Source organism: Chlamydotis macqueenii, chromosome 4, assembly GCF_036417535.1.
Source record: "Chlamydotis macqueenii isolate bChlMac1 chromosome 4, bChlMac1.mat, whole genome shotgun sequence".
In the NCBI taxonomy this organism is placed as follows: domain Eukaryota; kingdom Metazoa; phylum Chordata; class Aves; order Otidiformes; family Otididae; genus Chlamydotis; species Chlamydotis macqueenii.
This window is the reverse complement of record NC_141559.1, coordinates 82846262-82898455: the sequence shown is the minus strand read 5'-3', so window position 1 is coordinate 82898455 and position 52194 is coordinate 82846262. Positions and strand designations below refer to the sequence as shown.

The following is a 52194-nucleotide window of genomic DNA, read 5'->3' as shown; positions in this document are numbered from 1 at the left end:
ATGGGAAATGGAGTCCGCGGCGGGGCGCGGCGCGGGGCACGACGGGAAGCGGGGTTTGGCGGGAAGCTGAGGGAGGAAGGCGGCGGGGAGAGCGGGGATGAACCTCCCGGGGTCGGGGTGCGGGGGGCTGCCACCCCTGCGTGCAGCGGGGCTGGGCCCTGGGCTGCCTCCCCCACGGCCGCGACCGAAGGCAGCGGCCAGAGGGTTTGGGTGGCGCAGGGGGTGCCCAACACTCCCGCCCAGGGTAGGCCGCCATGGCGTCGAGGCTCTGTGGCATCTTCGAGCCTTCCCCCGCCTCCGGGTCGCCAATTCCCCCTGTCTGTTCTCCTTTTTGTGAAATATTGGTTGAATTTAGCAACTCGCCAAGGTGTCTGAGGCAAGCAGCCACGCCCCGATGACGGAGCTCCGTTCCCCCTGCCCGGAAAGCACGCACGCCTCGTGGCGCAGGCTTCTGACCGCTTCACGAGGGGCTCGCTGCAAAATGGTCGTCGTGTGTCACAAACGCCGTTTCCTCGGCGACGCCGACACGGCGGCCGGAATGCGGGCGGTGGTAGGGGATGCACGGGAACGTGATGTGGAAAGCAGATGTTTGCCTTAATTCTGAAATTGTTTCAGCAGATAATAACACACAGAAAGGTGGAAGCCTAAAACCTGAAAAAAAGCCCTCAAATATCATCGCTTCCTTGTGGAAATACATATTCCTACTTCAGTGGGAGCCTAACAATCGCTATCGACCTTTAAAAACACGCGATTAAAAATAAAGAATAGGAAACGCGGAAATAATAAGTTTACTTTGACGCAGACTTATTTATCCGCTTCCTCGGTGTTCCAAGAGACAAAGGCAAGGTCGTCCGGGCTGGGGGGCAGAAGGGGCGCGCACGAAGCCGCCTCCGGAATCCTCTTCTCTAGATTAGTGGGATAAGATGCGGCTGGCCCTTCAGACGCCGGTGAAATCGTGTGGAGGATTAGGATCAATTCCCCGGGGAGGAGCAAAGGGCCAGCAAACAGACCGGAGATGGGGACGAGGCGGGGAAGGCAGTCGCGGTGTAGGAGGAGGGCTTGGCGCAGCAGAAGTGAGGGGGACAGGTTACCGTGAAGGTCAGAAACAGATTTTCTATCTAAGCAGGAATTAAACAATACACCTGAAAAAAAAAAAAAATTCCCTTCTTTTTTGCTGTACAGGGAAAAAGACAAACACCACAATGTTTTCCTGTGGGGATGCTGCTGCTCTGCTTTATGGATGTGCTGCTGATGGTTTTTTTTCTTCTCTATTTCCCATCTGCACAACCGATTTTTTTAGGCTAATTCACCGCTGATCCCCTTCCCTGAATCTCAAATGTGCAGCTTCGGGTAGAAAAGGGACAGAAAAGGGGCCCGGCGCAGAGCCTGCCGCAGGTACGATCCCTCTGGTCGCGCCCGAAGCGCTTACCCCGTCGCAGCCGGCCGTTCGGCGGGTGAGAGGCTGTGCGAGCAGACCCCGGGCAGGGAGCTCGTGCCGTCCCCTGAGCAAAAAAAAAAGGGGCATTTTCTCATTTCTTGTGCCTTTTCTGCTAAAATCAAGTTATTCCTGCGCTGCACCAACCTGCTCCCCTGGCTTTACAGGCTGCGCGACCAGGGCGGGGGTTTCACCCCTTAAACTTCCTTTTGACCCCCCCCTCAGCACAACCGCGGCTCTGGCGGCTCCGTTTCACCGCCGCCCTTCTCATCCCTGCGCTTGTGGCACGCCGTCGATCCTGATCCCGAAAAACAGCCTGTCATTCCGGTTTGCTTTCCTCTAGGCAGGGTCTAACACTGCTTGGAGCCCTAAGGCTGTCTTAAAAGGGAGAAATAAAATAATTTTGCTGTGATTAATGCTTCGCAAGGCAATTGTTTTTTTTTTTTTTTCCTAAAGGTTTCATCCCGGACTTTGCTACGCAGCGAAATCTTTCTGATAAAGAGGGATGATAACCCAAATCTCTCCATCTCTGCACAAGGGGAATCCCCCTCCCTCCCGTTCCCGCTAGAGCCAGAGAATGGATACAATCCCTAATGTTGACACGCGAAATGTTGTGTAACAACAGAGGGGAGAGAATCTGTTTATCTAAAACCCACATTTGGAGTGACATAAGACTATCACTTTTTTGGTTAAATACCAGAAAGAATATCAATTCTTTGGCTGATATCAATCTCACCAGATCCCTTTTGACTGACAACTCGCGTTTCCCTGGTTTGGGGAAGAAGGAAGCGGGGGGGTTTGCTTCCCCAGATCAACGACTGTGAAGTCAACGCCGACGTTTCTTTCCATTTTTCTGGGGGGAGGAAGAAGCCTCCCGGCCACGGAGCGAGCTCCTCCAGAAGCGGAGGGAGATTTGGGGGTCTGGGCCGGCCACCCCTCGCGCGACAGCTGGGTGCAGGGCTGGGCTGCCTGCTGGGAGAAACTCACAGGAACATTTCTTGTCGGCTTCCATCTGTAAAGCCAGATTTTAACAAAACTTGCGGCGGGCAGCAAAACTCCGACAAAGCCAGCCCATTCTTCCTGCAGGGACGGGAATCGTTTGCACCAGGCTCGAGCCTGCGCTCAAGCTTCCGAGCAGGAAGAGACACTCGATGTCATCACGGACGACAGTTTTAGTAGGACTCAAAAACTTTTTTTTTTTTTTTTCTGACTTGCTGGATTCCAGTTCCCCCGGTGTCTGCTCTGCTCTACCCCTGCGCCCCAGCAGCCAGGCGAAGGCCCCGCTAGCCCACTCGCTTCAGGCCGGCGTTTTTTAGGACAATCTTTCAGAGGCTCACAGTTCGGCGCCCTGGTCCCGCGAAGCAGTGTGCCGAACGTTTCCCCTCCCAGCCCATCCAGGCTCTCAGGACGGACATGATCCCCCAGACAGGTGCTGAGCTCGGGAACGGCCTGCGATCCAGCCGGATGAAAAACAAACCGGGATTAGAGCTAACGAAACTCTTCTGTCGGAGCAGCAAAGTCATTTACTGAAGCTTAAGGGGAGTTAATTTTTTTTTTTTGGAAGGAAAAGGCGTGAATGAAGAAAGCGGCAAAGGTCTCGGCTGGGGATCAGCCCTGTGCCAAGCAAGGGGGAGGAACGTAAGCGCCCACCAAGAGCGGGTGGAAGCTGCGCGTTCCTGCGAGCAGCGGCACCGATGGAGCCGGGTTTCCTCCCCAGGCACCCCCAGACTGAACTCTCCGGTGTCTCCCACGCAACACGCGCTCTGAGCTCTCCTTTCCTCCTCCCCCAGCACCCTGCAGCGGGGTCTGTCCCTTACTCCGCTGCGGATTTGCCACAAATCCTCAGGAATGCGCTAACAACCTTTACCCTCCCGCTACGCAGGGGCAAAGTCAACGGGGAGCGGTGAGGGAGCTGCAGGCAGATCCGATCCCGCAGGGCAGCGCGGCCGCCGGAGCCGAGCTCCTGCGCGCCACACGGCTGGGACGGATGCGCAAGGAAGCCCAGAGGAGCTTACGCCCCCTCGGGCGCACCAAGCAACTGAGGCAGGGGCAATATTTGGAGAGGAACTCAAGGTAACCCTGCAGCACCACCACGCCCTGCAGCCACCGCGTGGCTCGGGGACCGTTAACGACGCTGGAAAAGATGCCGGAGTTGGACACCGTCATCCCGCTTCGGAAAATAAACAGATAAATGTCACTCACTGTCCAAGCGCTATCAGCACAGACGCTGTTGTCAATAACTCAGAAGTATCTAGGAACAGCTTGAACAACTTTTATTTTTTTTTTTAAAGTGCTTAAAACGTAAATAACAAGCTCTTTATAAACATTAGTTGCAACTATTAAAACACGAAACACACAGAACCCACCTCCTGCAACACGAAGTGCAGGGAAATCGACAACTCCGGAAACCCCGACACGTCTCTCTCCCGTTTTGGGATGGTTTTCCACCCCACCTTTACCCCACAGACCACGCGGCCGTTTCTTCACAGACAAATCGTAAGGCTGAGTCTACGTGACGCTTCGGTATCCCCGTCCCTTCAGGTTCGTTCCAGTTGAAGGACACGCCTTGGCGGTTCTTCCGGCCCGCGACTCTTGAGCTGGAAGGGCCAGTCGAGGCGAAAAATCAATCACTTGGCCAGAGTTCTTTAGAAGCAAGAAGCCCAGTCGTGGGCTGAGAAGAAAAGCAGAGCACAGCCGGGAGCAACAGCACCCTGTGGAAGACCTTGCGAAACAGCTTCAGCGTGGAAAGAGGGCAGGCGGAGAAATACAGAGCAGCTGTCAGGGCTGGGTTTAAACGGAACCAGTGAGAAGCTGCTGCTGGCCCGTTAGAGCTCGGCTGTCTGCTCGGTTCAGCAAGGAGCGACAGACCTCAGGGCGTTACCCCGCACCGACCAGAAGCGCTGCTCGCCTGTTTTTGCAAAAAAAAAATAGCTAAATATGGAGATCTGGGACATGAGCAACTTGAGAGCATTTCCCCCGCTTCTTTTTCTCTCCCCCCCCCCCACCCCCAGAGGAGACAACATCTCGGTCCTCAAAGCCATTTCCCTCTGGTAACTTCGAGGTTTTAACGCAAAAATTACACGGACCCCAGCGCTGCTGGGTGGCGTAGCCAAGCTCGCTCGCTCTTGTGAGAGAATACAACCTGTGTGGCGGGGAAAAAACCCCACGTTCGCGGGACAGCGGGGCGGGGAAACGGAGAACGAAGACGGAAACATCTTTAAGCTGCCTTTTCCTAAACATACGTCATCATTTTTGGATACCTCTGGACTTCAAAACACTCGAGAACAGACACGAAACGTGAGGATCGCTGTCACCGCTTGGTTTTTCCCGTAGCGCCCCGTCTCGTGTGCGACGCCGAGGTACCGGTGCCGCACCCCCGCCTCGGCCTTTGGCGACGCTCTGCTACGGCAAAGCCACGGCGAGAACGTTTTTGCTCCGGCCTCCTCCGGGATGGCGCGGGCTCCGGCGGCGGAAGGCGGTCTGGGGACTCCGCCGCAGCGGAGGGAGGAAGCACGTATTGCTGAAAAGGCCGTACACCCGATGGGCCTGCTGTAAGCTCTGAGATTATATATTCAAGTGCAAAACATTCAGGTTTTGGAGAGAAAAGAAAAAGGCAGAGCTGACTAAGGCAGAAGGGGGATGAGGGAGGCGGTGAAACGTGATGGAAGAGGAACGGGGGAAGGCAGGGAGGAGCTGCAGCAAGATCCTCGTCAACACTGGCACTTGCGCGTTGGGAGCACCTACGAGGCCGATCGCTGCCGGGGGAGAAGTCCCAGGGAGCGGAGAGCCGGCGTGAGATTTCGGCTCTGCGCCTCCCTCTTACAACACCCGCCCGAGGTAAAGCCTTCGCCTGCCCGTCGGCGGGGCTGCCCCTTCTCCCGGCCCTCCTGCCCGCGCCACGCTGCTCTTCTGACACCGGACTGCTTTCCGACTGTCCGCAACTCCTCCCTGCCCGCCTGGGGTCAAAGGGAGAGCTTCTACGCAAGAGATGTCCACCCAGGAAGAGAATCCAGTCCTCAGGCCAGAGGATCTTTTGATTTTCTAGGCAGAGAGAGGTTTCTGGTGCTTTCTAAATTGGGAGAGAGAGGTTTCTGGTGTAGGCTCCCTTAGAGCCTACACCAGAAAGTCCCCACACCTGAGACACAGAGGGAGGAGGAACATGAAGACGCAGGCAGAGAAGTGCGAAACCCCAGATGACTTCCTACCAGGGGCAAAGGAACTGAAGGCTCGCGGCCAGTATCTTCCCAGGTAACAAATCCTCCTTCTCCTGCGCCGGTCTGCAGGCTAACGATGGCCAAACGTCAATGACAGCAACACCAAATCTCCTTTTCAGCTCCTCCTCCGACAGATTCTCCAACCTCAGACTCCGCGCCTGACTCAACACGGGCTTCATCCAGCTGTGTTTTGTCTTGGAACATCTGGCTGCTCTTCCCCCGGTATCATCTCGCACTCTCTGCCTCCCACAAGCTGCCTGTGCAGCCCTCCCGCCGAAGACCAAAAGCGACCTGCGTGCAGGGGTGGGAAGGCTCTGCTGTCCGCGTTTAAAAATAAACTCGCCTCGCTCAGCTGAGGCAAACAGACGAGCAGGTTGCCCAGGATGGCTTGCGCTGAGCTGGGCGCTGGGTTTCAGAGCCTTTTTGGGTAGGAAACTGCTATTGTTCTGTTGCAAAAGGCACGATTTCTCAAAGTCATGGCATACATTGAAGCGAGTGAGGAGGAAAGAATAGGAGAGTTTTAAAAGAATCCAGTAACTTCAGATTTACAGGAGAGAGAAGATGCCTTACATGTCAGGACAGCTCAAGCCCCACGCCAACCGACCCTCCGCCGCGTGGGCGCCGTCTCTACCCAAAATCCTAGCGGAATGAGAGAGGGAGCGGCATCCTTTCTACATCCTTCCACAGCACCTCCAAATCAAAAGCTGCGCCCTACGCCGGCGCGGCCAGGAGCATCGCTCGCCAGCCTCAGGCTGACATGGCCTCCGCTCGTTCAGCTGGGTACATCAGAGGCCTTTAGACGGTGACTCAGCAGCAAGAAGCTTTCAGCTCCCGAGAGAGCCGGCCTACAACACCTACGGGTGGGCCCACGCCGCCACAGACCCGACGCTGGCGCGCGGACGCGATACAATTTGAGCGGCGGTTGGTACTAATAGTGGCTTAGCGGGGTCTACGAGGATTACTGAATTGCTAGCTTTGACGGCGAGCGTCCGGCGGGTGCCTGACCCAGCAGGATGTCATGCATAGAGGTGGCCGGGCGGTCAGACACCCTTCTCCGCACGCGAGCTTCGGTGCCCGTGGCGTTTTCCTGTTGTACTGAGAAAGGCGACACAAAGTCAGTGGCGAGGGACTGCCAGTGGAAAGCGATTCCTGTGGGCGCAGGAACGGGGGAGTGTAATACTGAGTAGAAAATTCAGCTGTGGTTTGTACATTCAGGACGGTTGGGTGATGTTTGAGAAGACCTCCCGCAGTACTGGTGGTACACAAACCATCCCTGGCCCTTTTCCCATAACACAAGATCAGCTTTGAGCTGGGTAACCGAGGCAGCATCGCCACTCTGCACGCACGCAGCGAGGGGATCGACGCCGCTCGCGGTCAGGCAGTGACGTCGGCTCAGCGGACCATAACATGCGGGCAGACGCTTGCTGAGTTTAAGCATCCTTGATGTCATCAACCAGTTCAACACCATCCATCAGCTAGGGTACACCACCTCAGAGGAGAGAGATGTGGAAGAGCAGCAGCAGCAGGACGAAGGCATGGAGGAGGTGGTTGGTTTCCAGCTCTCGAGTGTCCAGGGACCACTGGAAGCACTGGCAGGATGAGTGCCTGAGAAGAGGCCGCTTGGTCACAACAGGAACCTAAGGAGGCATCTGCCTCACGTTGGGAGGGCTCTGCTCCTCCCCACAGGGTGGGTGACAGCCCACCACCCTATAGTTCCCTGGAGCTGGGATAAGCGTGGGCTGGGAAGGAGCAGATAACCCTTCCTGCTAAACTCTGCGAGCAGAAGCCACTGGAGCCCTCTTGCAAGAGGAGGGGGGAGTGCAGGGGTGTTTGCAGCGTGTTTATTGGAGATGTGCTCTAGGCAAGTGACGCTGGTCTCTGGGGAGAGGTTACTTGGTCTTGCTTTCCCCCAGAGGGATCTGGAGGAGCGTGGGAGACTGTTCCATGATGCGCACCAGCAGCTGGTCAATGTAGTTCTCCAGTTCCTGGATGTGCTCCTCCTTCTTGCTCAGCTCCTTCTCTCTCTGCAGCAGGAGCTGGATGAGTTCGTCGTGGGTCAAGTGATAATACTTGGCTGACTGGTCCAGTACGGTGGGATCCTGTGGTAGAAACCAAGAGGAACATAAGTGAGTCGAATGAAAATCGCTGCTCCCTTTGGCGTTTGCGAGGTGCAGTAAGACCCAAAGCAATCGGTATTTTCTATGTCTGTCCTCTTTCCATATCACACGGGGATTTTGCTTGCCTCAGCATGCCAGCGTTTAAAATACAGCCAGGCAAGCGGTGCTTGAGCAAGGCTCCAGGAAGCACCTTCCCTCTGCCCCCTTCCAGGAGAAAAAAACCCTCCAGGCCTTCAGTCAGGCAGCTATCACATCCTCCACCCTGGACGTCTTGCGGATAACCAGGCATTCGCTCACACACCGTGCAATAAAAACCCCAAAACAAAGCAAGCAATGGGAGAAGAACAAAGGGGTGAGAAGGTCCAGAGGCCAGGTCATGGAGGAGGGGTGGCCAGCGGGAGGCTCGGCAACCAGATCAAGGATGTCGGGGTTAATATACGTGGTTCTGCTCCCACTGTAGCAGGAAACCCGTTCCACCTCCTCCAACACGAGTTTTCTGCACCCCTGTCACCGACTAGAGACCATCCCACGCAGGTGGGAACGCAGCTCTCACCTCAGCAGTGGGTTCCTACCTTTAACTTCTTCGAGTCTGTTTTCTCTGGGTGAGAGGACGGGGCCACGGGCTGGACGCTGCTCGTGGTGACCGTCTTCAGCTTCTCCAGGCCGTTGCTGAGAGCGGTGGTCAGGCTGGACCTATGCTGCTGCTTCTTCTCGCTGGAGACCTCTTGCACCACGGCGCTGATGGGTTTCACTGGGTGGGGACTAAGGAGAACAGGGGGGATGGACAGTTAACACCCTGCCGAGCTGGAGAGCAACGCTGCTGGCTCTCCCCGTGGGTTTGACGGGATGGGACCCACTTAACCAATCTAGTCAGCTCCACACAGCTAAATCCCGTGCCTGCGTTGCTCAAAGCTCATCTGCTGCCAGGAACGAGAGGAGAGCCAGCGTCCCGCAGAGCGGACAGCCCACAGCACTCTCCAGCACTGCTTCCACCCGGAGACAAGGAGGCCCAGGACACGTGTTCGGCCGAGATACAGAGCAGGTCCCCGTGCCTACACCTGTGCTGCTCGGTCTACAATGAGTGCTGTGGGTTGAAACTCCCGGCTGCCAGGCGTCGGCACAGCTCGGGGAAATTTAACCCGGGTCTGGTGTAACTGGGGGCTGCTCCATCCACTGCCCAGAGGGGCATTTTGCTGCCCAGGAGCCCCCAGGTCTGTGTCTGGGATCACTACTGACGGTTTGGGGATGCTCCTGCACCCCATCAGTTCCTGCGCTGCCTCAGCCCCAGAGCTGGACTCCACCTGCCTGGAAGACACCACAAAATTTCCCCCCACCCCTCCACTATGCAGAAGGGAGGGCTGAGGAGATGGTGTCTGAACGCCCCTTCTTTGTCAGTTCTGGAGAAATTACATTTTTCATGTATTTTTGCCTCACTCTTCACCCAAAATATTGTTTCTGGGCTTAAAGACAGTACGTTGATGGAAAGAGAAGTGACCTGATGCTACCTTCCTGCGAGGAACGGGCAGCCCCGTGCGCCGTATTCGGGATGAAAAGATCCCAAAACGCAGCCAGGAGCGCTGCGAAGCCTTTGCACTCATCAGAGGCAGCAGCCGCCCCGCCAAGGGTGATCATCCCAACCGCTCTGAGTCCGAACACCGCGGGGGAACGGGGACACCGGGCTCGCAGGAGCTCTCAAGCGAGACTGCTGAGCATGGTCTCTCTTTACACACGGGGACCTCAGGGCGGTAGTAGGACGGGTTGTGGTGGGAGGAACAACACCCACAGTCACTGCGCTGGGCTGCGGCAGACGCCTCTCCAGTCCAGCTTGTGCTGTAACCGCTCGACCGTGCGTTATTTCCATTCTGAAGGCAGAGCAGGCGGCTTTCAACCCTGCTCCGCGACAGAAACAACCGTAGCGTCACGTAAGGTTGATGGCCAAGTCCTCAAGGCTGGTGTCCTCGTGCCTTGTCAATGGTGATGGGATCAGGACGTACCGAGCAGTCTAGAAGTCCTCTTCACCCACGAGGATGCCTCCTGTCAACCCTTTGCTAGGAGAGGACAGCAACGGTAGCCACCGACCAGCTCCAACAAGCCAAAGGATCAACGCCCCTTGTCAGAGCTGTCCAGGCACGTGGACGTTCCCCAGGGTTCCTGGACACCTTGAAAGGATGGAGAGGGATCCCACGAATCCGAGTCCACCACAGCATAATGGGTTGGAGAAGTCGCTGTTCTGCACGTCAGCCTCCAGCACTCCCCAGCCTGGAGTAAACCCTTTACCAGCAGAGCTGCCAACGGGCAGCAGGACTTCCACCGTTCCTCAAAACACAGCGTCTGGGAAGGAGGACGGCAGGGGAGCCACTCACCACAGCCAGATCTGGAGACAAGCCGCCCCAAACGCCACCCTCGCCTCGTGCTTCCCCACAGCATCCCCACAGCCAGCGCAGAGACGAAGCCCGGAGTTCAGCTGCGGAAGCAGGACGCTGACACCCCGAAGCAAGGTGTGCAGGGCGCCGGCTGGCCGTCACAAACCCTCAGACCAATTAAACCCTCTGAAGGGGACCTCTTTTGGACCCAACTTACAGAATGGAAACTAGCACCAGCCTTGGGACACCAGTGGGAAAGCTTGGATGCATTTTGAAAGCAGGGGGACATTTCCCAGTGCAGGTCTGGTGTCAGGCAGCGTTCAGCCCCGCTGCCAATGGGAACGGATTCATTTCCACAGAGCCGGAAAAGATATTTAAAGAAAAAAAAATAATAATAAATCGTTATCCCATTCCTTCCCACTGAGAGGGCAGCGTGTGCAGGGCTCCCGCTGAGGAAAGCGGGGGCTCTCCCCTTCGGCCTCTCCTTCTGAGACGCTCCACCTGCGTCCCGCCCCGGGACGGTCGGCAGTGGGTACTTCCAGGGGAGCAGAGGGTGCTTCACGCCTCACCGCCGCATCTGAAGTCCTGACGGATCTGCCGAGAAGCTGGACCTGTCCCCATCCTCCGGTTGATGGACGTGAACTCGAGAGCAGGAATTCGATGCCGATAACGACAGCCTGCCCAGTCCACCACTGCGTCTCCGAGCGGACACATGTCTGCGATGGAGCCGAACGCCTTCGAGATGGAACGTCTCTGAGTGACGAGCGGCACGGCCCTGGCCCCTCTCTCCGAGCGAGCCTTGCTGCGCCACAGCACCGCTTCCGCCGACACTCCCGAGGTCGCTGCTGAGCACAGCGAAAAACCGGGGGCATTTCCCTGCGCAAACTCGGGAATTAAGCTTTTACCATCCCATTAAAATGCTTCTCGCAGACAACAAAGGACAAAAGCCAAGGAAAGCGGTCTCTCGTGGGTGAGCCGCTGTGCCCGCACCAGCACCCGGGGGCCAGACCTCCTGGAGAAAGGGTCTCCAGAAGGAAAGGGAACAACTGAACTCAGGATCAGCAGCTCTTCTCCTGGCCACTTCCCAAGCGCCAAGAGCTCCACGCGGATTAAATCCGGCACGGGATTTAACCCAAAACCTCGTTTTCGGAAGAGGATGATTCTGCTGCACCCCTGACATCAGGACGCACAGAGCAGCGTGAGCCAACACCACCTCGGCACCTGTGACGTCCTCACCCCGTCACCTACGAGCGCCACGACGTGCTGCAACAGTCGCGCATCCGAGCTCCAGATCGATGGGTAGGGAGCTGCACAACTGGGCTCCTCCGAGGCAGCGGAGCCCCCAGCGCGCTGTCAGGGGCTGTCCTTCAGGAGATGTGACCAGAGACCCTTCCCAGCAGTGAAGGCACCGTCCTGCTCATCCCCAAAGAGCAGAAGCGGGAGCATCCACACACTCCAAGCACCCACCTTACCCCAGCGACAACGGTTTGGTGGCAAGAGCCCTCCCTCGCTGCAGGAGAGTGGGGAACGATAGGCAAACGCAATCCCAACACGTGCTCTTCTGGATTCTGAATCCCCTGGCTGCATCTTCAAGAAGCTGTTCCAGGAGGGGACAACCTCCCGGCTGACCGTGAGCAGGCGGTGGCCCAGCCAGACCAGGCGGGAGGTGCTGGTGTCACACAGGGCTACCACTTGACTTGCCACCTTGAACAAGACGGCCAGCAGAGAGCCCTCTGGCCACCTGCGAAGAGGACATGGGACCCCACACCCAGTTTTTATCCCTCCCGAGGAGGGCACACAACCCCCATAACCCCCAGATTCTCAATAATCCACACCAGGTACCAGCTCCTGCTTCATCTAAAGGAAGAGGAAGACACTTTTGTCCCAGCTAAGCCTCAACGCCTGTTGTAAGTTTGAAGTCTTTCCTTTTTCCTTCCATCTTGGCCCTTTACACCTCACCTCTCTCCCCCCGTGACAATCGGTCACCTCTCCCCAGTCATAGAAAGCAGCGCAGAACCTCAGAGCCTTCCACCAAGGCCTCAGTAACTCTTCAAAACTTCTTCAATCGCAGCAGCGAGTATCCGAAACGTCCGCGTTTTACAGGTAGAGAAAGCAGAGCAGAGATGGGCAAGGACTTCTCAGGAGCGTATCTTGACAGCAGCCAGCACTGACGTGATGACCGGCTCTTAGGTCCAAGCCTGCTTTCCTCCCACGAGCCAGTCAGCCCTTGGATGGACGCACAGCCAAGCCCGAAGATGACTGCGAGCGTGAACTATCGACACCAAGGGGCCTGGGACCTAATTTTACCCTTTGGGATTGCAGGACACTTCTCTTTCCATGAACCGTAACAAACATCAACAAAATTCAGGAGGTTTATGTATACCCTCTATCTGCAAATTTTGAACACGGTTATCTGCTGGAGAATGAACAATTCAGTTAAGAACGATTTGAGGATCTGGCCTCAATAAAGGGATAAAAACCCCACCAAACCAGCTACCAGACCCATCTCTTTGCTCCCCAGGTCATTCTGCACGTCAAGCCCAGGCTCAAGCCAAGGAGGGATCCGCATGCAGAAGTTCTGCTGTCCTCATCCTCCTGCCCGCTCTCCCCCCAGGGCCGGGACCAACATAATTCTCAAGCCAGACAGGATTTGATCATTTCAGTGCCCCCATGAAGCTCCTTCTGTCGCAGAAGTGAGGCTGATCAAACAAATCACTGCTAGAAGACCTAGGTCCCCAGGTAAACCCTAAGAGCTTGATTCCTGATCCTCTGGGAAGACAGAGCCCATGACAATCTTCTCCTGCCCAAGCGGACCAGGGGAAGGCGGACCAGGAAAACCAGAGGAACTGAAGGACACAGAGCAAGACTCCATGCCCTAAACTCAGCATCTATCTCTGCTTCGTGGCATTTCTCCAAGCCCAAGACTGACCCGGGCGGAGGAACAGCCCCATCTTTCCTCTGATGCACCACCACAGTCCCCCCTTCCCGCTCCGATTTATCCATAAGGCTCATTCCCACTCGCTTCAAAACCAAAGGGCCTTTCAGCGGGAAGGAGGGGAGAACGGCATTTTGCCACCGCCCTGGTGAAAGGACTTTTTTTTTTTTTTTTCTGGCTATGGAGAGAAGAAGGTGTTTAGTACCTGATGGTTGTTTAAAAAGGAAAGAAACCAAAGCTGAATTAATGAAAAGGGAAGGGGCAGTAGCTGCGCACATGCCATGGAGGAACTCAAGAGAGCGTTAACGCTGGAAGCTCTCCTGGCAGACACCCGTTTTGCAAGCACAGGGAAGATGATGGAGCCAAAATTAGCAGAGTGAAACGTGGATGCAGTTCTGCTGCGGCTCAGTTTTCAGCCATGGCAGGGCTTGGATGCATCAAGCCATTTGTCCCAGTTCAGGGCAAACGCAGGACACCAGTGGCCATTCGTTACCGTGATCGGAGAGAGCCAAGGCTCCGAGCTGCTCAGGCCGGGCTCTCTGGGACCAGGGGAAGGAAGAGGACCCGCAGCAACACGTGGAGTGGCCTCCTTGGAGTCAGCGCAGCTGTGAGCTGCTGACGCTGAGCCAGGGTGCGCTTATCGGCCCCCCGCTAAGAGCAGAAGGGAGACAGGGTTCACCTCTACCGAATAACACACCCTTGGCCTTCCCCGGAGTGCTCACCTGGTCGTCTGCTGGAAAAAGGGCTTCTCAGCTGGCTGTGTCTCCCTGGGCAAAACCACGAGCGCTGAAGCTTGCGTGTCACCGGACTGCGGCAAAGGGCAGGGCTGGGCGGCTGCGCAGCGGCTGGTGGCGGCGGGGACCCCGCTGCTGCTCGCGGGGCACGCAACGGGGGAAGGGAAATCAAACTGTTTAGGGTTAGTCGCAGCCACAAGGAAAGGGGTGGAGAAGGCCAAGGGCTGGCTGTCATGCAGGAAAGGAGGCTTGCCTAGCGGGTCTCCGGGGAGGTTAGTGGGCCCGAAGCCTTGCCCAAGGGCTTCCTGGTGGAGGTGGGTGAAGCTGAAGCCCCCCTGCCCAAGCCGTTCGGGCAGCACAGCTTGAACAGGGAGGGGGTCTGGTGGCTTCTCCACAAAGGGATTGCTTGGGGCGTTTGGGCTGAGCGCCGGAGCAAAGGGATTTCTCGGGGCCGAAGCGTCCTGCTCGTGCCTCTCCTCCGCCCTATCTGGCTTCCAGAAATCGGCCTTCTTGAAGTCTATCCTGCTGTCTGCCGAGCGTCGGCACCGCGGCCCCTCGGGCTCGCTGGCGGGGGGGCTGCCCTGCTCTGCCTCCCGGGGAGGGCCGGCCACTGCCATGGGGATACAAGGCTCAGGCTGGCCTCCCGCTCGCCCCGCGGGGCCGGCCACCGGCCCGTGACGCCCTTCGCTGCCACCCCACGCCGGCTCTGGCTGGGAGGAACTCTCCGCACGCGCTAACCTTTGGGGTCGAGCTGCCTCCTGCTCTTCCAGAGCTGTCCAGAAGATTTCCAACTGGCCCGGGTCTAGCTTGGAAGATTGGTTTAGTCCTGACACACCGAGCTCCTCAGAGAACAGCTCCTGTTTGGAGGCCATCTCCCACTCTGCAGCCCCCGTCAGAGAGGATAAACCTGCCTGGCTCCAGCTCTCCTTAGCACCCGACCGGCCTAACCCGTCTGGAGAGAACTTCGATGAGCAAGTCTCAAACCGCTCAGCCGCATCCGCCTCATTCATCTCTGACCGGTCTTCCCCCAGAGAGGTGTCTCCTTTTGCCAGCTCGCTACCTCTCGCCTCCAAATTAGCCGCCAAGTCCGCAGCGGCAAACTCGGCATCCTCGGAGACTGGGAACTCATTTCCGGGCTCAGCTACGTCTGCTCTCGCTGCGGGCGGGCTGGGAGACGCCGGGACAGAGGGCTCGCCGCTCAGATGGCTCCTCGGCAGCTCCGTGTCTGCCTTCGAGCCCTCCGCGTCTTCCCCTCGCTCCTCGCCGCCTCGCCGCCCCGGCTGCGGGTCACAAGCATCCTCCTCCTCCTCACCGCCCCCTCCGCTGCCCGCGGCCGCAAACCGCCTCGGAGGTTTGGGGGGTGGAGCGGCCGAGCTGGCTGCCGTCTCGGCGCTCTCTCGCGCGGCCGTCCACGGAGAGAGGACGACGTGCTTCTCGCAAACGTCGGAGCTGAGTTTTACGCGGCTTTCGCTGGCCTCCAGCCGCATGCTAGCCTGGAGCCGGTAGACTGAAGTCCGGATGTCAAACGCTTCCTCCTCGCTACCAGCGCCCTGGGGGTCCGTCCCTGGCTCGGGGGCCACGGGGAACCGGCGCGCTGCCACGTCGGCGAGCACCCGCGGGGGCACGGCCGCCACGTTGCTGCCTGGCGGGGTTTCGGAGGCGAGCTCGGGGGCGAAGGCGCTCCTGGGCAACACGCAAGCGGCAGCACGAGATCCGCTTTTCGCCTCAAAGGCGCCTTCGCCGAGAAAGGCCGGCCGCGGGCCGAAGGCGCTCTCCTGACCCACGCGCTCCTGCTCAGCCGCACTTTGGGTGCTCTCTGCCAGGTCGGGAGCAGTTTCGGTGGCTATGGTCATCCACCCGTTTATCCGCGCACCAGAGGGTTCCTCCTCGTTACTGTCCCCTTCCTCCCTGGCGCTGTTTTCAGCCGTTAGTGACGCTGAAGCCTCTTTTTCCCCTGGATTTCCTGACGCAAACGCAGCCGTCCAAACCGTAGGCGTGCTGCTTTTCCTCCTCCTCCCCATCGACCCCGCAGACACAGGGCTCAGGACATCTTCTATCACGGTCGCTTCCTGGGTTGTGCTCACCAAGTTTGCCCCCACGTCTAAACTGGAGAAATTTGTCCAAGACCGCAGAGCTGCGGGCATTTCGCCGCTGATTTGTGAATCGGCCTTTTCAAACGCCTTCGTCCCCTTCTCGTGAGCCAGCTCGGCCGATCTCTCCGTTGGGCTGGCTGCATCGGAATCGTCGATGAAAGCCACGCCCTCCGCCACCACTGAAGCAAAGAAGTTCTCCTTCAGCTCTGGTTTGAGCCTGCTGGTCGCAAAGGCATCGAAGGTATCGTCCCACTCTGAGAGGGGAGGAGGGACGGCAGGTTTCTCGTCTGGAGGAGGAAGGTCTCCTTGTGACGGGGGAGTAGTTTCTGGAACGGGGACACAAACGCTTTTGGCTGGAGACTCCCTCTCCGGTTCTTTATGTCTACGGGAGGCAGAGGGACTGCAATCCTCAGAGGAATAAAAGCTCCCAGCGACCTCTGTTGAAGCATGTGGCCCAGACGGGAAACTAGAGAAAAAGTGAGTAGGTGAAGGAGAATTTAGTACCTGGTCAGCGAGGAGGTCCTCAAAGAAGGGATTGCTCTGCAGGGAGTTGAGGAATGGGTTGGTAGGGGACAAGCATCCGGACTGACTGTCTCCAGTAGCGGGAGAGAGGTTAGCGCTTGGCATGCTAGCGAGATGGGCTACAGCGGCAGCAGGAAACGGGGCAGGGGAGCAGGGAGGAAAATGAGAAGGAGCATCTGAGCTGGTTTCTACCTGAGGAGACACTTCCAGGCTGTGGAGGGAAGACAAAACAGTCCTCCTGGTTAATGCCGTGACAGTGCTGTAAGCATACACCACACACACCACAAACGCTTCGGTTCAAAGCAACGCAACGACCAAACACGTCCTTGTCTCTCTCGTTAGGCAGAGCAATGATTATGGAGTCAAGGCGTGGAAAGGGCATGCACGGCGAAAAGGAAAGGGCAGCCCTTCTTCTACAAGCCCTCCAAATGTCCCCTTTCTGCCTTAGCAAGCCCTGACACTCAGGTTTTTCCCACCTGCTGCAGCCCAAGTCCTTCCCAGTTTACCCCGGTGCCGTGTTCCTTGTTTAGCAACGCGTCGGGACGGCAGCGGGCGCGGCGCTCCCTCTCGCACAGGAGCGTTGCGTGGCTGCGGGCGGCCAAGGAACAAGAGCGGAGCAGGAGGGAGCACGTGACCAGGACGTGGCCCTGACTCCGCTCTTGGCTCTGCCCGGCCTCCCCGCACGCCCTTCATCACGTCACTGCTGGCCAGAGGTCCCGAGATGCCCGAACCCCCGCAGGGGACCCCGAGGATGACGGGATCCGGCACAGCTCGAATTCAAGACCGTCTGTCTCCTCCTCGCCCTGAATCAGGCAGGAACTATGCTGAGGAGCTACGCTGACCTATCATTGGGATTTCATTGATCTTCCTTTGGGAACTCCTCCAGGAACGAGCGTCACCACCCCCAAGAAAGCCTCGCCAGGCCAGGACTGGCCGTCTTGGAGGTCTTCACATCGCGAAGGGTGTGGTGTGGACACCTCGGGCCCCACCCAGTGCTCCGACTGCCTCGCTCCCTCCTCCTGAGCCCCCACCCCCTTGACTCAACCCTTCCAGGAGCAACCCCGTCCCCAGGATGGGAGCACCCGGCACCGGCACGCGCGGCTGCACTGCCCCGTAGCGGAGCCGGCAGGATTACCTCCTCCTGCGCTGGCCACCACAGCCAAGCTTCCGAGGCTTGGTTTGGGAGAAATACAGACATCGATCAGCCAGCACTAGGCACGTCAAAGTTTAACGAGGAATTAATAAAGGAATTGCTTGGCCAATACGCACGGGGTACGTGCGGCCCTGGGGCTGCACCGCGGTATTTCCTCGCCTCACACAGCTGCTGGTGGGGGTCACGGACGGCACTGGAAGATCTCGGCCAACGCGCTGTCAAAACGGCCAAGTTGCTCGAACAACTATTTTCATCCGTTGTTACGGAAGCACAAAACGCCTCAGACACATCTCAAAGTGCAAAAATGCCATCTTGAGGCAAGAGTTAGCGACGTGTGAAGATGCAGCCAGCGTCGGTTGCTTTCAAAACCGGCGGGGTTACGGCCTTGGACCACAAGCGATGCACGGACAGGCTGGAGCCCGTGCACACTGCAGCAGCGGGGCAGCACCCACTTCTCCCCACTCCTGGCAGCTTCAAAGCCCTCCTCACACGTCATCTTCTGAGCAGCTACCTTGGAAAGTGCCACCAAAGTCCACCTGTCCTGGTTTTTTGGTAGGTAACACACACAGCAAGCGCCCAGCACCCATCAGACACTACGCCAGATACTACTTAGCAAAATTAATAATTCAGGCACAAAAAAAGCTCCAAAACCTTCATTTCCACTCAAACCTGCAGCTCAGTTGGTGCAGCAGGCAGAGACAGCTCGTGGGTGCCCTCTCCTGCTGTCACTGAGCAGCAGTGGTGGCCGTGGCGCAGGTGCCCATCCTTGTCCCCGCGCCGCCCGGCCGTGCTCCTCTGTGGAGCTCCGCTGGGACCACCGGCGCGTGGCAGGGTGGAAAACTCACTGCGGGCAGCCGGGCACGCACCTCCAGAGAAGATAACCGAGCAGCCCAGCTCTTCCTGGGTGCGAGCACAGAAAACCTCCAGGAGAAGCGATGGGAGAAGCTGATGGAGAAGGTGATGGACCTTTAGGCACAAGCCACCCCAGAGACCAGCAGCCTCTCTCCGCTTGGGAGCCAGTCTCTTCAGGAACGTTGTCACCGCTGTTTGGTGCTCGCCACCCCGAAGGTCTCAGGGCTACGGCTCGTATTGACGGAGTCCCTCAATTCTTCTGGTTTTCCGAATGCAGAAGGTGCAGACAAATGCTCCCGTTTGCTGCCACTTGCTGCAAATTGACCTTTTCTCCCTAATCATCCTCCAATTTAAACTCTCCAGAAGAGCAGCACAGCTGCCCACGATCCAAGGTCCGGTTGAGTGACTTCACAAGATCCACAAATGGGGCAAAACACGGCAAATTTTCCTTTCCAGCTGGAGAGGGCTGGTGGCGAGGTGCAACCCGAAACACCACGATCTCAGGGTGGCTGCAGACAGCACACGCCGCTGCCCAACCTCTGCTCGCTCCTGCGGTTGCTCCTTCTCGCCGGCGTTTGGTGTTGAGTAAGAGCAACCCAGGCCTGATCCTCCAGCTCTGCTGGGCTCCAGCACTAAATAGCTACAGAGCATTCATCAGCTTCAGGCTCCTAATGAGTGCTCGCTGCTAACGACCTTCACAGCTGCAAGAAGGCTGAGTGGCTGAAGTTCCTTCCTCCTCCTCCTCGCTCAGGGGGCTCATGACGGGCAATGCCCCAAATTGCACCCATCACCACCAGCGCAGGAGGAGGAACAGCTTCAAGGTCTTCAAACCCATCCGAGATGACCCCGTCTTCCTTCCCCAAGTCCTGATGGGGCTCACAGGGTGGCGGCCTTGCTGAGAAAGATCGGCTCTCGGCGACGCCAGCCACCTGGTCCCAGCCCCAAGCGGCTGCCCGCGTGGTCTGGGCCACCAGGAATGGGGATGGTGCCTTCAGCAAGCCCCTGATCGCCCCATGCCCGTCGTGACCTACGCATCGGTGTGAGGACGCAGCAAAATGAAGGTTGCACTTTGCCTGGGAAACAAAGTGTGCGAAAACAAATATTTTCTTGGAGGGAAGGAAACCAGAAGCAATGCAGCTTCTGGCTCTGGCACAGGAGGACCCAAACCTCTTCCCTGCCAGGCAGCACTCACGTATCCACCTCTCCCAACATGTGCAGCCCAAGCCAAGCTGAAGGCATAAAACCAGAATTTAAATCCATCTTTTTTTTTTTTGCCAGATTCCGGTTTTCTTCCTCCAAAACCCTCTACTGAAGTCTCCTTTCCACTCCCCATCCCCATCCCTGCTGGGACGCACTGGGGCTCGCTCCGGGGCTGCACAGACCGCTCTCAGCCGCAGACTCCTGGCGTCTTTCCCCCGGGTTCTGAAAGCACCAACTGCACCGTCATCGTTCAACCCTTCTCCTCAGGATAAGCGTCCCCTGGTTTGGTTCGCAGCCCGGCGCTGGCAGCAGACCCGCTCTCCCCACAAAAAGCTCCCTTTCCCCTCTCTGACGAAGGATGCTGGAAGCGCTCAGCGCAACAAGGAGCCGAGGACGGCGTGTTCCTCTAGAGGGAAACCTCCGCTTGCGGCAGCCTGGTGGAAGATCTTTGCTGCATCGAAATGCTGACTCACCCTCCTCCTCCTCCTCCTCCTCCTCCCATACCCCAGCACACAACTCCGCCAGCCAAAATAAATAGCGGGTACCTTTCTGCCCTCGTTTATTTGCTTGGCAGCGCTTCACAGATGCGTTTTAGCCTCTCAGCAGAAAATAAAATAAAATAAAATAAAATATTGCTGAGCAACCCCCTGACGGAAAGTCTATTTGAAACAGCTTGTTCAATGCAGGGAGATTTTTTTTTTTTTTTCCTCCCTACAGATCACAGCTTGAATTTCAGGCTGAAGGCAGCTGCCCCAGCTCCGCAGTCGCAGCGCACCGGCCCCCAGCCACCGCAGCCCATCTGCAAGAGGGTGGGTGACTCTGCACCGTGAAGATAAAGAAAACGGCACAGGGGCTGAAAAAGTAGGGGTTTGGGGAGGGCAGGGCTCGAATCCAGCCAGAACGTGCCAAGGTGCAGAGCTGCGCTGAAGCCCAAGTGGAAAATCCCCCTGGATCCAGGGGAGTGCCCCGACCCTACCACTCACAAGCTGCTTTTTGCATTTCCCCCGTAGACAAGCACGCAGCCGGGCTTCGCTGCGAGCAAGCCGACGAGGGTGGAAAACCAGCAGGACCGGTGCGCCGGAGGCCCCGGCAGCAGCTTCAAAGCCTGGCAGGGATAAGGAATTTCCTCCCACCAGCGCAAGGAAGGCTGGCACGGCAGGATTCGTGCAGAAAGGGGCTTGGGAAGAGATGGGTACGGCAGCCCGGGATGTTTTTTTACAGGGTGGGAAGCCAAGTGGGAAGGAATTGGAGAATATATGCAAACACTGCTTTTAAATAGGAATTTTGGAGGTGGGAGCAGCGGGTTTAGCTGGCTGTGCAGTAACTGCTTTGCTTCCCCTTGCTCCTCACCTGCCCATCATCCTGATTAAAACAGACAAGTCCTGCTTTACGGAGACTCGCCACCAAAACCAAAGGAATAATAATAATAATAAAAACCAAGAGCAAGAAATAGGATCTGGGCAGTAGGAGCAAACTCCTAACCCCAGTACCCGCTTTTAGGGGTGACAGCGGAGTGGTGCTTTACTGGGACAGCAAACAGGGCCAAGCTGGTGCCAGCTTAGGATGCGATTCACCCTCCCGCTTCACGTCCGTCCCTGGGAGACGCGGGCTCAGCAGGCAAAAGGAAGGCAGAGAGATCTGAAGAGCCATTTTTCCCCCTCGCAGGCTCCCTGTGCCCCTTGTGCCAGGGATCATTTTTACCCCGTGGCTGATGCAATCCCAACGTGCAGCTTTGCAGCTCGCGTGGCTACGAGACCCGCGCCAGAGCTGCGACCCTGACAGCTCCCGCGACGGACTCATCCGTGGCATCACCGTTATCCATGACGGCCTGGTTCTCACGACACGGTGCTCCTCTTCGTCACATTCTGCTCTGAAAGTCCCCATCAACGGCGCTTTGGAGGGGGCTGTCGCACACATCGGTGGTCAGTCCCATGGACAAGCTCACCCGGTCCACCTGCACCGCTCCCCACTGCCAGCCCGTCCGAGGTCCGTGCTCCAGTCGTTCAGAACCTTCTTCCCGTTTCCAGCATTCAGGAAATGGACTTTTTAGGAGTACGGGATGAAGAAGAAGGAATTCCTGTCAATATTTGGCCTCACTGCTGGACATAAGGGTATGAGCTACGGAGAGAGGAGTGACTTTAACCCCCAATGGCACTAACGCAATTATTTTTACAAGGGGGAGCGCAATTTCTCTTTTTTTCCTACCGCCAAGCGTGAGATGCAGCCTCATTTTATCATCCCGATTCACGCTGCAGGAAGCGGGACCTGTGGAGCTCTGATAACATTGTGGGAAACCCTGAAAACAGTTAAACCAATTGTTTTAGCCCCAGGCCTTGCCTCAAATAAACCCGCTGAGCTTCTTCCTTACATACAACCCTTGACCACACAACCTTAGTAACAACAAATCCCAAACAGTCTTTTATTCAGAGCAAACACTGTCGTCCTACAGCTTCCATTCAAGCCAGTAGGCACCAGGGATCAGCAAAGCCGGGAAAAGCCCAGCCTTTGGGACCTGCTTCCCCGTCAAGAGTCAGCAAATAAACCTGTAAATAAAGGCTGAAGGCAAAAACCGCCCGTAACCAAGCTGCAAAGCTTTTTATAAAAGTTAAAACCAGCCGAAAGCCAGCGGCTTCCTTCTTTCAGCAAGGGTGTGGTTTTGCGAGAGCAAGTGGTTAAAGACAAGCTGTGCCGAACTTGTCCTAGCTGCAGGCTAATTTAAACCTTAAACCTTTTAACTAATCACAGCTCGAGTTTTTTTTGGTCTTGCAAAGGTTTTGGTGCTCTCTCCCCACGTTCAGCTCCGGGTGAAACTTGACCCATCCACGGCGGGCGAAAAGGTGAGGAGATGCCGCTTGTTCAGCTGACAGGAGCCGCAAAGCTGAAGCGTCCGGAATCAGGAGAGCGGGACGGAAGAAGCCCTGTCTGCAGGGAAGTGAAAGACTTCAACCTGCTCGATTCAGAGGCTGGTTCTCTCTACAAAGCAAAGGTTAAGGTGTCTTCAGCTCCAGAAGTTACAGATAACCGAACAGCTCCTCCAGATGCAGGTGGACATCCATAAAACTCCCACAGCACTGCCGACTTTCCAGTCGCACGCTTGAGACACCGCACGCCTTTGGTTATCACAAAACAGATGGCACCAGCCTGGACGTTCCACCTGACACCATCAAGACCTATTAAGCTCTTCAACAGCTTTGACATGAATCCATGGCACACTCTGCAAGGTCATTCAGTGTAAGGAAGGAGAAAAAAGTCAGAAAAGTTAAGAGCTCTGTCTAATCACAATAAGCAATGGCGTTGTAATTAATTGTCAGAAAAAAATGACGAAGCAGAAAAGCCAGAGTAGAAACAGTCCATCATCCCGGTGATGAGGGAAAGGCCACTTTTGCATCAAATGAGACTCGCTCACCATCTGGCTGGGCCCCAGAGGTGCTCATCTACCCCGGTCCCCGCAGCCCCAGCCGCTGGCCTTCCCCCTCGCAGCTCTAGCGCTTCGCCATCCTCCACGAGCGACTTCTCCTAATGTCTGCCTTCAACCTCCCTTGCGACAGTCTAAGCTCGTTACTTCCCATTTTCAAACTGCAAACTGCAATTCAAGCCCGCTCAGATGCTTATAAACACCCCAAAAGGGGTCTCTGGGAATTTGTTCCCTCCAGCCCGTGCCGCTTCGAAGCGATTCCTATTTTTGGGGGGAGGAAACCCCAGCCGGAGGAGCTGCTGTCGCCACGGCTCATCCAAGCTTCTCCTTACAAGACAGCCGTCTGCGGACGGGGTCCTCGGCGTGCCACGGCCAAGCGACTCGAAGCAAAGCTTAGCTTGAAATTAAACTGTGAGCACCGAAGTAGACCAAAAAAACCACAGAGTGAAAACTCTCTGGGAAAGGAATAACGCTGGGAATGGGTCCAGCAGCTGTCATTTTTAAAAAAAAAAAAAAAAAAAACCAAAAAGGCAGAGGGTTGTTAGAAACCGACAGTGTTTAAGGGCACCGCTGCGCGCCCAGCGATTATCCACCGGGTCGGATGCTACAGGCGCTCGGGAGCCAATTTGCAGGCAGAAAGGAAAGACCCGTACGCAGGAACGCAGCCCCAGCAGCCCCAGGACCTCGCGTTCGCCTCCCCCGCTGCCGGAGCGGTTCGAAGACAGAGCGCCCGCATCCTGCCTGGCCATTCCCTTCCCCGTCGCCTCCCCCGTGCGAGCCGGGCTTTGCTCCCCGGCAAATTTTGGGGGAAATTGCTCTGGGCTTTGTGAGACGGGGTATTCGTGACTCAGGGGAGCGGCTCCCCTCCTGCCTCGCTGTGCCCAGCTCTGCCCGCGCAGCTGGCAGCGCCGGCAGCGGGCGGGACCGAGCCTTACCAGCCCTGGCCGCTCCCATCCTCGCGCCGACGGCACGCACTCCTCTCGAGGGGCCGCAGGACAAGGACACGTGGCCTTCGGTCCTTGGGAAGGGGGCTGGCAGCACATTCCTGCCTCCCGTTGGCCTTAAAGACCACAACGTCTTCTCGGGAGGGCTTTTGGAGCTGCCCCTGTTGCGAAGCCGCGCTGAGCGCTGCGCTCACCCCCTCGCTTACGTCCGAGCAGCGCTTTAAAAGCAGTTTAACCCGTGTGGGAATCTGGTCAGGCTGAATAAACCACGCGCACCCTCCTCATTAGAGGCGGCTTAGACTGAATTAAAATCCTTCTGCTTAATAAATTAGGTTAAAGTCAGCCCAGACGAGAAAATCAACCCTCTAGATTCAACCAGCTCTCAACTGCCGGTTATTTTCTCTGGCTGCTTCTAACCCCGTTTTCTCCCTCTTGCTGAGCAATAACACCGCACCGGGCTCTCGGTCGACCTCCGGCCCCCCAGCTCACCTGCCAGAGGCAGGATGGACGCGGGTGACGCCCCGTCGCGACAAAGCCCGCAGAGAAACAGCACGAACGCCACGTTTTGCGTGCCACAAACGCAGCGGCTGAGGATTTGGAGGGATGAATCATCGCGCGAAAGCGAGAACAATTAAGAGATTCATAATTGGGAGGAGGGAAGGCTGCGGGGGGGATGGGAAGAGGAAAGAGCAGGGCTGCGATTAGTTATGTCAGAAATATTAATAATACCTTGAGTTACCGAAGTACCTCAGTGAGACCCCCAGGCCAGACCACGCGGAGGGAAACGTCTCCCTCTCCGGGAAGGGGACCCCTCCCTTCCCCAACCGCGAAACACAGCCCGGGAGGGCAAACCGAGTTGGTTTGCGGCAGAAGCCAGGGGAGGGTCCAGGAAAAATCGCCCTCCCTGTGAGATATTTAAGACCAAGGAAGCATTTCCCCCGCTACCATCTTGTCTGGGCAATGGGGGCCGGTCCTGCGCTGATGCTGGGGAGCGTTCAACAGCGCAGCGCCGAGGACAGGAGGCTGGGGCAGGTGGTTAACGGCCTAGGCGTCAACACAGCCGCTTCACTGACCTGGGTCTCTGAGGGGACTCCTTGGGCTCCTTCGAACCGAACCAGCCGCCGCTCTTGCTCCTTTCGTTCTCCCCTGCCGTCGCGTGGACGGATGAGCCGTGCGAGGGTCCCACTTTCTCCCCCTGGCCTTTGCTCCCCGCGTCGCTCTTGTTGCCCCCGTGGTGGAAGAGGCCACCCTTCGTTTTCTTGTCTTCCTTCCTCGTTTCCTCGGGCTGTTTGTCCTTCGTCGTCTCCCTGGAGAAGACCATGGGTGTTGTGGCTTCAGTCGGCTTGTTCTCTAAGCGACTGTTCTCTTCCATCTTGGCTCTGCCCAGATGGTTACTGAGAGTGACGGATTTCGTGGAGACCTTGAGCTCTTCTTGCAAGGCCAAGGTGGGAGGAGACGGGATGAACCTGGGCTCGTCTCTCTGCTGCACCCTCTCAAAGTTGCTGACCCCCCAAGGCACCTCGTGGGAGTCGGGATGGAGGGGGGTGAAGCCGAAGCTCTCCTCCTGCCGTCTGGGGACGCCGGGCACGGACAGCGGCGCAGAGCTCTGCGGGACAGACACGGGGCTCTTTGGTGCGGGCTCGTCGCTGTAAACGTGGCTCCCATTGATGCAGAGGGAAGATCGGGACACGGGATCGTTCTTTGGCTTCAGGCTTTGGATTGCTTTGGGCTCCAGGACGGGGCTGACTTGGGAGACGTCGTCACTGAATGCTCTCTTGTGGGTCAGCTTTGGAGATGGCAAGTAGTCTTTCACTGGGGGGAAATAAAACACAAAACAGAGACCATTTTTGTAGCAGGCTCAGGTAGGACAAGCATCGTTATCTTCTACTTGCAAACAATACGGAAGTCTGTGAAATCATACCGGCTTTCTCCCTCCCGGGCTCTACTGGATCATAATTAAGTTACTAGAAATGCAAAGCACGGGTCACAAGCGCGTGGCTCTACAGGCTGTACGATACTCTCCCCGAGCACATCACCTCCCACCGCAGGATCCGGAAGAAAAGCCTCAGTGAGACGACAAACCCCTTGTCCGAGAGGATCTAAGATCGATAACAAACGCGAGAAACTACCCAGAAGCTACTTAAAGGGCTTACGCGTCCCTGTGATTTAAGAGTTTGCAGTGAATAACAGACGGCGCGCCTCCGAGCTCCGCTGCGACAGGCCAGGCTGCTGCTTCGCGCGATACAAGCCAGCAGGGTCCAGCGCCCGCCCCTCCCTCCCGCCGCCTGACCCTGCGGCTGTTGCTAGCGCTCAGCGGGTTTTCGGGGTTACGCGGAGCGCCCGGTGACGACCGCCCGGACTTCACGTGACACGCAGCGGCTCTCCCCTCCTGGCCGGAGATGTCTCCTTCACCACAACCCAAAGATGATGGGGCCAGACTGGTGCCTCCGCTCGCTCTCCGCCCGCGCACACGAACGTCACACCCAGCAGAATCCGAGAGGCATCACGCGGGCGGCTTGACCGGCACGTACCCCAGGACTCCTACCCAATACGGGAATTTGCAGTCTCCAGCCAATTAAACCATTCAATTATATATTTTGTTTCCAAGGGACGGCAAGAATTAATTCACTACAAGGGTTTTTTTTGTTTGCAAATCGCCGCTCTCCCAGTGCCAGGAGCTCGGATTGCTTTAATCACCGGCAACCGGCCACTGTTTCAGCTTCGCCTCCAAGCCGGAGGCGTCTCGTTAGCCAGCGCAGCGCAGCAGCAACGCGCTCTGCTTCGCCCAGCCCTCTCCCAGGGGTTCAGGGCTACCGGTCAGTGTCAGCGACTGGTTTTTAGGGGGCAGAGAAGAAATGGTCCTAAAGAACCCTCGTAGCCCCCTGGCGCGCTGCAGGGAGCACACGCAGCATCGGCGTGCAGAAGCTCAGCACGAATAGCAAAATCTCAGCCGTCTCCCCTCGTTCTGGCAAGCACGTTACTGCCAGCACGCAGAAGGTCTCGGAGGGTTTGTGCAGGACTCTGCTTCTTAGGTAAGCCATTAGTTAAGAGATTTGCAAAAGTCCTTTACAAAGAAAAGAAGTGGGGGGAAAAAAAAAAGGGGGAGGGATTAAAACAGTTATCTTCTTACCAGAGCGCTCGGTGGACAGACTGCTGTGTCTGCTCGGGGATTTGGTTACCTCAGGGACGTTGGCGGCCAAGCCCAGGCTGGCAGAAGAGATGGTGCTGTCGGATCCCAGGGAGGTGTTGGACTGCGTCAGGGACGACTTGCGCAGCTTGTTCTTCAAGAAGAAGCTCTTGACTTTGGATTTCTTGCCTCCAATGTCGTAGTCATCCTCCATGTCGAGGGCGCCCATGCTGCTGGGGATAATGGCAGAGGCCGACTCCAAGTCGTATTTCTTCTTGCCCTTCACCTTGTCCTTCAGCTTCCCGAAGGGCGACCGCGGCTTGTCCTTCAAGGATAGGTCGAACATGCTGGCCGTGAGGCTGTTGCGCGTGAACTGGATGCTCACCAGGATCTCACCACGCTCTTTCTCCTTCTTCCCAGCCTTGGAGTGTAGCTTGTGCCACCTGGAGCCAGAGAGGGAAGAAAAGTAAAGGCCACTCCGTCATTTCCAAGAGCCGCGAGCTGGAACGACCTCAGGGAGGATGCTGCTGAGCAGGAGCTAGGATGAGCGCCCCAGAAGTCATCAAAGATCTGATCCAGAGGTACACAGGACCAGACCTCTCCTGGAACCTCAGTGGTTCTGCAGGAGCTCCATCCCCATCCTAAAGCACTTCCACCTCACTCACCCTGGCACCAGAGGGCTACGCGTTTCACGAGGAGAGTTACTGGTGGCCGAATTTTTGTACGGTCAGTTGACACGTTGCTGCGAGCCCCTGTTTGAAAAACGACGGTGCTTTGTGCTTGCGTTTTAAATATTCAAAAGGCAGTGACTCAGAACAAATCCTTTCAAGTCAGGGACAGGACCGTAATGGCAAAGGCACTCAACAACATTCATTAAAATAACTTTAGGCCAGACCTTCCACGCCTCACCCTAAATGAAGATGCTGAAGTTTGCCTAGAAGCGTCCTTGCGTCAAGCTTTTAGAGGATGCTGCACCCCAGGAACCTTTACCAGGCAAGAGGAGCTGCCGTGCAGCACCCACTTTACCCAATCCTACCCCGGTTTGCTGGATTTTTTGGGAAATATCTGCATTCCCACAGCCGGCCGATGGCATTCTCCAGCCTGCGGTACAGCTTTGGGATCTGCCATGACCTGACGTGATGGTGGAGGATGCCGCACACCTATATATCCATCACCTTCTCCTCCTCCAAGTCCCTCAATTCTGCTGAAACTCCTGTAAAATTTGAGGCAGCCGGAAGCCTGAGCTGAGGAGGGAAAAGGATTTTATTCTAACACCCCTCGTTCTGGTCACCAAAGCCCAGCACCACACCACGAGGGCTGGTGAGAGCTCCCGAAGGAGATCTTGGCCACGTCCACCAGCACAAGAGCTTCAACCGACTCCGCGGCAGGTTACTGGGGGATGCTCCCTGCTGCCCTACCCCAGACAAAACCCGTAACGCAGACTTTTCTCCACGGCTTTGCAGGCAGAAATGGGAGGAGCATGGGAAAAGCCTCCAAAACATTCAATTTCATCCCAAAAAACAACGCCAACCCAGCATCCTTCGCCCCTTTCTGCTCCCGCGCGACGCCCCGTCTTTCTGCCGCGGTTCCAGGCGCCGCTTCAGCAGCACGAGCGGGTCCCCAGCACAGCCGCTGCCCCGGCAGCTCCGATCCCTCCCGAGTCAAAGTATTAAAATTCCCCAAGGAGATCCGTAGGTTCAGGACAGACCCTGTTTCTCTGTGACAAGCTTCACAGGTGAAACGCACAGCAACGGGAGGTGGAAGAAATTTCTAGACCTGGGTTAACATTTCCCCAATGATTTCCCAGAAAATAAAAAATCCCGGCAGTGTTTTACATGTACTTGAAAAGTGAGGTCACTGAAAAGAAAAAAAAAAGAAAAAAAAAAAGGGAAGGAAAATGTGAAGGGATGGAGCTGGGTGTGACCGCGCTGAAATCACCAGGGTGAGGAGAAAAGTTGAATTCCACCCTCCCGAAGTTCCTGAATCACTGCTGGGGAAGTTGCCGCACCTCGGATGAAGGGAGGAGCCGGAAAGTTTGGGGAACACACACCGCACCTTGGGAAGGGGCCACAAAGCCCCTGATTGGGATGCCTGGAGAAATAACAGGAGCGCACAGCTGGGGGTTCCCAGGTCCTTCACCAGCCAATTCTGCCGCCACCACAACGCAGCAGGGACAGCGCCTGGGATTCCGCCGGGCACGGACGCGGGATTAAATCCCCAGTGAAGCCATTCCTGTTCCTGCCACTTGCTTATCTCACCCCCTTTGAAAAATTGTCAGTGCCCAGGCTTCAAGCTTGAAATTATCCAGGCATCCAGGGAAAAAAAAAAAAAAAAAGCGGCATTAACCCCTTACGGCGAGATACCCGAACAGGCTGATCCGCTGCCAGGAGCGGGCGAGTCGGGCGGACGCTTCCCGTAGGAGCGGTGAGGAAAAGGCTGCTTGGAACAGGCTGCGGCCGCAGCGCATCCGAAGTCGCGTCGCTCACTTGGATGCAAGACCTGGAAGGAGTTCAAGCGGGAAGGGCTGCAGCAGGCTGCCAGCTGGGAGAGGAGAGGTTTGGGGGCTGAATCATTTAGCAGGAAAAGAGGGAAAAAAAAAAAAACAACACCTCACAAGTAGTTTTTATATCTTACGTCACCCCACGGAAAAAAAAAAAAAAACAGAGAGAAAATCTGGGTAGATTAACATAAGGAAAGGCATAAGCCTGAGGATGACGAGACGCAGCAGCCCCAAGAACCCCGCGCCGGCGCAGCTCACACGGATACGCGCCCAGCATCTCCCGTCCCTCACTGCCGTCCCAGTTATTTGGGTGCCTGGTAGCGACGCCTTTGAAAGGAAAAGCCGTAAAACCCGATCTCCTTCAAAAAGCGTCTGTTCAAAGCAAAGCCTCTGCTGGTGCTGGATTAAAGAGCTATTTTTGGTTCCCCAGACCTCATCAGCAGTCGGGACTACACCTCAAACAGGGAACTGAGCTATTTTTAGGCTGAGCTCTAAGTTTATGGCACAAAATGAGCGTTTGGGAGGATTAAGTTGTTCCATGTTGGGTTTTTTTATGAATCAGTTCCAGTGGAAACAGGAGGTGCAAACACCGCCTCGCTTGGGATGCGGCAGGAGAGCAGCACTGGGGCGGGCTTCAAATCCCAGCCCAGCTAAACCCAAACTCCCGCAGCACCTTCTCACTGTTAACTCCATCCCAAAGCCTCCCCAGTCCCAAATCCCCCCAGATTGCGAGGACTCGCTTCTTGGACGCCTCTCTTGAGAACGGTGCCAGCAGTTTGGGTCCAGCTCCTCGCTGCACAGGACATCCAGGATAAACCTCTGGCCACCTGCTCCCAGGGTGCTGTTCTTAGCCAGGTCTGGAGGGGCCACAGCCTGACGTGGATTTTGCTGGTTAAAAAATGTTAAATTCAAGAGGGACTCCTGTCCCACTGCCGGAGCTGGTGGGGACGGGGAGAAGGATTGCTCCTAGCCGAGGAGAAGTGCTCGCTGCCCGGGTCTGTGCTCCTTCCCTTGCCCCCTGTGACTGGAAACGATTCTCCCCCTGCACAAAGAGCGGAGGGCGCCTGGGTTTGCGACCCCTCAAAGGCAAAAAGCTTCACCCAGCACCACCCCAGGCTCTGCCCTCCGTGGATGCCGCGGCAGGGAAGGGACGGGCGGGCACGCAGCCCCCGGGGATCTCTGCAGGGGGAAGGAAGCAGCAAGCAGCCCCAGCACACAGGGACAGGAGAGGAAACCTCAAACAGAAACTCCCCACAGACGCCCCAGAAAGGGGAAGCAGCTGGAGGGCCCCGCGAGCTCTCGGGCAGCTCCTGGGAAGCCAGAGGGTTGCAAGCTCACGTCCCGCCGCCGTTAACGCCGCTTGCGAGCACTGGCGTACGGCGGAGGGCTGTGCACGCTCATTTAGGTCACCGTGTCTCATCAGCACACCTGAACTGCCTCCAGTTTCAGTAAAACTCCTTCCCGTGCTTCTCTCTCCTCCTCCGAGAGTCAAGGAGAACGGGGAGGCACGCCGCACGGCTGCCAAAAGGCAGGTTTGGGAGGAAAAGCAGAAAGCGCTCGGCGTCTATTTTTACATTCGCTGTTGCCGGGATCAATCGGAGCAGCGAGGGAGGCACGGAGAGCGGAGCACAAAGCACTGCTGGAGCTGCAGGCCCCCCAAAACCACGTGCTTTCCCCTCATCCTCCAGCAGCATCCCGTACCGGAAAGCCAACTCGTGCTGAGCAAAGGGAAAAAACCACCCTGGCAAGAGCGCAGGAGCCGTTTGTTACGGAGGGAAAGCAACCCCACGGACGACGCTACAGGATGGATCTGCTCGGGGTCAGCGCCTGGTTCACGCCGTCCTCCCTCCCTGCTCTTCATCCTCCGTCGGGCTGCAAGTGACCATTTATGGAGCCCCCACTCCCAAAAATCCAGCTCAGCCAGACCTACCTTGCCCCAAAAGACCTGTCCAACACGCCCCGAGTACCTTCAGCAGTGGTTTTCCAGTCTCACTCCCAGCCTGGCCCCAGTGCTTTACCAGCAGCAGGTTGCAGAGAGGTTCCTCGGGCGGTTAAGTCCCGCAGTAACTTGCGGGATTCACGGACGGACACAGGGAAGGACGCACAGCCAGAGCGTTTCTGGAGCGCTTCGGCGGTCAGCCACTTCCCAAACGCCTCCAAAATTGCTCGGCGTTGCCGAGGTGGCCAAGGCTGACCTCGCACCACGCAGAAACGCTCCTGCCCCGCACAACTCGGCTGCCTGAGCTGCGGGACGCAACAAGAGACAGCCCAACACCTCTTCCCCAGAGCACCAGCCTGTCATTTACTGCTGATTCATCCCTGCAACCAGGTCTTCCCCGCTGATGAAGAGTCCCAAGTCTTTAATTAAAGACTATTTGGGCCCCTGCAGCGACAGAGAGAGCAGGACGCAGTGCCCAAAAGGCAACCCAGGGAAAATACGAATGTTGGCGGAAGGGGCCAGCGCTCCTCCTGGCACGACCCCGACCTTGACGGGCACGGCGCGGGCAGCGAAGAGGCATTTTGGTGAGACGAGAGCTGAAGCAGCCCTGCGGAAACGCGCACGTCGCACCGGGCCAGGAGGAAGCTCGCCTGCCCGAGAAGGGAAGCATAGGGTGGAAAACAACCCAGCCCTGGGGAGTTCTGTGCTTTTTTTTTTGTCTGGCTTCACGGTTTTTTGACACAGCTTCCCCCGCCGGCGCTGGGAAGCTTTTCTGCAGCGTAGGTTCGTTCCGTGTTGGTTTTGGATGGCCTGGTTTGCAAGGTGATCCCCGTAAGCTGCTAAAAGCACAGATGGAAAATAAACACAGGCTGGTTCCCCCGCAGATGGGGAAGAAAGGGCTCGAGCAGCCGAGGTGGGAAGAAGTTCATCTCTCCAAACGTTCCTCTGAGAAGGGCTCGAAAAAAAAACCCGAATAAACCAACCCCCACAGCTGGTGAGAGAATTCAGCTCACTGCTAGAGGGAGGATGGAGCTACGGACTCGGTGCTGGCGCTCCAAGGGATGTATCACCGCAGCCGATGCGGGAGCACAGGACAACCAGGAACCCGCACGAGAAAACCGCGCCACCCACTCACACCCGCGCTGGGACAGAGAAGCTGCTGCTCTGCCGTATCCACAGCCTCGTCCCACGGCTCGCAGGCCAGAAGCGAGCTGCTGGCACTCCAGTGCGGCTCCATGGCAAGGAAGAGCCTGCAAACCTGCAAGGCACCATGAAAACCAGGACCAAAAAAAATAAAACTAGCCCTGCTTGTGTCCACAGCTCGCTGGCAAGCCTGCTGCAACACCCAGGCCGTGCTACGGAGCTGGTGCTCCAGGCACAAGCTCCATCCCAGCAAGGTCCCAAGCATCCTCACTCCCGCATCCCAGCCCTGCCCTTGGCTATGGGGGATACTGGGATGGCCCAGCCCAGCAGAGCCCCCAAACAGGCTGTTTCCTTCACCCTGTACGCAGAGGAGACAGAGGATGGCTGCCCAGCCACCCCACTGCCCCCAGATCTGCCCCTACGGCCTCTGTGCTGGCTGGCAGAGGCAAACAGGGGTGCGTGACGGCACGGAGAGGGACGGTTTCGGGAGCAGGGTAGACACCGGGGACGGAGGAGAGCTGTGAACCACCAGGACGGTGCAGGCATGGCAGCAAGGGCAGGTAACTTCGTCGCAAACGAAGCTAAGATGATCAGAGGCCTTCCCCTCTCTCGCACAGGATCGGGAGGTAGGAAGGAGGAGAGAGGGAAGATTTAAGGAGCTGTAAAACAGAGCATGAAACATTAATGAATGGAGAGGAGATTGTAATAGCAGAAGACAGAAAGCGATCTCTTCAGCTATATTTATCTGCTCACACTCCAGAGCGTCCAAGGTTTGCGTCCTCCGAGCCATGAGCCAGCCAACAAACCACGTCTGTGGTCACGAAATGACCCGAACTGCCCGGCCAGCGCTGCCCCAGCACGGCAAGACCGGGGCACGAGCCCGCTGCGCGAGGACGGGAGGGGAGGCGGCGCTGGCGACCCACTGCACGAGAAACCAAGGGCACAAAGAAGCGTTAAAAACCGCGCCCCGAGCTGACTTTGCAGGATCGCCGAGCGCCACAGACACGGAGGAGCTGTTCTGCAGGCTCCCCCGCTGCACCCGCCTCTGGGGAGCTGCTTCAGGCACAACTCGGCGCGCGCGGGACGGGCAGGGGGAACACATTTTTGCTGTAAACCCTTTTCCACTTCCAGCTGGGAAGATCACCACGTCAAGGCTCGCACGGAGAACGTAGTACCTAGAGGCAACGCGAGGCTGGGGAAGGCAGTGCCTGTCTGGAGGGGAAACCAACCCCGAGCGCTCCACGCCGCTGAAAACACCGGCTACCCCCGCTGCGGCACCAGGTCACGCACCGATTCTTCATTCGTCGCATCAACAGACGCTGCGACCCGCTCTCGGGCACGTCATGCATGTGAAAAAGGGGGGAAAAAAGGGGAAAAGGAATAAATTTGAAGCCCAGCAGCACGCTGGTCTAATTACACACACCTTCATCCTTGGCGGACTTGCTGGTGAAGAGACGCACGCGCTGGAAACGCAGATCCGGGGAGGCCAAGGGCTGCTGCTCCGGGAAGGGGGCTCCCAAACCCCCAGCCTGGGCTGGGGACGCCATCCCGCTGGAAACCCAAACCCCGCGGCCCCGGCCAAGCTTCTGAGAAAGCAAGCCGAGCGCAGGCTCTGACAAGCCTGCAACACAGCCGCGTCCAGAGCAAGAGGATTTCACCAGGCGAGACAACACCAGAGCACCTGGAGCCCGCTGGGGGCAGGGAGCCCATTTTCCCTCCGCGCCGGCGCCCACGTAAGCGCATTCGCAAGCCGGCTACAGCGGACGGGCGGAATACCCCGGTCTGGACTCTGCCCTGGCAGCAGCCACGGCACAGACACGCTCCGTCCCGACGGATGCTCTCCCTCCGGTGACAGTGACAAAGAAGCGGAGGGTCTCCAGCAGACCCCTGAGCGGTGACACGTCGCTCCGAGGGACCCTGCAGGAAATATTTCGCCAGACTCTGTAGGGAAGAGATCCCACCTGGGATAGATGAACCAAGGCTCCTGAAGCGTGGCGCGAGCGCTAGCTGAACTCGCCACACGCAATAGCACCAGCTCCACCCGCCTCTGGAGCTTTGTACCAACAGGTTCAGGGTGTTTTCTGAGCTGACCGTGGGGTTTTCTGCAGCTGCGAAGAGAAAAAGCCAGCTGGAGGCAGTTAGGGCTCTGCAGACCAGCATGAAACTGAGAAGGAAGCCTGAATCTGCAGCTTTTTGGGTTTAAAGATGACTTGCCCAGCCTCCAGCAGCGCAGAGAGCACCTCGACCTGATTTTTGGCAGGACTAACCCTCTCCTCCCCTTGCTCGGCGGCGTTTCGACACAGCAAGGCGTTTCCTGGCTCGGCTGAGACACAACAACCCCTTACAGCAGCCTTTCCAGCCCGAAAACAAGGATTTCATCGCAGCCAGAGTTGCTCACTGCTGCTCTCGGCCACCCTGGAGACCTTCACCGGCCTTTCTGGGCGCCTCCGATCGCAGCCTTGAGGAAGACAGCTCTGTTTGCCCTTCTATTAAAACCCTTCATCCCCAAACTATCACGGGACAGCCATTTCCTCTCCACCCTGCTGCAAGGTCTCTTCCTCTCCTAGGCCTAAGGGCAGAGGTGCAGTAATTTGGCCTCACCTCGTGCCTGACAGGGAGCAGAAAGCGAGCTCCGACCCCAGATGTGAACATCTCCCCCCTAAGAGACGCCACCAGAAGCCAAGGCCGAGCAGCGGGAACGGCGATGAGCACCAAACCGCCGCTAACGATCTCCACTGGTTTTAATTGAACAAAGGGGGGCGACGGCCGCAAGCGCCAGGCGGAGGAGAGAGACGAGAGCGGGGAAACACGAGGGCGGCACCACAGAAAGCGCGTTACCTTGCCACAGCGAGGAGGGGATGTGAGGGGTCCGACCAGGATGGGACGGGAGAAGAGCCCGGCTGGAAGAGTTCAGCACGCAGAGGAAAGTTTTACTCCAAGTGGCTTCTTTGCCGATGGAGAGCGTCTTGTTCCGGCTGCCAGGGCGGACGTGCCGTGACCGCCCCGGCAAAGGGCCGCGCGCGAGCCCAGAGCCCTCCACGCGACCAGCCCTGGCCCCTCTGCAGCTGAGGAGGGACAGGACCGAGTAACGGGAACTGCGGCAAGGAGGGCTCCAGGGAACGCGGAGCTGGGCTTATTTCGCAGGGGCAACGGCTCCGCAAGACCAGCTCCCTTTCGCAGAGACGCCGACGTGCTCGCTGCCGTTGCTCCCCGTCCGAGGCGGCAGCCAGCACGCAACTGCAAGTCACTGCAGGGAGACACCGGAGCCAGGAATCACAGCTCCTCTGCTCCTCCACCGCGCCGCCCACCCAAGGGACGCCACCGCCAAGGGGAAAACGCAGCCTGATGGGTGTCGGACCAAAGCTCTCACCTCGCTGCAGCCGGAGCCGTTCCCGCTCTCCCCACATGCTCTGGTGACGGGGGCGGACGCGGAGGTAACGCTCCCCAGCTCGCTGCCATGCCGCAGGGAAGGCAGGACGAGCCCCCGCAGGGGACTGCGACGGCATTTCCGGGATGTCAGGAAGGAGATGCGATAGCTGCCTCGCGAGTACGGGGAAAAACCCTCTCCTGCTGGGCTGAGCCCTCGTTTCGGAACACCCGAGCACCCCGCCGAGCGACCACGTCTCCCTGCGTGCCTGCGCCGAGCCAGCAGCGCTGGAGGACCCACCGGTTACAGCTGGACACGGTGACGGTCACCACACCAGTATGAAAGCGCTTTATCACACAGCTTCATCCCGCTGGCGGCGCTGGGCTCCGGGCTCCCAAAAAACGAGGCAGGGCGGAGAGCTGCAGGGCCCAGGTCACGCGTGAAAAACAAAAACACCACAGGGCTCAAGTGGAAAGGGAGAAATGATGCCCAGCGCTGTTGCGGAGCCAGTCCCAAGCTCTGGAGCTGGCTGAGCGTGGGACAAGCCTTGGGATGCCCAAAAAGGCCACGAGAGCTCTCAGGCTGCTCTTGTGCAACTCCAAGAGTTGATTTTTCTCCCAGGCAAAACACTAAAACGACCAAGGACGGAGACATTCGGCTGAACGAGGCAGCTCACAAACACCCCCGGATGCCGGCTGATGGCTCGTTCCTGGAAAAGAGTCCAAGCTCGACGGAACATTTTCCACCGAGCTGAAAACAAGCATAAAATCCACCACCGGCAAAGTTTCCGCACAACAAAAATCAGGAAAACGAGAGCAAGGTCAACACGCTGACAATCGAGGCCTTTTTTTAAGGGAGGTCCCATTCCAGCTGGCAGCAGTTTTATGCCCAGAAGCGAGGACTGAAGACGGGGTCCTAAAAATTGGCGTGTGGCAGAGACTCAGCTTACGCATCCCTCGCCCAGGGGCGGTTATCTCCGCTGCGCAGGCCGGGGCGTGCTCCGCGGTGCAGTCCTGGAACGGGGGAGCCTGTGTTTGTTTCGCTATTTTTTAATCTAGGGCTAAAATTTCCCCCTAAACAGGGACGCAGGGCACAAGCTCTCCGTCACGTTTTCCGCGCTCGCTTCCATCACCGGGGGCCACGGGTGAAGATAAAGAGCCGTAAAAGCTCTCGTGATGCTCAACGGCACGAGGGGAAGTTGGTTTTCCTTACGCAAGCGAAGCTACAGGAAGGGAGGGAGACGGACAGCAAAAATCCTGGGGACCTCCTGCCTCGCAGCCCAGCTCCCCTCCTCGGGCTGCAGGAACGGTGCCGCTGGGGCGACCAGCGGCCGTGACGGGCGGCACACGCTGGACGTTGCGCCCGTGGGATTAACAGCCCCTGACGCCGAGACCTTTGAGACCGGACCACGGGCTCAGGCTCCCAAAACCTTCACGGGACTGTCGCAGGGCCCCCCACTTGGTCAACTTCTGCCACCGGGAGCGCGGCGTTCCTCGAGACGCGGCTCCTAGCCCAGCTCCCGGCGCGGGGCTCGCTACCCAAACCGCAAAGAGGACGGAAAGTTATTTCCCGTCCTCCCGCGCCAAAACAACGCGCCTCTCCCGGCGCGCCCGAAAGGCGGCGGATCGGCTCGCTCTGAAGCCTGCGCACCACGCTGGTTTGAATTAGGCCCAGCGAATTCAGGTCCAACTCCTCCGACACCGCCCGTTCTCCAGGCAGCGCTAATAAAAGCAAAATAAACACCGGGGGGGAAACGCTCAGCCGCTAACTCCGGGGTTAGTCACTTCTCCTCCGTGCCCACGCTCCCATTTTAGGGCAAGCGGCAGTCCCCACGGGCTGCAGATGCAAACGAGCCGCGTTTCTCCACGGGAAAAGTTTTTCCGACCCCTTTTCAGGCCGATCTCGCTCTCCAGGAGCGAGGCCGCGCTGTCTGCCAGGCGCCAGCGGCCGTGCCCTCGTAGGAGGGCGAGGGAGGCTCCTCTCCAAGTCTGCAGCTTCGGGCAGCGCGCCAGCCGAATTCCTGGGGTCCGGGGAGCCAGCGAGCAACGGGGACGATCCCGAAGGAGCACAGCTCAAAAAATTTCTTCCCTAAGGAATTTCATCCACATTCCTGCTCGGCAAAGGCTAGAAAACATTATTATTGTTTTAAACTCTGCTGGGGGAAGGAGGAAGAACAGCAAATCCCCCCCGAGCAGGGATTTACGCTGGAGGCAACACAGGGCTGGGGGTTCGGTTCCCCGAACCGGGGGACGCTCCTGCAGCAGCACAGGTGATAAACTAGGTCACGCCGACGGCCCACCGAGCCGGTGGGGGCTGCAAAGCCGCCGTAGCCGTGGGAAGGGCGAACCACCGCGCGCATCTGTGCCACGGCTTCCCAGGAACAACAGACGCCGAGGAAGACCCTCGCGGGACGCAGAGGGACGTCGCGGCATCCTGTCCCACGGGGAGGGAGGATCCTGTGATGCCCTGTCCCACAGAACTCGCTTTCGGGGGGAACAGCGGGACCCTGAGACACCCCACCCTCCACAGCACCCTTTCCTGGAGTGTACGATGACGTCCCACCCGCTGTGATGCCCTTCCCAGAGCATCCACTGGTCCTGCGGTGCCCTTCCTGGGTCATACACGGACCCCACGCCACCCCATCCCTTGTGACACCCTTCCCAGGGTGCCCACGATTCCCCGTGACACCCATCCTGGTGGCTGCACGGCCCCTGTGATGGCGGGTGACCTCCCAGGGCACGCATGGTCCCCGTGATTCCCCATCCCCAGCGACAGCCTCTTTGGGGCGTGCGGGGACCCTGTGACACCCTACGTGCTGCAAAGCCCTTTTCTGGGGCGCAGATGGACCTCACCACACCCTGCCTCCTGCAATGCCCTTCCTGGGGCACACGCGGACCCCCGTGACACTCGACCCACGGCGATGTCCTTCCTGGGGCTCACATGGACCCACAATGTCCGTCCTGGGGCAGGCAGGGACCCTGTGATGCCCATCCTGGGGCTCAGATGGATCCACGATGCCCATCCCGGCCCCACACAGATCCACGACGCCCATCCCGGGGCACGCAGGGACCCCGTGATGTCCATCCCGGGGCTCACATGGACCCACGATGTTCATGCTGAGGCATGGAGAGACCCTGAGACAACCATCCTGGGGCAGGCGGGGACCCATGATGCCCATCCTGGGCCTCAGAGGGACCCCGTAACACCCATCCTGGGGCTCAGATGGATCCACGACGCCCATCCCGGCCCCACACAGATCCACGACGCCCATCCCGGGGCACGCAGGGACCCCGTGATGTCCATCCCGGGGCTCGCATGGATCCACGACACCCATCCCGGGGCACGCAGGGACCCCGTGATGTCCATCCCGGGGCTCGCATGGATCCACGACACCCATCCCGGGGCACGCAGGGACCCCGTGATGTCCATCCCGGGGCTCGCATGGATCCACGACGCCCATCCTGGGGCACGCAGGGACCCCGTGATGTCCATCCCGGGGCTCGCATGGATCCACGACGCCCATCCCGGGGCACGCAGGGACCCCGTGATGTCCATCCCGGGGCTCGCATGGATCCACGACACCCATCCCGGGGCACGCAGGGACCCCGTGATGTCCATCCCGGGGCTCGCATGGATCCACGACGCCCATCCCGGGGCACGCAGGGACCCCGTGATGTCCATCCCGGGGCTCGCATGGATCCACGACGCCCATCCTGGTGCTCACACGGACACCACGACACCCACCCTGGGGCTCATTTGGATCCCCGACGCCCATCCCGGGGCACACGGACCCCATGACACCCACCCCACAGGCCTCCCCCGCCCCGTCCCTCTGGGCAGGACCCACTCACCGCTCGTGGGGCGCGCGGCCCTGCTGCAGGGCGGGCTCCAGGGGCACCACGGCCTGGCCCAGGAACCGGTCCATGCCCACCAAGGCCCGGTGCATGACGGTGAGCACCAGGCCGCCGCGGGCCAGGCCCGCCGGGGTGCCCAGCTCGGGGGGCAGCTCGAAGGCGCACTCCTCCCGCCATTCGGGGTTGCCGGTGCTCTTCTCGGCCACCGAGGTGCTGTACTTCTCGCGGCCCAGCTGGATGATGGTGTAGGCGTCGCTGGTGCCCGGTTTGCCGCCGCCCTTGCACCGCAGCCCGCGGGCCCGCACCACCGTTACCTGGACGTGGGTGGGCAGCCAGGCCGGAGACCCCTCGGCGGGAAGCGCGGCAGCCCGCAGCAGCGCCATGACGGGGGCGCTCAGAGGACGCCGGACCGGATAGGACCGGACCGGACCGGACCGGACCGGACCGGACCGGACCGGGCAGGGCCGGGCTGGGCCGGACCCCGCGCCGCCGCCGCCGCTGCCGCAGCCGGGCCGCAGCGCGAGCGCCAGGGGCCGCCTCGCCCCCGCCCCACACCAAGCCCCGCCCACGGGCGGCTCCGACCCCGCCCCCGCCCGCCTCCGACTCCGCCCCCCGCCCCGCCAACCCCGCCCCTAGCGTAGCACCGCCCCCTTTGCGAGGCCCCGCCCCTCGCGAAGGGCGTGGGGAGGGGCGGGGGCTGCGCAGCGGCGGTTCCCGCACCGCGTCCGGTCCCGCAGCGGGCCGGGGCCCACGCAGAGTGTCGCGGGTGTCGCGACATGTCCCGGGGGGGGGGGGAAGGCGGAGGGGAGGGGGGGGGGTCACGTCTGTGTGCCCCGACGCGCCGTGCGAGCTCGTGCGCGCGCGCAGGTGTGCGCGTGCGAGCGTGAACATGCGTGTCCGCGCGTGTGAGTGCACTTCGCGTGCACCTGTACGCGTGAGCATAAGTGTCCCTGCACGCGCATGCGCTTTGCACGCATGTGCGAGCGTGAGCATGCGTGTCCATGTGTGTGCAAGTACTTTGCACGCATGCACAAGCGTGTGTGTCCATGCGTGTGTGTGCACTTTGCACGCACAGGTAAACGTGAGCACGTGTGTCCGTGTGTGTGCATGCACTTTGCGTATACCTGCAAGCCTGAGCGTGTGCGTCCATGAGTGTGCGTGTACTTTGCACACACGTGCAAGCGCGAGCATGTGTGTTCATGCATGTGTATGCGCTTTGCACTCAATGTGCAAGCGCGAGCATGTGTGTGTCCATGTGTGTGCACGTACTTTGCACGCACGCGCAAGTGTGAGCATGTGTGTCCATGTACACTGCATGCATGTGAAAGCATGAACATGCAAAGGACATGCATGTACATATACTTCACACGTGCGTGTGTGCACTTTGCACGCACAGGCAAACGTAAGCATGTGTGTCCACACGTGTGCGTGCACTTTGCGCATACATGCAAGCGTGAGCACGTGTGTCCATGCGCGTGTGTGCGCTTTACATGCGCGTGTATGCACGAACATGCTTCCGTGCACGTACATGCACCTTGCACACACGTGCAAATGCGAGCGTGTGTCCACGCACACGCGAGCACACGTGTGCACCCGCAGCCGTGCCCCACGGCGCCTGTGCCCCGGACGGCGCCTTACCGGGGCCTCTGCAGCCTTCCCCCTCCAACACGCGTGTGCGTGTCCCATTCCCGGCGTGTTCCCCTCGGGATTTTTCCCGGGGGACGACGGTGACACGGAGCCACCTTTCCCCTTCCCGATTTCCGCGCCCCGCAGCCGGGGACAGCCGCGGCCCGGCTAGGCCGCGACCCCAATTACGCGCCCCAAACCCCGCTCCGCTGACCCGAACAACCCCGCCGCGCCACCGAACCCCGCGTTCCCCGGCCCCTCCAGCAAGGTCGCGCCAAAAAAAAACCCGACCCTGCCGGGGTGCGGCATTTTGGGAGCTCACGGCCGGGCCGTGGCGGGGCGACCTGGGACCCCGGGGCTCCGATGGCGGCGCGATAAGGGGCGTCGGGCCCGCCTCGGTTAATGGGCCGCGGCTGGGCCGCTCTGCTCTATCGCTCCCATCTCCGCCATCAAACCGGCGGCAATTTGGGATTTTTTTTTTTTTTTTGGGGTGGTTGGTTTGTTTTTTTTTTTTGGCCTCCCTTGTGCCTTCCCCCGGGGGCCCGGGGCCGTCCGTTCCGCTCGGCCGCGGGGACGCAGGGTGTCCTGACGGGGTTGCGGGGCGTTGTACGGGGGCGACGGCCCCTTTGGGGTCACTGTGTCCCTTTTGGGGGTACAATGTCCCCTTTAGGGTCACTACGTTCCCTTTGGGGGTCACAGTGTCCCCTCTGGCATTGCTGTGTCCCCTTTGGCGTGCAATGTCCCCTTTGGGGTCACTATGTCCCTTTTGGGGGTGCAAGATCCCCTTTGGGGTCACTGTGTCACTTTTGGGCTTTCTATGTCCCCTTTGGGGTCTCTATGTCCCCTTTGGGGGTCCAATGTCCCTTTTGGGGTCACTTTGTCCCCTTTAGGGTCACTGTGTCCCCTTTGAGGGTGCAACGTCCCCTTTGGGGGTCACAGTGTCCCCTCTGGGGTTACTATGTCCCCTGTATTGTCCCCTTTGGGGTTGCAATGTCCCTTTTGGGGGTGCAATGTCCCCTTTGGGGGTGCAATGTCCCCTTCGGGGGGGTCACAGTGTCCCCTTTGGGTCTTTAAGTCCCCTCTGGGGTCTCTGTGTCCTTTCTGGGGTTGCCACATCCTCTTTTGGGGTGCAATGTCCCCTTTGGGGTCACTCTGCCCCTTTTGGGGGTCCAATGTCCCCTTTAGAGTCTCTATGTCCCCTTTAGGGTCGCTGTGTCCCCTCTGCGGTCTCCATGTCCCCTTTGTGTCCCTATGTCCCCTTTGGGGATGCGATGTCCCCTTTGGCATCACTATGTCCCTTTTTTTTGGTTTCCATGTCCTCTTCGGGGTCGCTGCGTCCCCTTCGGGGTCTCCATGTCCCCTTTGGGGTCACTATGTCCCCTCTGGGGTCGCCACATCCCCTTTGGGGGTGTTGTGTCCCCTTTGGGGGTGCGGTGTCCCCTTTGGCACCACCATGTCCCCTTTTGGGATCTCCAAGTCCCTTTTGGGGTCCCTATGTCCCCTGGGGGTCCCTGTGTCCCCTCTGGGGTGGCTGCGTCCCCCCCACCTCTCCCGCTGCCCCCAAACCGACGCCGCTGAGCGCAGGAGCGGCCGCCTTCGGCCCCCAAACCCCTCCCGCCGCGTCCACAAGCTGCGGGAAACGGGGTATAAAATCCCCCCAGCCCCGCTATTTTTTTCGGGCGGGCCGCGTATTCCGATCTCCCATTAAAATCCGCTGCAAACGGGGAAAAAACCACGCGGGGAATTTCTTATCGCCCCCGCGACGAGCCGAAATCCAATTATCCCCCCAGCCTGGGCCCCGGCCCCGCTCCGCCGGCCGCCTCTTATCCCCCCTCAGCATCTGCTTTTTATTTTGCCTTCTTTTGATTGTTTTTCCTCTTTTTTTAATTTTTTTTTTTTTTTTTTTGCGTTCTGATTATCTCTCCTCTCCGCCGCTTTCCATCCAGGCCCGCGGAACCGCGCCGGTTTTTTTTCCGTCTCCCTCCGCCTGCTCCGCTTCCCGGCTCTCATTCACCCGCCTCGTTCATTTTTACCGCCGCCTTTGCATTTTAAGCATCAAGAAGTCTTTTAATTACCCCTGAAATCAATGATTTTTTTAAAAATTATGATTACGATGATGATTTTTTAAAAATTATTCCCTTGAATCGCAGGGAAAACCGGTGAGTGGCAGCACAGGGCCCATGTCGCGGCCTTCGCGCCGTCCTCGGCGAGCCCGGCCTGGGTTAAATTTTGCTTTAAGTTTTGCTTTAATTTGATTTTTTACTTTAAATTTAATTTTTTGCTTCAATTTGAATTTTTGCTTCAACTTGAATTTTCATTTTAACCTTCATTTTTGCTTTAACTTGAATTTTTGCTTTAATTTTTGCTTCAATTTGAATTTTTGCTTTGACCTTGGTTTTTACTTTGATTTGAATTTTTGCTTCGATTTTTGCTTTAATTTTTGCTTCAATTTGAATTTTTTTCTTTAGCTTTCATATTTCCTTCAACTTGATTTTTTGCTTTAGCTTTCTTTTTTCTTCTTTTCCTTCAACTTTATTTTTTCCTTTAGCTTTAATTTCTCCTTCACCTTCAATTTCTGCTTTAACTTTAATTATTTTTAACGTTAATTTTTGCTTCCTCCTGCTCCGTGCCAGCCCTCTCCTAAATATCATCGCAACCTCCTCCTCGGCGAGGGTCTTGCTTCACCCAAGTGCCCAATTTTACTTTTTTTTTCCCACTTTTGGTGCAAAATGCCGCTTTCCGGCGCGGCGGCCCCGGCATTCGCTTTCGGACGGGTGCCGAGACCCAAGACGGGTGCAACCGCGCCATCGCCAAACGGGGATGGACAGGAAGGGCTGAAGGATGAGCCAGAATTTGGGATGCACCGCCCCAAATCTCCGCGCCGGCGCTGCGCATCCCGGCAAAAATTCACGTCACCATCAAAACGTCCGCGGATTCGGGACACGGATGCACGGACCGGGTGCGCCAGCAGCACCCAAACCTCCCCACGCTCCAAATGCAGGGAACAAACTGCCGAAAATTCCCCAAAAACGGGTTCACAAAGGGGACGGCGGATCCGTGCCGGCGATTTCCCCTCGCAGAATCCCAGCTGGCAGCGCAGGGACGGCCAGGAACGGAGCGAGCGGGGCGGGGGGCTGGAGGCAAAGCAAATAAAGAGTTCAAATGGGAAACGATTAAAACTAAACTAAACTAAAATAAATCGAAAGCGGGGGAGATAAGGCGCGGGCGCCCTCGCCGCCTATTTAACATTCATTGGATGGAATAATCAGGCCTCATTATCTCAAATTGGCTGCATATTTGCCCTCAAAATGCTAATTTGAAAGTTGGCTGCGAGCGCCGTCTGCCTATTTTGACTAAAATATTATTTCGCTTTATTGTGGGCTGTTTGTAGCTCCGGGGGCATTTCCCCTTGCGAACTGAAAGGGAAATCATATTAAAAAAAAAAAAAAAAAAGGCAAAAAAGAAGAAAAAAAAAACCCCGTAACATTTATCAAAATGGAGGAGAGCGGCGCCCTGTTTTGCGTAGAAATGGCATTTTGAGGCCTTCCAGTAAAATTAGAGGCGTTATCGGTTTCTTTTCGGGGATGGACGGTTTATCGTTCATCTCGGGAAGGAAAATAGGAAAATAATTTGCTTTTATTCTGATTGTTTGGACGGAGGCTGCCGCTCCCCTTTCCCCCTCTCCTCGCCCCCCATCACCTCTTCGCCGGGGTTGGGGTGCGGGGGGATCAAAGCTCTGGGCTTTATCCGCGTGGAAAATCAACCGTCGGCTGCATCTGATCTCCGGGCGGGATGCGGAGCGTCGATCTCTGGAGGTTATTACCCTCCGGAGAAGTCAATCGATGGATAATACGGGGGGAATAACGGCCGGGGGTTAAAAATTCCCAGCCGCGGCGGAGGATTAGGGTTCCTGAAGGGCGATTTCTCCGCCGGCGTTTCAATCCGGCGTTAGCGATGCGGCGATTCGCTCGCCGGCTTACCCCCGAGTGACACCTTCCTCATGCAAACCCCACCCTGACCACCCCCCCCCCCCCAAAAAATAAAAATAAAGAGCTGTTTGCACAGCGAGCTGCAATTGTACGGGGGATTAAGGGGCTTTGGGGGTTTGCGGGGGGGCGCAGCGAGGCTTGTTGACAAATAAAGGCGCAAATCCGTCGCCATCAATTCTGTGGGTGCCTCCGGATTTGGCAATGACACCGCTTGTGACATTCCCCGGCCGGGCAGATGGGCGGGGTGCGGGTGTGGAGTCGCTGGCGGATTTTGGGGGAGGGCAGATGGTAGGGTAGAAGCGATGAGGGGGGACAACGGCGACCCGCAGAGATGCTGGTGGCCCTGGGGATGGGTTCGGGGTCAGCCAGCAAGCTGGGACGCTGCGGACGGAGCCGGTTATCCCCGGGAACTGGGATCCCCGATGAGTTCATGGGCTCGGCGGCGGGGCGGTGACGCCGTCCTCGGCCAGCCCTCGGCCTGCTGTGGGACTGTGCTCGGCTTCCTCCTGGGGACCGTCCTCATCATCACCCGAGAGCTCAGCCACAGCTCGCATGGCCAACGGTGTCCCAGTCCCAGTATGTCCCAGTCTCGGGGTGTCCCCACCCAGTGTGTCCCACCCTGGTGTATCCCAGCCTGGTTTGTCCCACCCTGGTGTGTCCCAGCCCGGTGTGTCCCATCCCAATATGTTCCATCTGGGATATGACACACATCCCAGTGTGTCCCAGTCCAGTCTGTCCCAGTCCAGTGTGTCGCATCTTAGTGTGTCCCACCCTGGTGTGTCTCAGACTGATGTCCCATCCCAGTGCGTCCCAGTCCAGTGTGTCCCATCCCAGCGTGTCCCAGTCCAGTGTGTCCCAGCCCACTGTGCTATCCCAGTGTGCCCCACTCCGGGATGTGTCCCACCCCAGTACATCTCATCCCAGTGTCCCCCATCCAGCCCGGTGTCCCCCATCCTGCTGCCCCATTCCGCTGTCCCATGCCAGTATGTCCCAGTCTGTTGTCCCCCAGTCCAGTGCCCACCACCCCGATGTCCTGTGCCCCCCCCCGCGCTCCCAGCCGGTACCGGTGCGGCCGGGGCGCAGCGCGGTCGGGCAGTGGCCTCTGGCGGTCAGCGGGCGAACGGCCCCGCCGGGACCCGACTGGGACCTCACTGGGACCCGACTGGGACCTCACTGGGACCCGACTGGGACCTCACTGGGACCCGACTGGGACATCACTGGGACCTGACTAGGACTTGACTGGGACCTCACTGGGACCTCACTGGGACATCACAGGGACCCGACTGGGGCATCACTGGGACCTCACTGGGACCTCAGTGGGACCTCACTGGGACCCGACTGGGACCCCGCTGGGACCCCGCTGGGACTCTGACTGGGACCCTGACTGGGACCCGACTGGGGCATCACTGGGGCCTGATTAGGACATAACTGGGACCCCACCAGGATCCTGACTGGGACCCCACTGGGACCCAACTAGGGACCCTGCTGGGACCCTGACTAGGGACCCCAACTGGGGTCTGACTGGGACACCACTGGACCCTCATTGGGACCTCCCTGGGACCCGAATGGGACCCCACTGGGACCTCTCTGGGACCTGGCTGGGATCTGACTGGCACCTTACTGGGACCCTGACTGGGACCCCGCTGCGACCCTGACTGAGACCCTGACTGGGACCAGATTGGGACCTCTCTGGGACCCTGATTGGGAACCAACTGGAACCCCTCTGGGACCTGCCTGGCACCCCGCCAGGACCCTGACTGGGACCCTGCCCGCTGGGGTACCTCGCAAGTGGGATCATTAACTGGGAGCTTGCTAACTGTGACCCCCGCTAACTGGAATACTCACTACCTGTGATGCTCACCAACTGGGATGCTCACTCACTGGGATACCCGCGAAGTGGAAAGCCCAGTAACTGGGATGCTCAGTAACTGGAGTGCCTGCCACTGGGGATGCTCACTAACTGGGATGCCTGCTAACTGGGATGCTCACCAACTGGGATGCCCATTAAATGGGATGCTCACCAGCTGAGATCCTACTAATTGGGATACTTGCTAACTGGAAAGTCCAGTAACTGGGATGCCCACCAGCTGGGATACCTGTTAACTGGTATACTCACTAACAGAGGTGCTTGCTAACTGGGATGCTCTCAGGTCCGTGTGGGACGCTCAGCGCTTTGGGTGCCTTCGGGACGGGGTCCCCGATGCCCCAGGCAGCGAATGTTTCGCTGGCAGCGGCTGCGTTTCTGCCATGAAACAGAAATAAGGAAGATTACGGAAAAAAAAAAAAAAAAAAACGCTGATTTCTTCGGGTGCATGCAAAACCTTTAAAAAAGACACAACCCTCCCGCTTTAATTCTTGGAGATATTTCTAAAAAACAGTTATCTGCTGGGGGGACCCATCCCAGTGCCGAGGGGACCCATCCCAGTGCCAAGGGGACCCATCCCAGTGCCAAGGGGACCTGTCCCAGTGTTGAGGGGACCCATCCCAGTGCCGAGGGGACCTGTCCCAGTGTTGAGGGGACCCATCCCAGGGCCGAGGGGACCCATCCCAGTGCCAAGGGGACCCATCCCAGTGCCGAGGGGACCTGTCCCAGTGCGGAGGGGACCTGTCCCAGTGCTGAGGGGACCCATCCCAGTACTGAGGGGACCAGTCCCAGTGCTGAGGGGACCAGTCCCAGTACTGAGGGGACCTGTCCCAGTGTTGAGGGGACCCGTCCCAGTACTGAGGGGATCCATCTCAGTGCCGAGGGGACGCGTGCCAGTGTTGAGGGGACCCATCCCAGTGCCAAGGGGATGCGTCCCAGTGTTGAGGGGACCTGTCCCAATGCCGAGGGGACCCGTCCCAGTGCCGAGGCGACCCATCCCCACCCCGAGCCACCCCGCTCCGCTGCAGGACTCCCCCAGTTCGGGGCCCGGCGTATTTTACCCCACAGCCACGAGCGTCATTATTTCCAAACGCCTCTGTGGAAGCTCAGCCTCCAATCGCTCCTGGGCGAGGAGCCAATCACTCGCAGCGATTTAAAAAAAAAAATAAATAAAATTTTCTTTTTATCTCTTTTTTTTTTTTCCTGCCTTTGCACCCCAAAAACGCGGGTGGCGGCGGCAACCCCTGCGTGTACCGAGCCCCTCCTGAGCAAGAGGTTTGCTCCCGAGGCCGCCGAGCGAAGCCGCGTATCTTACGGCGCTCACGGGAGCGCGGCGCCCCGCGCCCCGAATCCGGGCGGCGAGACCTTCGTAACGCCCCAGAGCGGATTTAACTGGGGGGGAGATCTGGGATTCAGGGAAAACGGCCCGAGGGGCAGGGCGGGACCCTCCTCAGCCGCTTGATGGCAGCGGGGGTCCAGCCCGTGGGGTTTTTTTCCGATAATTTCTGCTGAATTGGGAGAAAATATTAATTTTCCCTCAAATTCGGGGTGTCCATAGCCCCCATCCCAGCACGACGCAGAGATTTTGTGGGAGAAATGTTCCAAGAGGTGGGACGGAGGGAGGGACGCGGGCCAAGGGGGCTCTGGGTCACCCCTAAGCTGTCCCAGGACAAGGGGGGGTGACTCTGGGGGGGCTCTAGGGTCCCGGGACGTAGGGGGTGACCCTGGGGGGGGCTCTGGGGTGACCCCTGAGGCTGTGCCAGAACAAGGGCGAGGGGGTGACCCTGGGGGGGCTCTAGGATCCTGGGACAAGGGGGGGTGATCCTGGGGGGGGCTCTGGGGTGACCCCTGAGGCTGTCCCGGAACAAGGGGGGGTGATCCTGGGGGGGTCTGGGGTCACCCCTGAAGCTGTCCCAGGACAAGGGGGAGGGGGTGACCCTGGGGGGGCTCTAGGGTCCCGGGACATGGGGAGGTGACCCTGGGGGGGGCTCTGGGGTGACCCCTGAGGCTGTGCCAGAACAAGGGCGAGGGGGTGACCCTGGGGGGGCTTTAGGATCCCGGGACAAGACGGGGTCATCCTGGGGTTGGGCTCTGGGGTGACCCCTGAAGCTGTCCCAGGACAAGGGGGGGTGATCCTGGGGGGGGCTCTGGGGTCACCCCCGAGGCTGTCCCGGGACAAGGGGGAGGGGGTGACCCTGGGGGGGCTCTAGGGTCCCGGGAAAAGGGGGGGTGACCCTGGGGGGGTCTGGGGTGACCCCTGAGGCTGTCCCGGGAAAAGGGGGGGTGACCCTGGGGGGGTCTGTGGTCACCCCCGAGGCTGTCCCGGGACAAGGGGGAGGGGGTGACCCTGGCGGGGCTCTAGGGTCCCGGGACAAGGGGGGGTGACTCTGAGGGGGCTCTGGAGTGACCCCCGAGGCTGCCCCGGAACAAGGAGGGGTGATCCGGGGGGGGAGGTTCTGGGGTGACCCCCGAGGCTATCCTGGGACAAGGGGGGAGTGAGGCCCCCCCCCGGCTCCGCAGACAGACAATCCACACCCTGCCCAGACAGCGGGCTAATGAGCAGCATTGTTATTAATTAGCTCAGGAACCCGGAGCCTCGGGGCAATTTGGGCCTCAAGCTCAGGCAGGAGCCGTCCCTGGGTTCACGTCCCAGTTCCGGATCCGGACCGGGTGAAAGGAGACGCTCGGTTTGTGGGCAGCGACCTCCCAAATCCCAGCCCTCCTGTGCTTCTTGCTTGCACAGCATCACCCTCCCCCAAATTAACCCCCCCACCCCCATCTCTCCAGGAGAGGATTTTCCCACTTGGCTCTCCCAGTATCCCCAGTTTGGCCCCGTATCACCCGGATCCCGACTTCATGGATGCCATTAGCATCCCATCCAACACAGGGGTGCTGGGTACCCCCCTCCCTGTCCCAGGACCACCCCGCTGCCTAGGGGTGCTGGGGTGGGGGGGTGTTTGCTGAGCTCCATCAAACAGAGAGAGAGGAAAAAGGGAATAAAACCAGGGAACGCGGCTCCTACGCAAACACACCGCGGCCCCGGCGAGGGCCTCCTTTTTATCCCGGCTTTTTCGACGCCGTAATTAAGAACTAATAACGCCAAATCTGCCGCCCTTTCATCTCTGTGTCCCCCCCCCAGGGTCTTTATTTGCCCCCACCGCGGCAGCTGCGGGGCAACGAGGCGGGGAGCACGGCGCGGTGCCCACCGTGGGCTTTTTATGGGGTTTTTTTTTCCGTAAAAACACCCCAGGGAGACTTCACCTGCTGATACCGGACTGGGATGTGAGCCGGTACCCTGGAGCTCGGGGGGGTCCCCGTCCCCATCCCCGTCGCGCGGCTGCAGAGCAGAAGATGCTCCCCACCGGCACAGAGCCCCACAACGATTTTTCCCAGCACCGGAGCGATCCTTGGGGATTTTTTTTTTCCCAGTTCGGGTGGGTCGCACGCGCCGAGCGAAGGGGGCTGCGGTGGTGCAGATGCAGGCCCCGGCCCCCCGACTCCCCCGCGCCCCATTTCCTCCCCAGTAAACCCCCCGAGCCCCCGGTGCAGTCCTTCGCCCGGGGCTCGCCCCCCCGCCGCGCCGGCCCGAGGTGTGATTTTTCCCAGCTCATTAGGGAAAAGCCGCGCGATTTGAAGGACCTCAGACCCTAATGACCATCTGAATCCCATCAGCCGAGAGGGCCGAGCTCTGGGGGGGGACACAGCCCCCCCCCAACCCTGCCACTGCTTCTCAGAGCATCCCTGGTCCTGTCCCTTTGGCCCGGGGTTCAGCTGTGGCCCCCCCTCCGCAAAAAGCAGCAGCGCAGCGGGGTGCGTGCCAGCGTGATGGACCCCGAGTGCTAAGGGGGTGACATGGGGGGCTTTGGTGGCCTTTGGGGTGACACTGGCTGCTCTGAGTGTCCCCTGGGCACCTGGATCCTCCTGCCTATTTCAGAGTCAAAGCCGTCCTGGGAAGGGGGGGGACACGAGGGTCCCCACTCCAGGGGCAGAAGGAAGCGGGGGGACACACACACCCTGGTTGAGGGTAGAGGACACGGGATGAGGGACATCCCCATCGAGGGCAGGGGGACATGGGGGGGAACAGCACAGTTGAGGGCAGGGGGACACGGAGGGGGACATCCCAGTCGAGAGGATGGGGACATGGAGAGGGGGACAACTCCATCGAGGGCAGGAGGACATGGAGGGGGGGGACACTCTAGTCAAGGGCAGGGGGATATGGTGGGGACAATCCCATCGAGGGCAAGGGGACACGGAGGGGGACATCTCAGTCCAGGGGATGGGGACATGGGGGCGGGGACACGACAGATGGGGACACGGGGGGGGGGGGCGAAATCCCGTGGAGGGCAGGGGGACCACAGAGGGGGACACCTCAGTCGAGGGGATGGGGACATGGGGGGACACACCACAGTCGAGGGCCGGGGGACACAGAGGGGAGCATCCCAGTTAAGAGCATGGGGACATGGAGGGGGACAGCCCCATCGAGGACAGGGGGACATGGGGGGGCAACCCTATCGAGGGCAGGGGTGATACAGAGGGGACATCCCCACCAAGGGCAGGGGGACACGGGGGGGACACACATCCCCATCGAGGGCAGGGGGACATGGGGGGGGACACACATCCCCATCGGGGGCAGGGGGACATGGGGGGGACACACATCCCCATCGGGGGCAGGGGGACATGGGGGGGGGGGACACACACATCCCCATCGGGGGCAGGGGGACATGGGGGGACACACATCCCCATCGAGGGCAGGGGGACATGGGGGGGGGACACACATCCCCATCGGGGGCAGGGGGACATGGGGGGAC

General features: G+C 58.7%; 1 protein-coding gene across 3 annotated transcripts; it reads right to left on the bottom strand.

Moving 5' to 3' along the window:
* Positions 1-3685: 3685 nt before the first annotated feature.
* Positions 3686-40415, bottom strand: RAB11FIP5 (RAB11 family interacting protein 5). 3 transcript variants are annotated; one of them, XM_086747887.1, is made up of 7 exons: positions 39905-40415; positions 27108-27547; positions 25051-25789; positions 14537-16357; positions 13787-13933; positions 8339-8528; positions 3686-7748 (listed from the first exon to the last, which is right to left on the bottom strand). In XM_086747887.1, the coding sequence occupies exons 1-7, from the start codon at positions 40288-40290 to the stop codon at positions 7539-7541; spliced, it is 3933 nt and encodes a 1310-aa protein (XP_086604013.1). In that variant the 5' UTR covers positions 40291-40415; the 3' UTR covers positions 3686-7538. The 3 variants fall into 3 exon arrangements, with proteins under 3 accessions (XP_086604013.1, XP_086604012.1, XP_086604014.1); XM_086747886.1 differs by having other exon boundaries at positions 13787-16357; XM_086747888.1 differs by lacking the exon at positions 13787-13933.
* Between the last annotated feature and the right edge of the window lie 11779 nt (positions 40416-52194).

Coding starts and splice junctions, on each gene's coding strand:
- RAB11FIP5 (XM_086747886.1), bottom strand. CDS start 40,290: ATGGCGCTGCTGCGGGCTGCCGCGCTTCCCGCCGAGGGGTCTCCGGCC. Junction 8,529..13,786: donor TTTTTCCAGCAGACGACCAG/GTGAGCACTCCG, acceptor TGTTCTCCTTAG/TCCCCACCCAGTGAAACCCA. Junction 7,749..8,338: donor CAGACTCGAAGAAGTTAAAG/GTAGGAACCCAC, acceptor TTTCTACCACAG/GATCCCACCGTACTGGACCA.